Source organism: Rhyacophila brunnea, unplaced genomic scaffold (assembly GCF_057557595.1).
Source record: "Rhyacophila brunnea isolate RB1 unplaced genomic scaffold, BYU_Rbru_1.0 scaffold_45, whole genome shotgun sequence".
In the NCBI taxonomy this organism is placed as follows: Eukaryota; Metazoa; Arthropoda; class Insecta; order Trichoptera; family Rhyacophilidae; genus Rhyacophila; species Rhyacophila brunnea.
The window spans coordinates 299306-371394 of record NW_028233120.1 but is presented as its reverse complement, the minus strand read 5'-3'; the positions used below and the strand labels follow the sequence as shown (position 1 = coordinate 371394).

The window sequence follows — 72089 nt, the reverse complement described above, 5'->3', positions numbered from 1 at the left end:
ATAATAATATCCCCTTTCATTAATTATAATATTTAAGAGTAATCGAATGTATTTATGAATTGGTTTTATCCTATTGATTTTTTCTCATTGGTTAAAAAAACCTTAATTTGGCATAATAGGGAAAGACAAAGTTAAGTTCTAGCAATCGCATTCCTTTTACGTACCTTATAATTATTAATTTAAAAAAAATTAAATTACTATTTAGTCCCCTCCCTTAGATGCCTTTTTAAAATTAATAGAACCTTATTAGGCTCAAAAAATAGAGCCATGGATATGTGATTTCAATTTTTCTTTTTAAAAACCCTTTCTATACATCTTATACTTTCAATAATTATTAAATGACTTATCTTCATAACTCTTTATTTTTGATATGTCATAGTTTTGATTAACACTTCGCTATTCTTAATATATGAATTTGTAAATTTATCAAAATATTTATTTTTACATGATATATCTACGGTTTACTTTAGAAGTATTTATTTATCAACTTATATATGATTTGAAAGAATTTTACCATAATAAAACAGGGATCATATTATTATTATTTTATTTATGGGCCATATTTATAGTCGTAATTTTAGTTTTTGTTCTCAGGCACAGCTTGCTTGATTCTCTGTACACACAGCGTATTTATACTTTCGGCTATCTTCTCCTCTCCAGAGTCTTCTTCAATACCCCTCCTTCTTTCGAGACCTATTAATTCATGGGTTTTTCTCAATCCCAAGGTTTGAAAAACAGGGATCATATTATACTAATAAATATATAAATACATATAAGGTGAAGATATTTTAGTAGAAAATGATCCTTATAGGACAGTCTGTAGACAAAAACGCATTAAAAATAGGAAGATTATCGAAAAAGCAATAAATTTAGGAAAATACAAAGATACGTATTATTTCTTTGCAATGAAAATATGTTATTATTTGAGTGCAAACGAAATTATGTAATTGGCGAACTTCTTACCATAAACCAGTTTTATAAAAATTTATAATTAATCTGTGCTGCATTCGAAAAGACACCATTAACATCCATTCAGTATTAATTGGCGCAAAATATAGGATGTACAACATTTATATAGTTTATTATCTTTAAAATATACAGGTTTTCTCCATTTTATGATTTAACTTGATTTTTAGCTATTTAAATTTGTTCAAGCAAAATTTTAGATTGATGTGTAGAGCATGATTGTTTAATATTACCTTTTATCATAATCACAATCTTTCTCAATACATTTTCTTCTTTAAAGACTCATGTTTTCAATTAGTTTATGCAAATATTTTTTGTGGGTACGTATCTGCATGAGTTGGCATTTCTATCCCATTTATATGCTACATAAGCCCTTAAAAAGTTTATAAAAACTAGATTTCAATAATATAATGGGTGAAATAGCCCAAGAAAATTCTAAATACACCCGATTTGTTTATTTTTTCACATATGACATAATTTATAGAATATTTTATCAGTGATGAATGAATTTTTATATCGAATTCATTCTATGAACTTCTAAGATAAATAATTGATTAAGCTAAGAAAATATTGCGGTTGAGAACTTGTGGCTGTAAAATAGCCGAGCGAATCTTATACATGGATAGAACGTACATTAGTAATTTTCTGCTGATTCATTAAATATTATAATTGGATAAATTTTATTATTTTAAAATGGTGGCGTCTTTTGATGAACATATATAAATGATTAAAATATGTAAATAACTGCCAAAATACCATGTATAATACCATGATTTCAAAATATATTTTGCAGACAAACAACTTTGTTTCCTATCAAGAAATTTTATGTTCTAACAAATATGATAATTATTATCAAATATAAGTATCATTAAACTAAGAAAATGTCATATCAGTATTGGCTAAGTGCGAAAGCGCCGTGTTATTTGTAATTTATCTTACATAAGCGAATTACAGATGTAGTTTCGACTGCTAAAAAGGCAATGTAATGCCCATCAAGAAGCTTTTTATAATATAAAGCCATTGTTATATAGAAACATAAATGGAATTCCAATTAAATTGAATCAATAAAAGTATCCCCTCGTAATCTTAATAGTAGAAAAATCCCTCGATCGATAATTAATTAAGATCAAAATATTTATTTTAAGTCAATGTGCAGAAATTTGGAATATTTTGTTTTTAAAATTCAAGACGAATCTACCTAATTTTTTACTTACTCGTATATATTATCTTTTTAAGAAGTTCGATTATGACCAATATGAACTTTTGCTTTTCTGATGCTCCCATGCATGTGGTTTTACACATTTTCTTTTTCCAGTTTAATCTATGTGGATTAATCCAGTTTTATCTGGAGCTAGTCGATATGGAGGGTTATGAGATTCTATCTACTTTCCTTCGCTGATTAATTATGCTACTACCACACCTCTACACTTTACCCATGTTATTTCTGAACGTATAAAGCTTCAGATAATGTTCTGGCTCATTTTTAGCACCAAATCAAGTAATTTTATAATTTATTCTCGTTTTATGAATCTTTTTATGATTATTTTTCTAGTTTAGACAGACCCCCCTTGCGGGTATTTCTTATTTTGAGTAAATACATGTGAATCTGAGATTATTTACAATTGTAACTCAAGCGAACTTTTAAAGCGTTTCCTTAACCATCAGTATCACCGTACCTCCGATGCAAAAAAAATTCCTCGATTATAAATTTGAAATTTAATATGATTTTACTATTTTATGATATGAATTTTTCTTAAATTTTAATCTAGTCAAATATATCTTCGTTTATCTAAAGTTTATTATGATCAAAGACAAAGATTTTTAACCATTAATCTCGATGTTCCTTCCTTGCACCTTTATATTTTCTCATGCCATACAACAGTTTATTATTGTACAACACAAAATTTTGAGAATTAAATTAGGAAAAAGATACAAAAAATGATAAATATGTGTTATCTTATTTGGCATAGTTATATGATATTATAATAGCTTTTCCATTTATCCACATATATTTGTGAACCCTCGCTGAGTACTTTCGCAATGGCATCTATAATGGTAGGTTACATTTTTTTTCAAATAAACTGAAGCAATTCACTTGCTAGAGGATTCGTTTGTCAGTCTATAGTCAAATCTCAGGTCTGATATATTTTTCCCTTTCCATGATGAGACTCAATTTTGTAGTTGAGCATTGTTTAATAATATTGGTTAATGCATACAGGTCGAAGTATTCGCGTTTTTCTATTGCTGTAATTTTTTTATTAGTTAAAACCTAAGTTATTGATCTTCCGACTAATCTTTGATTCCTGCCAACAAATTCACTTATAGTTCTTTAAGGACGCTTTTAGAATAGATATTTTGATAATTTTTTGATTTCGATTTTAAATTTACTTAACCATGTGTCTTTTCTGTTAGATATGTCTAAAAGGTGTAATTAATATACCAATACACATAGCGATCACAACTATCTTTTGTAGTTTTCGCAGCCAATTGGTAAGTTTGTTTAATTACAAAAACCACATATGGTATACTTATGCAAGTTTTTCTTAATTCTATAATAAGCAATTAGACAGTTTTTGATTTTGATTCAGAATTATTTAAAACATTAGACATTTTGAAAGGTTTTACAAATTATCTACAACTTGATAAAAATGTACCACCCCATAGGGCTGGTATTTTCTTATACACCCATAAAATTTTTCTAGTATGCTCACTTGTCATGTTATAGGTATTTTTTGGATCAAACAATCCTGTAGAGCATTTTAGGGAAAAACTATTCATTTTAGGAGTATGTAAAAAAATAATCACCGATAATAACTTTAACTTCCAATTCATAGTGTATATATCTTGAACGACACAACAAACTTGGTAAACTATATTAAATATAAATTTTATGATAATTGTGTTCCAATGATAGCATACGATGTTAAGTATGTAAGTAAGTCTTTCTATCTCGCAAAAATTTTCTCTACACAGAGACGGACCTCTATTTGTTTAAATACATAATAACCTATAATATGTAGATTCAATTAAATTCTTTGCGAATTTAATATGAATCTTGTATCTAATTAATCTTTTTACTGCTTAATGTGATGCATAAAATCTTCAAAAATACATACATTTAAATGATTTAAATTATTGTATAGAAATTTTTAAAATATTTTTTTCTTTTGTTATTCTCATTAAATCATGTACTTTTGCATGATTACAAAAGTTACTATAATTAGATTCAGTAATATATAAATGAAATTTCTGATTGCCGATAAAATATCATCCCTTGTGTTAAGATTGTATAATTATATCAAGATTTCTACTCAAGAATGCAAATATCGCGTAAAGATATATAAAATACAAAAGAAAGCAACATGTTGTAGTCTAACTTATTCGATTAGATATTTGAGCACAGTCGATACACGCATAGGAAATTTATATGTATGATTTCTACACTTTATAACTTTTTTTGATTATAACACCTGTTAAGCCCTTATCATAGGATTATTAACATTTATAATTTGAAGTCTAATCGTCTATCCTAATAAAATTAATAAATTTTAATAATAGCGAATACACTATTTTTCAAATCTAATAATCAAAAAAAATAAGATTAGCATTCAAGCAAAATTATACCATTTTTTGTCCTCGAAGACATACTAGTTGCATAATCACATTAAATTTATTTGGTTTTCTTTACAGGTAAGAAATATGTTTCAATACCTAAAATTTACAGATATTTTCGTTATTTTTCATACTGAAACCTACACACAAATTGCAGATGACTATCTATTGTACCATTATAATAGAAAGTTTCATTTCACTTCTTATTTATGAACAGCTTTTTGTGTATATTGATTATTATATTTTACTAAAACCCATCCTTTTTAATTAAGTATCAGTTTTACTGTAATAGAAGCGATTATATAATTATTTATTCTCTCTCTGCTCATTCCAGGTTCTGGTTCTATTTTTAAATAAACTAATAATAAAGGTTACCATTTTAAAGAAAAACTTAAGTTTCAAATGTTTTTATGCCAGTTTTTTTAAGTCAACCCACCCCCTTTAAAAGCAGATTTCATGTTAATGATAACCTTTGCTTCCATAAAATTTCCATAATGGAGGCCTCAACGTCTAAATTTATATGCAAATCATGTTTTAGCTATTAATATGTATCTATTGCGTTTAGAAAAAAAACTTTATGAGAAAATGTAAATAAATATAGTTTAAAAAGGTCGAGTAATATTTCAAACCCTGCAAATCGATACAAATTATTCTGTGTATTCTTCTAACTTTATTTGTGCATGAAATGCATCTGCTGTGCAATAAAATAGGTAGAGCATTATCAGTTTTTATATTTTATCTTTATTTCCGGCTATAAATAGAATGTAAAAGTTATTTTAAATATATTCGCGGAAGAAAATATTGAAAGTTTATCAAAAAATTACATGTACTAATTGAATTTATAAAAACATATTATTTTTTTTACTTTTTTATGCAGCAATATCTCCGCAAGATAGATATGCCGTTTTTGATGTATAATTTTTCTTTGTGCTGCTTCTTAATTCAAAATATATTTTCGTATAAATAATTTGTAATATCTAAATATATGAACTTCAATACATTTTTAGAGTAATTATCGTGTTCATACTAGCAGAAGCTGTTAATTTGGTTTTTAAGTTTTAAATGCACTGAGCATTGTCTTACATTCAAATTATGTTTCTTTGTTTGTGCGATTAGTGATATATTTACTACTGTGATTTATAATTTTTGTGGACAGATTTAGTCGATTGCTTACACAAAATTCTTCTCTTGTGATTTTTGTAATTTATAGACTTGGAATATATCTATGGAAGCAAAAAATATTATTAAACTTACAAAAACAACGGGATTTGATTTTTATGAAATCAGGGATGTATATTTATAAATTTTATAAATTACTTTTGCATTCCCAAAAAATATTAAAATAATAAAATATATGAAAAAAGAATAATATTTCTTTGAATAAATTTATTTTCTTGTAACTATAAGTTTTTTAATTTCGGGTAAGATTTTAACAACTTGTATATTAAGATAAATATTACATGCTGCAGGATTTTATGTATGCATTTATGTTCTCTTTTAGAATTTCGAGATATCTGATTGATAGTTGTATTTTATCTATGGAATGACTGATATCTAACAATAAAAATTGGGTTGTATTAGGAAATACTATAAATGATGTATTTCAGATTAATAAAAAATACAGCACATATATTAAATATCAATTTTTCAGGACTAATCTAATAAAAACCATATTCATTGTATTTCCAGGGTAAATATAAAAAAATATTTAATATTGTTCAAACTATGACGAAAAAATTATTTAATTATTTACCTTTATGATTTTTTTGGTTAATAATTACTACTTTTTTACGAAATATAAGTTAAGTGCAAATTTCTTCGGCTACACATTTTATCCTTACTTTTTAAAGAACACGATATATTACATGATTATGCAAAGCATAAGACATCGTATCATGTTCGCGTAATGTACAATTTAAATTATTAAAAATTTTTTTTTCATGAAATATTCAACCTAAAGTAAATATAACTAGGATTCGAAGGTTTTATTATAGTCCGTGCAGTAATTTATTTAAATTAAGAAATGCATCGAAAGCAGTGTGTCTGCATACTTTAAAATGATAAATCTGCACTTGATTTTACTTTATAATATCATAAAAAAGGATTTATTAGAATCATACATTGTATCTAAAATTTTAAAATTATCGTGATCGATTCTCATGCAAGTTTGTAAATGAAAAAAATGTGAAAAAAAATATAGATAGTTAGTGTTTTGTTTTTATATATAATCATGTTTCGAATTTAGATACTTAACATAAATTACGGATAAAAAGACTTTTTACATATACTTTTATAACGGAAGAAAGATATTTGCATAGATTCATGTTATATTCTCCTAAAGGGTCGGGATTCAACGACAGCCCTGATCTAGGATTTTTAAAATTTAATAAAAATATGTATATATAATTCGTTTTATTAAATAAAAGAATAAACTTATCATACAAATTTCGTTATAGTTCAGTTTAATTCTAAATTTTAAATTATAGTAATCTATTTTTTGTTGAACTAGTGTTTTTTTATATCAAATTTGATATCGTTTTCAATTCAATTTATATATATTTAAATCCTTTTTTTTGTTATACTATATATATGGTGTTTTTCATATATCGCCTTTTTATTTTCTATTATAATTTAAAATTGCATTTCTTTCAATCTTGTTAACTGAAATAAACAGCTGCTTATTTTTATACCTTTTTGATTATTTCAAAATTCCATTGGTGGGCAATGAGCTATGCTTATACAATAAATTGACCAATAGATATATAAATTGTTTTTATCTCATTATATCAATATTTAGCCGAATCATAAATGAGCGCAACTAGAAATTTTTTCGAAGCAGCAAATGCTCACAATCATTTAAATACACAATATATTACTTTTTTTATTCCCCATAAATTTAAATACCAAATATCTAAATCTAGCGAACTTTTTCATTTTATAAATTTAATACCTAAATAAAATTCAGTCCTAATCAGAAGGTGATTTTCACATGATGCTTTAAAATTCCAAATTTAATGTACTTAATTTTATTGGTGTTTTATTACTTTTGTGAATTTCACTTCATATTTATAAGAGATATTTCTAAACTGCTGCATCTCTCTGTGAAACTCCTTGAGCAAATCTTGTCACCCGTAATCACCGTGAATTGAGTTCTTTCTCATAGGCGTCAGCCATTATATGGTGCGAATGAGAATCTGTCCACTTTTTATCGCTAAGTAATACATATTGAAACCAACTCTGTACTTACTTATGTCCTTGGTGAACGGTGTAGAATCTTTTTTAATGCTGGAGGCACAATCAACGGCCTACACAGCAACACTCTATTTCTATTAGCATGTCAATGCTTTCTATTACGGTTTATCACTGGCCGCCTCTTTTAAATATTTTTCTTTGGAGTAAATTCGTTATTTTACCAGTGTATGGGGGTGTGTGAAACAGCGACTACTTATATAAGCGCCGACTTGTAAACCATTCCACCCCTCTGTGATACTTTATAATTTAATTCTTAATAAAAACAATAATTCACATATACTGCTAAATTGATAGAGGGAAACATGTTATTATCATATTTTCAAGTATTTATGCACCGATAAATCTTCGAGTCAGAAAAATTATGTACTTTGATATTGAAACTGTCCCAATCCATATACAATTAAAATCTGTTAGATTTGTGACTTTTGTAAGGAGTAAAATTTTTCAATCCTAGCATATGAAAAATTTTTCAACTTTCACAACCCTAATAAAAAAATGCAGTTTTCATCCATGTCACTCTTTTTGCTACTTTTGATCCATTTTGCCACGCAAAGTATGAAACCATTAAACGAATTGATTGAAACATATGAGAACAGAAAAAAATTATATAGTGATGATGAAATAGTGATGATCATGATGCGAATGGATCGGGTTGAGGCACCTATGGATAATAACCACTGGAAAGACTACGATGCTTATATTAGCATCATTCATGTTATGAAAGTGGACATGTTAGATGAAATCAAAACCGAAGTTCGTTCTAGGTCTGACAAATCTAAGCATCTGATAATTCTAAACAAAGAACAAACCAATAAGTTTATTGCTGAAGAACAGAAATTAAACGCATATTTTGGTAGAAAGAAAACACGATTTGGTACCGTTCCCGATGAACAAAGTCCGTGGTTTGTCTTAAATGATGAAGAGGCGTATCGTCTTTTCAAAATTTTGAAAATGGAGAATACAAAAGAAGTTAACCAATAATTCATACATTTTTTCCCAATTGATAATAAAAAAGGTTTTTATAACACCAAAAAATTCTGATATGCGTGATTTTGGATCAAGTATAGCCAAATAAAGAATAACTCATTTATATGCTATATTTAATTAATAAATCTATCTTTTAATAAAACCAAAAGAATAAACCACCAATTTTTAAGATGATTATGTTATTTAACCTATTTCGATTTTTTTAAACTTCTATTCGTGTTTTAAGTAAAATAAGTGAAAAAAATTTATCAATTTTTGTCCCTTTAGAGACATTCCAGAAAATATTTTTCTAAATGAATAAATTCATATTTTAGAAGTTCATGGACGTATTTTGCTTAAATTGGCGTAGAATTTTCTAATACTCGATTCTGCATCCCTGAACTATAACCTAGGATTCCCTAACCGAATATATTCTAATTCCAAGTTAAATTTTGTCAAAATAGTATTTTTATCTGTAAACTTTTCAATATATTAAGTAATTATTTATTTGGAACTGTTCACCCTACGATTCTCTTTTTTAACATTGTTAGATTGTAATTACACATAAAATTTCGTTACATTACGCGTCAGCTATATTTAGATCTCGTAATGAGGATTTCAATTTTTTATTGACTATCAAACTTGCATGCAGTCTGATAGATGTCAGGAACAACAAAAATATAATTCTGTAAGATATTTTGAAGTCTTAATTATTATAGTATTTGCATCTATCGTACTTTATTTAGTTAAACGACAAAAAATTTCAAAAAAATATGAACTCGAGTATACATGGACAATTAAAAATCTGATAACTATTTGATCTTGTGAATTTCTTGCAGTGTTTCAACAGAACTCTATAAAATAACAGAAAAATTGCGAAATAAAATCTAATAAATAACATACAAGTATATTTCAGAAGTATAATATTAAAATTCAGCGAAGACAAACAAAACTTCTTATTAGCGCCAGCTTATTGTTATTGAATTCCTTTCTAAAAAAATACAAATCTTTCTAAGATACATATTTATAATCGTAAGCTTAATTTCAAATGGTAAAAATTAATTCTTTCTCACAAATTTCGTATTATAAAGGTTTTTTTGCAAAAAATATTTGCAGAAATTATAATCATAAACTGAATTCCCAATTTATTTTATGGAATAGTATGTGGTTCAAGTGTAGTAAATAATGCTGTTTTAATTTCAGAACTTGTGCTCTATACATTTGATTTAAAATTGGGGCATATATATGTCTTCGTCATAATTTTTGTTGTTTTTTTTGTTGTGAGAAGAGATTTGAATATCCAAAAAATCATTTTTCTTAATGTATTTATCACCGTATATATATGGTTTTTTACAATATAAACAAAAAAAATACAATTTAAAGTAAACTTTTGTAAATATGTATTTTTTATAATGCAGCTTAAGATGTAAATATCAGATTTCCGAGTTTTCAAATAGCAACATCCTTAAACATTCTAAACTACAAATAAAAATTCAAAATTTTTTTAAATAGACTTTAAACCTATACTAGATCTTATTAAAAAACTTAAGTGAAAAAATAAGTGTATAACATCAAATATATATGTTAAATTATAGCTGATTGATACTTTTTATGGAAAGCCCTGTTTTTAGTGAATAACAAACCACATTTAAAAAATCTTAAACTAGCTGTATATTAACATTTTGCGATTTTCTTTAAATATTGAAAAGTTTCCTTTCCTAATTTATATTATTACCAAGATAAAGCAAACTAGTGGAAGCTAATATTACGTGAAACTGTTTTTGCGATAGCATGAAACTTGAATTGGAATACAAGCAAAATTAAATCATATTAGATAAATATAAATGTCTATACATGTTTATTTTGGTCTATAGGCAGTTAAATTTAAATATAATACAATAAAAATATGACCATAATTTAAATCTTTAATATATTGTATATGGTTATTCAACTTACATTTTTCTATAATAATCACGGCTGAAAGCTCAATCTATTCCATAAATATATCCTCACCAGTAATTTATATTTTTTTTGATTTTAGTAGTCTATAAAACAACATAAAATCATTTTAAAAAAAGCTTAAAACTAAGAAAATCAGCAATTTTAGTCTAAATAATATGTAATGGCAGCAAGAAATTATTTGAAGAAATTTTTTTCTACTAAAACGGCATAATATATTGATATTTTGGGCATGTATCGGCATTATTGTTTATTGTTATATTTCTGATTTCAGAAAACAGAAACCATAAATCAAGGTCCAAAACTCGAATGCACTTATATTTGACTTTATTTTAAAATTCAAATGATTTTTTTTTTCATTATTGGCATCTTTAATCTAATTATGATCATCGAAAAAATTCATATTCACGAATTTTCACAAAAAAAAAATGAGCTACTTCATCACAATTTTTTAATTGTTTCATTTTAATCGTATTATACAATAAAAATTCTTTCATCTTAGAATCCAACATTGTCTGATAAATTGCTTTTGGTTTTATATGGATTCTAGTTTTATATTATAAAAAGATAAAACAAAATAACATTTTTTTTATCATCATTTTGCATATATTCCTTATAATTAACACAGATCCCATCAATATTTTATAGGATTTGCCGTAAATTTTATAAGTTTTAGATCCTCTTTTCACAATTTTTTTTGAATTTATTATACTCGTTCTCTTTTTTATTGTAATTTAATTGTGTACGAATACACATCTATAAATATCTTATCTAATTTTTCTAATATTTAATGTGTTTTATATATAATCAATTATCAGGCTGTTGATCAGCTTATTGTACATTAAATCTTTTTACCCTACTGTTATAAAATCACAAAAACTTTATTTTAGAATCCTATTTTCTTCTTTATAAATATAAATTCTCTAATTTTCCCCACATTTTCTTAATACATATATTTTTTGTAACGATTTACTGTCATCTATCGCTTAATTAGGAGAAAATAATCTTTATACTTATGTGGAGAATTTTAAAGTAATATCTATAATTTATTATATATTTATATGTATGGAAATCACTAAATATCGGAATTCAATTTGCATAGATTATTATTATTGTTTATTATAAGGGCTTTTTCTTTTGGAACTTAAAAAATACATTTTTGATTTTCATTGATTTAATTTTAACCGAAATTTAATATTATCTTTTTCCTTTTAATCGTCATCTGCATATCTTTTTTCTCATTGCGTCTAGATTATCTGTTTTAAACGTTCTGGTATTTAATATGAAATCACAGCATGAATTTTCTTGATATAAATATCCTTTCCAATTATATTTAATTCTGGTTCATATTTATATTAATTTAAAGACCTATGTACTGTTTTTAACTAAAATATGCGTTCATTAAATTCATTTTTGAAATTTTATATTCCACAAAGTATAAAAAACATCGCGTTTACGGTACAAAATATTTCTGCTCTATAGTAGTCAGAATCTTTGATGCACCCGTAATCATACAAGTTTATCATGATTATTATTTTGTAATTCAAATTGAAACATAGACATTCCTATTTCATTGGTTATCAATCAAAATTCCTTTTTATTTCTTGCAGTTTAAATATACTAATCATTCTATATGCATATTTTTAACTACTTCTAGAGGAAAGATGTGTATTTCATTGTTACAAGTTTCATGTACCGCACAAAATTTTATATAAGAGGTAGATTGAATATATATAATAAATGATAAATTGACGAAAATCCTCAGATAGTTCAAAAAAACATTTAATTGCTGTTATATTCACATTATTCAAACAATATTAACTAAGTGTTATTTAATTTTTCTTGCCTCTAATTTAGTTTCATTATTGTTTATGCCCAATCGCTTGCTTTTTTTTTGAAAAATTCACATTTTTTGTTTTATTTTTACATATTAATATTTAGAAAAGTCATTATTTATTTGCTCATCGTTTTTCTTTAAAATACAAAATCATTAAAACATTTATAAATATTAAAATAACCTTTTAAACAAATAAAAGGACATTATATGCAAAATAAGTCATAAAATTAAACTAAATTTACAAATACCAAAAAGATTGCACCAAATAAATACTTTTAGTTCAAATTTGGACTTGTTTTTTCCCTCGGCTATATTGCACAGATAAAAATCTTTACGCATAAAGAAATTCAATATAATTCGCTCGCACATTGTATTCATTTTTCTTTATTTATCTGAACATTTAAAATGACTTTGGTCAATTTTTTAATTCAATTAGATATCAAACGATTATTATTATACTACATGCTTTAATTAAACACCTAAATTTTTTTTACAATTAATAGCTGTAATTTTTTTCGGTTCAAAATTTTTTCCCCATATTACAAATAACATAGTAGTTTTGCTAACTTTAAATATAAATGTTAAGCTTTTTGTGTAAACTTGAACACAAATTTTACCAGAAAAAAAGTCTTTTTATTGATCTATCGGTATTATGACATTTAAAAGCAACTTTATATGTTTATTAAATCATTAAACTTTTCAATCTGTTTTTTTATTGTATATATACTATCTTACCCGCATTTTCTGTGCTTTTTTTGCTAAATCTAAATTACTTTTACAATTCTAAAGTTTTATTCCCAATTTCTTAGATTATAAAGTTTTTTTTGAAAGGTTTTGTAGTTTCTTATAAAAAATTTTCCCTCTAAAGTATATATTTAGCTGATCCTTATGTTTTTAATCTATGCATTAACATGGTATTTCATCCTTGTTTTTCTTATTATCGCAATTTTTTGATTTATCACAAATGACAACACTTAATCCAATTGTAGTATACTGCCATTATTTTTGCTTAGTAGCTAAATTAACGTACCATTAATAATAACACCACCCATATAAATTTTTGCTTTAAGTTTATCGGTTTACTATAACTCCGTATTTTCTTTCAAATCAACTCTTTTATAATTTTTTGATCATACTTTTATATAATAAATTTACTAGATAACTATATTAAGGCCAATGTCTACTGCATTTTTTTAGCAACAATCATGGTCATTACTGGTTTTCAATCACAATTATATGATGATTTTTTTATTCTCTAATATATATTACCAAATTTTTCGCTTGCTTATATTTACAAACGTAGTTGTTCTAAATTTTTAAGTATCATATATTCAAATATATTTAGCCTTAATCATCTGTAATTATGACCTACAAGATAACAGAATTTCATAATTAAGCCAACAAAAGCTATAATAATTAATAGTACCTGGTTATGAAAATATGGTATAAAAGCAAAACTTTAGAATAAATTGTAAACATGTGTTTTTTTAGATTTCTCGGATATTTTTATATAATATACTTGTTATAAATATACATTTTTAATTTGTAGAATACAATCGGTGATTTATTTTCATTAATCATCAGTAAGTTATAATTACTATCATAAGTTTTCGGAATATTTGAGTCCTTAGTTAATCATAAATATACTTCTGAATATTTTGGTATGTACTAATACAAATTAAAATATTTTAGATTTGGGGTTTGTATCTTATCTTTTATTCTGTTGTGTGTTATTTTATTGGTGATACCCATAATTAAGTTTTACGACCCATGATGATTTTATTTCTTAATAATTAGTGGTGTGTATCTTCTATGTCTAAACACAATTTTATTCATTTCTTTAGCTAAAAAAGCTAATTATTTGTTTCCAAACCTATGTTAAATATTATAATTCAGAAATATATTATAATTTGAAGAGCGATTTTCGAGGTTATGTATAAATATGTAGTTCTAATTGTATTTTTTTTGGCATAGTACCATGTGCAATAATATAAAATTTTCACAAAATACCATAAGTCATATATTAGGGTTTAAGACTTCTAGCAGAAGCAGAAGTGTACACATAAACAATATAATCGTAAGAAAAACTTAAACTAATATGTCCTGCAAGAAGAAAAAGCATTGTGGAAGAATTTAAATAGAATGTGGTTGAAAGGATTATTAAGAAATACTGTTCTATAGAACCGAAGCTTTGCTTAAGCAAGCTTAAAAAGCAAAAAAAAACAAATTAAACTATAAAAAGTTATTATATTTGGCCAATATTTCACATACAAATGAATAACTAAAGAATATATGTTGATACATAAAAGAATATGATAAATTAAGCACGAGCTTGTTATTATGCCGAATCCAAATATCAGTATGGATTGAAAGAATAGGTGTGAAATATAATAAAGAAACCTTTAAAAAAAAATCCATTATCTTACAGACGATATAAAGAAAATAATAGGGATAACGAATTAAGCTTTGTTAAGAAAATATAATAAATTTGTAAATTTTAGTTGCATTATATTTCTCATGTAAAAATAAAATTACAACATAGACGGACGAATTCAAATCTTAAAATTTAAAGTGAAATAACATGATAAAAAATGTAGCTCCTTACAAACTCATGCAAGAAATACCACATGCACTTTCAAAAAATTATTTCATGGCATAGCAAAATTCCAAATAACAGTTTAAAGTAAAATTCTGTAGTTTAAAATATTTATAAGAATTTAAATTTAGCTTATTTGTGGGTTATTAAAAGTATTAATTGGTATTCTAAAGATTTTCTGCAATAAAAATTTTAATTAAAACTATCGCTGCAGTTTTCGAACATCTATGTTCTATTTTTTTGTTAAGGGTAAAATATATTTATTTATCGAAATATCGTAAAAAATTTATATTTCAAGAAATAAAAGCTTTATTTAGCAAATTCATAGTTGTGATAAAATAAGGAAGACTAATGCATGTAATTTCAAGATTAAATTGAAATAGATAATAAATTATATCAGCGTTTATTAGTAAAAATACTATTAATTAAGAGACAAAAAGCTGATCTAAAATTTTTGATACTATTTAAATAATATTATGCACAAAAAACCTTTATTTTACATACTACATAAAAAAACTTATTTGATTTATATTTTATAGTTCGAATATAAACGCGTAAATTTCTGTATAGAAAAATATAAAAGATTAGGTTCGATGTAAATATTTAGCAACAGATGGATTATATTCTTTCTCTCATGGAAAAAATAATTATACATTGAATCAGCACAAATTCTTAGAAAATCATATTGTCTAGTTCCGTCGTTTATAAATGCATTGTCCATAAAGTTATCTATAAAGAATGAAAATACTATATTTGGCACACCTAAATAAATATGAAAAAAAAGACAACGGAAATTTTTATAAAGTTTGAATATATATTAATACAAAAAACAAACTTAAATATTTAGCATAAAAACGAGCATGATGTTAGATGTAAAGATTAAAACTTTTTAAGCGTAGTAATATATAGTTTTAATATGAAAACGAAGCTCATAAATCACAAAATATAAATTAAATTGTCATTTTATAAGTCCAAATATCAATAATTAAAAAAGAAACATAAAATTATATTTTACAACCTTTTAATCCATATCACAAAGATGATTGTATTTATAATAGTCGCTGGTTTTATCTAGATTCAGAATTATGGAAAATAAATCATACTAATTTCCATAAAAACAAAAAAATTTCAAGCTGTTTTAATATAAGTGTTCATGCAATTTTAGATATAATAAGACAATAATATTTTTATTTTACTTTTTATATGTGTTTTTGACTGTCTGATACAAACAAAGGCCTCTTTTTTTATGGCACTGTAGATATTAACTTTAATCCTATACTATAAAATCCAGTCTATAATTCTATAATCTACACTATATGTATACATACAGTTGAGTTTTTTGTGTTTAATCACTTTTTGCGTGGATCTATATTACATACCATATATTTTTGATGGATGAAATTAAAATTTTTCAATTGTTATAATATAAAGAAATTTTGCAATATTGTGAAAAATTCAATCAAAATGTATATTTTTCTATGGTGAATGGTTTTATTTCGCTTACTTTTTGTTGCTTTATCTTAAATTGATTGTAAAATTATGGAGTGGCTGGTTTGCACCACCTTTAATGGATGTAATCAAAATGTTAATTTTTTATAATTTGTATTTTTAACAACACATACGCTTAATTGCAAGCATTTTTTAAATCAATTCCAATTATAATGCAAGATTCTACCAAATTCACATTATGACTGGCTTTTAGAATAAGTATGGGCTATTTATTTCTTTATAAACAATAAAAATAGCCTTGAAATTCATGCGTAAGGTTTCACTTTAATATTATTGTTGTTTCTGCTGATCTTATAGGTAACATGACATCTATTAATTTTAAATAAATTATGTTTATTTTGTGCGCATATGTTTTTGAATTTTTATTACTATCTAAAAATTCTTTGTTTTGATCAAAGACCAATAAACATGGACAAACTTAAAAAAAAGTTAAGCGTGTAAACTTGCTTGGAAAATAAATACAATTTTTTTTATTGTGAAACCTCAAACTAAATATCAGTAAAACAAATTTATAATTTATAAATTGTCTTTTACGGCTGCGGTATATCGTTTTATTTATGAACAAGATGTATTTTCATCTTTTAACTAATATAAATATATTCCCATGAAACTAGTTTTTCTATAATTCCAAAAACCTTGATATTTAGTTTGTAAATAAAACCATATGATAGCCAATAATACAAGAAAATGCTTTTAAATGAAAAATGACTATAATCTGATTAATCGAATTTTATCCCTTTATGAACAATTTTGAATGCATATTTTGCAATGGAACTCTATTATAAAATAAATGGGCATTTATATAGCTTTTTTAATTCGAGTAAACGTATTTGATGATATTTTCACACGAATTATAGAAAATTATTCCCATTCAAGGATATTATCATGAAAATATTGTAAAAAATAAATTAAGCATAATATGATAATTAATCAATTGATATTACTTTTACGGATCTATTTTAGTGCACAAAAGTTTTAAAAAACATTAAAACCAGTTTCACTTCACCTATTTTTATACAATTTCTTGTTTTTTTCTTAAGTGCATCATACTATTAGATGAGAATGTCGGGAACCAGACTTTATTTCAAAAAAACTGTACTGCTAACGTATTTTGATTAGGTTGATAATTTAAATAAAAAAATGATGGTATCCTAATATCAATAAACCGAAGATATATGGCATAAAATAAATAGTGCAAATATAAAAAAAATTCATTTCAAGTATAATATTATATTATTAAGTTGAACATTTTAGTAAATATTCTATACGAAATCGCGTGCTTATGTTATTATTAATAATCAGCACAAATATTGATATCACTTTATTATTGGTAACTTTAATTTTATTCCTAAATAAATACATTGAATCGTCCCAGTAAAAATAGATTTAAATTTTTAAAAAATAGAAATTCTCTACTTTCAATCCGATATATTCGATATAATATACACAATAAATGCCCTATTTTCAATACTCTATCTATCATATTTTTGTGTAAAGTTATGTCAGAAGCATTAAAAGAAGCTAATATATTAGATTATATATACTATTGCATAATTTAAATGAATAAAAATTTTTAAATTAAATATTCAGTTTTAGGCCTTTTTTTTCAATTCTTTTCGAGAAAGTAAAAGTCCCAGAAAATACATATATGGAGACATAAATATAACTATGGGTTAAAAATGTTTATATTAGAAGACAATCCATTTTTTTTACTTTTTTAAGTCATTTGAAACATAAGATATAATTTATATAAATAAGGTTTCAAATTTTTTAAAGATATCTCGTGGTTCGAATCATTATTAATTACCTTTTAAAAACAATTCATATCGTTGTAAAACAAGACCCCCTTGCATACGTGGCAACATATAACCGAACTCGCACATAATAAAATTTAAAAAATTATGATCTAATCTAGTACCTAAACAGTATTTTATATTTTTTTATATTCAGACCTAATTTTACCTAATTTTATTGATTTTATTTATGTATTAATTTGATTTTTAGCTTTTATTTGCTGTTCAAACGAAACTCTAGATTGTTCATTTATAATATAAATACCTTCATAGCTACCAAACAATAGAAATTTACTAAAATAAGCCAATAAATGGAAGTTAAATTCTAATCGAATTTACTTTATTTATTTATGTTTTACTCCTATTACTTTTTAGGAAGTTCGCTTTATATACATAGGAACTAATGCTTAACTGCTGCGTCTCTCTGTGGGACTCCTCCAGCACTTCTTGTCACCCGTAATCACCGTGGATTAGGCCCTTTCTCATAGGCGGCAGTCATTATGTGGAGGGAATGTGATTCTGTCTACTGTAATGGAAGTTAAATTATTCTTATTTAAAATTATTTTTAGATTAATATATTGGAAAGAGGAGGATACTAAAAAGATTATAATGTTGTCTTCTCGATGATTATTTAAAGTTTTACTTGGTTGAAAAGGATTCAAAAGTAACATGATTCTATTAGCACATAAATAAATTTAAATTAATTATTCTATGGATAAAATTATAAGATTGACCCACATTTTGAAAATGGGTGATCTAGATAGAATTCTAGAAAATGTAGGAAATGCCTTCGTAGTTTCTTTTATGTCATCATGTATACTCAATTCATTTCAAAAAAGGAGTACGAAGAGTATTATGGTAAAATCGTGTAGAGCAGCTGGTGATAATGCAAAAACCACACTTCTTCACGCATTTGGACGATCAGCATTTAAGAAAATTATAGACAAGAATCCATCTATTTTTACATCATCATTTATTTCGGGTGCTCTTTTTGGAAACCAGAACAACCTTCGTTCTAGTGTAATTAATGGTCTAAACTCTGGCGTTTCAGCTGTAATTTTAGATAGAATATATAGAAGATAAGCGTTGCTATTCCATAATCATCATATTTGTGTAATAAATTAAAATTAAAATAATAATTGCTGTTCTTTGTTTATTAAATTAATGATAGATTGATCGGAAAGGTTTTAAGCTATAATTCGAACATCAGTGTCCACCTATTTTTCTTTTTTTTTGTGTGTAATGTGGCTATTTTTATGTTATACCATGAATTATCGGGCAAATTATTGAATATTACTATAAATATTTCTATCGAAATTATAAATGCTGAGATAAAAGTAGATACGAAATTAAGACTGACATTAAATTATTAGTCACAGACCTGATATATTCTGTAGGACAAAAATAAATAAACGCAGCATCCTGATAGAAATAGATGTAACTATTATAGATATATAAACATGGTTGAAAACGAAAAAACAAGAAAATACGGTTTACTAGCATCTGCATCGCGATTAATTACATGTGTAATACAAATTCATACCATTCGTCTTAACATGGAATGAAATAGTAATACAATATAATAAAAGGTACCTGAAAGAGTTCGAAGTCACAAATCGATTCGAGGCATATATTAAAACAATAGGATTGAGGTAAATCCTTGAACTTAATAGGTCTTAAAAAGAGGAGTGGTATCGTGGAATTGTAAAAGAAAAAAATATAGCCAATATCATGGATATTACGTGTTCATGGCCTGTTGTTCAAGTTAAGCTTGAATAAAAATCTTAAAATTACAGTGCCAAATTAATAATTGAAATTCTACACCATAGAGAAATTTTAGGGATAGATAGAGGATACTTTTATCTCTTAAAGAAATAGGAATAATGGTATGAAAAACTTGACCAATTTTACAAGATAGAAGCCAAAAATATGATAAATTAGAAAAAAAGTCACTTAATTTACAAGCAAATACGTCAGACACATAGGTAAAGTGGCCATAAAATATCCTTTATGTTGTTTAGGGGGTTGTAAACACCAACTGAAACAGTGGAATACACACAATTGATAATACTAAGATAAAAGCTTGAATTTACAAGTCTTAAAGGAGAGGTGCATGGAGGAAGATTATAAATATGAGGCGATTAAAAAAGATGTTAAAATTATGCTCTAAAGAGCGTATCAAAGAATATATAAAACTTATAAAATGATCGAAATTTGAACCTCGGTCAAATATCCTAGAAATTATGTTGAATCTTACATAATAAAGAGTTAAAATAAATTATGGGTTAAAAAAATATCAATAAGAAAGACAACAATTAAGGGTTCAATAAGTGTTTACAATCAGACACACTCTAGGGTAAAACAGCGCTTATTGGATAGTTCTTACCGTATTTACATATTAAACATCTAAAATGTAGTATGTAATTTTATAAGATATAATTCTACCGATTACAAGATTTCGCTTGGGTATATTTGGCATAGTTTGTTTGTATAATTAAAATATAATATATAATCGAGCTTCACTTGTAAGTAAATCTACTATTTATACACGAAAATTGACCAACTAACCATCATAGTTTGTTTTAAAGTGAAAGATATACCAAGATGTAAGTTTTTCAGAAGAATGTCTGTTAATTTAGTACAGAAACAGTGCTCCAACTTAATATTAAAAACAAAACCACGTTAGAATGTTAAAGCGAATAAAATATCGATCGAATATAGCTTATAATAAATTGAAAATATTATTTTTTCTTCAGATATTAAATATTTGAGGGACCGTGTTCGCTAAATATTCCAGAATTTTTCGCCTCAAGGTTCACTATATCTACCATGTATCATGACCACAAGAATATTTTATTATTTTCTCTAAGGTTTACGAGTTAGGAACCATATTTAATTTTTATGATCAAAATATTACATTATAAATTTTACGATACAAAAAAGCGAATATAACCATGGAATAGACTATACAGAGTAGCCAAAAGGGTGAAATACTAGCCTTTTATTTTTTAGAATATTACCAACTCAAAAAATAGATGATCTTGAAGAACCAGTTTGAAGGTATATAAATACAAAATAAAATATTAGACTCAAACCTTAAAAAGAATGTATTTAATTTTATACGTAGAACCAATAGCCTTTGCCGCATTTTTATGATATTAAAAGGATACCTCTAGATCATTATTATTAAATTTATGCCTGGTTAAAACCACAATACTTTTACAGGATAGAAGCTACCCTTATTGAAAAATATTTCATACTAAAATAGATATCTATTAAAATAAAGTTGAAAATAAACACGAAGTCAAACAAATATATTTTTTTAGCTTAAATATTATTATTAAAAATTATACATATTCTTTGTTAAGATTTGATCTAAAATATTTGTGAATATTTGTGAATATTTAAGAAAAAACCAATGAAAATTTCTGGCAGTCTTTAAGGCAAAAAAATAGATGGTAACTAATAATAGCTCAATTTTTTAACATATGATTCAACCTCTTGTTCAATTTTCATTTTTAACTAAAAAAATATTATTTTAATGAATTCTTTTTTTCATATAATATTTTTTAGATCTTTTTGCACACGTTGCAACACTAGATGATTAATTCACCTATTTTCTCTAAACGTAGAGATACTTAATATATCAAGCGATGTGTTTCTTATTTAAATATATTTTATGGCAACTGAAACAGCTTATATTTCGAAAATTTTATAAACTATCGTAGGTTATATATTTTAAAAAATTAATTAGATTTATTCTTCGGAATTATATCAAAATATAAATTAAAAGCAAATTGAAAAGCATAAAATCTTGCATGACCTATATAATTTATGTGTATAAAAAATCTTGAATGAACTATATAACTATTATGTATAAACTATCATTCATTATATTTTTAATCAGATCTATCTTTACGATACTTATTGTTTTATATTCATTAAACATATCTGAAAATTTTTGTTAGGGCGGGGACTCAAACATCCTAAAAAAATAGATTCAGCTTTTTATATATATTTAAAAAACTATAAATATAGTAAATATGATAGTAATCAACACTTTTTTTGTGTTTTTCGTCATGATATGATTATTATATAGAATCAAAATATATTTTGTGTGATCTTACTTTATTTTGTGATAATTGATATAGTTGGTTGGCAAAACCTTTGACCATTTCAAGTAAATTGGTGTTATAAAGCCATTAGTTCAAATTTAAATGCGCATTAGAAAACTTATAAGCTTCTGATGCATTAAATGCGCTTTTGAGTTTTGATTTGAACTAATACTTACACAAGTTGTATATTTGATGGTTTATCGGGAACAATATTAATTTTATTTGAGAATAAGTTAGAAATATTTTCCTATCATTAAAGAGTGGATTTAGCTGAGAGATAAAGATATTACAAATAAACGCCCTATTGACTAAATTTTTGAGCCAGAAAATAATCGTCGGAAAGGAGGATTTGTGTCTCTATAAATAGACATTTCAAATAAAATATGTATTGGAAGTCGTGTTTTTATGTGGATTTGATGTCAATAGCTCGAAACATGATAAAATAACGGTGAAAATGGAACATATGTTGGCTTATCAAAAAAAATAAATAACCATATACTAATAATTATTGTATTTACTTGATATCAATAGCTCGAGGCACGATAACATTATGGTGGCAATGAAACATGCTTTAGTTGGCTTATCAAAAAAATAAACAACTATATACTAATAATTATTGTATTTACTTCATATCAATAGCTCGAAACACGATAACATCATGGTGGCAATGAAACATGCTTTAGTTGGCTCATCAAAAAAATAAACAACTATATACAATAATTAATGTATTTACTTGGTATAAAAAATGATATCATCATGGTGGCAATGGAACATACTTAAGTAGGCTTATCAAAAAAAAAACTATATACTAATAGTTATTGTATTTACTTGATATCAATAACTCAAAGCACGATAACATCATGGTGGCAATAAAACATGCTTAAGTTGGCTTATCAAAAAAATAAATGACTATATACCAATAGTTATTGTATTTACTTCATATCAATAGCTCGAAGCACGATAACATTATGGTTGCAATAAAACATGCTTAAGTTGGCTTATCAAAAAAATAAATGACTATATACCAATAGTTATTGTATTTACTTCATATCAATAGCTCGAAGCACGATAACATTATGGTGGCAATAAAACATGCTTAAGTTGGCTTATAAAAAAAATAAATGACTGTATACTAATAATTATTGTATTTACTTGATATCAATAGCTCGAAACACGATAAAATTTGCCCAAAGAATGAAACAAGTCTGACCTAACGTAACAAAAAACACATAAGTTCATATTAAAAATTTTTAGAAACAAAAATGACAAAAATTTTTTATTGGAAATAAGTTTCGTGTTTTCATACTAGAAGGTAGGATGAAATATGAAACGAAAATATAGAATGCAATGTATTTAATTAAGCCTAAATATATTTTAATATTATAATTAAAGATTTAATTTAAAGAAAGTCTGTAAAAAGATTTGAATCGAAAGTCGAGCGGGTTTGTCCCATTTCTTCGTAAATTTCTTTCATAACTGTTAAATCATCAACAAGGGATATGGGCTCTTTAGAACGTATTTTAAAAAAGCTTCTTTCTTCATTTGTATCACAATTTACTTGAACATTTTTATTGGTAGTAACCAAAATAAAAGGGGCATATAATTTATCGTATGGTGCCACTGTCTTTCTATTTCGATTAATGATAAACCACAATGAATTACGGAGCGCTTTAAGATTTTTAACTTCATTATGTTTATAAACCACACGCTTTCTTACGACATTTATTGTTCGATATAGTGTAAGATCATTCATATCCCTGATTTTCTTTGTTTTCATTACTGATGTCTGCGAAGTGTTATCATTATTGTTTTCGAGTGTGCATATATTTGAATATGGTGTCAATAGACAAAAATCTGTTTTTTCATATGTCTTTCTAAGCTTGTTAACAATCCCTAATGCTCTAAATACTGTTAAAACATCATAAACTCGTCTACGGAGTGTGTTTCTATTTACGGAAATGACATTTTCAAGAATTTCTTCGTATGTTCGTGATGATGTTGTTTGAAATAATTCAAATATCTGCGCTGATATTGATTTAAGGCCACCAGGTGAAATATTCTTTTCAGACTTAGAAGTTGGATTTGAAGGTTCTTCGGTTGTTTTACAAACCTTTTCTGCTATTTTTTCGGTTGGTTTAATCATTTACAAAACTATTTGTTTTTAGTATTTGTTGAACCTTAGACTATGCTAAATTACTCTTGCTTGAATATGAAGTAGGCGGTGTCTCTTATAAGTGAGATTGGCTCGTATCTTGTGCTTCGATTGTTTTATTTGCTATTTTTGTCTCTGTCTCTTTCTTTCTGTGATTAAGGGAATTAAAATGTATGTCTTGCTCGATTGCATTTTGGAGGTAAAAAATTTAAATATAGAGCAGAGAGGAGAAGACGATCAGCAGATCAATGATAAGAAAAAATATATTATTTTTATGCTTAAAAAGATTTAGAAGAAAAAATTTTAAATTAATGAGGCTAAATTCTTATATCTAAAATTGGTAAGATTAATATTGTTCTTAAAATTTTAATTAAAAATATTTATATCAATTTTGAAAATATACATGCATTTAAAGATAAATATAGAAATTAACGTAGATTTTGTTGGTTTTTAAAATTAAATGAAATTTCAACTTTTTATTAAAATACTGCTGACTATTTCAAATTAAAGTGTAGAAACTGGATTTTATATAGATAAAAAATAATTAAAAACATAGGTTATAATTGCCCACAACTATTTTTATGAATAAAAATGCAAATTTGGTTTGAAAGAGAGCTCTGGATGTATATTTATTGTTCTTAAAGATAATAACTTATAAGATTAAAAGATAATTTCCATCATTAAAAATAGAAAAATCTATGATATAAATATTTAACAATAATTCTTATCATGCTTCACTGAATTTCAACTATGAGAATTTAATGTAAAATTATTGTTAATATCTATTTAATACAACCAAATCATTCCATCTTGCGAAAAATATAAAAAAAAATAAATTTAGTTGCTTCTTATTGAATATTCGTATTAAACTGTTGATCAAAGTACCTGCAAACCAACATATTTTATATATTGCAAATTTAAAGAGATTTGAATACCATATCTGTCCATATGCTTTTTAATCGAAATATTTATAAATCAAAACATTAATATTGCAATATGCAAAATTAATGTTTTGATTGTGATCTGGCTCAATATCACGTAAACAAAAATTTTAGATAATTTTTTTTTTAATTGATGAACAGTACAGCTCTTAAGTTATTTTTAAAATCTCGTATTTGCACAACCTCCCTGCTTTTTTGAAAATATTGCGCATATAAAATGGAAATATCAAGAAATTATTGTTTATCTATCAATATTCAACTAATATATATGCGTGGTAATACTGTTTATTCACAGCCGAAACGAATAAATAATTTACAATAAGATGTATGTTAATATATGGTAAGCGAAAGTTTATTTGCAGCAAAATTATTTTCAAGGCGTAAAACGTAGCTCATGGCTCAGAAATAACCAAAAGCGATGAAAATATTTTCATTTTGAAATTGATAAATTAATGATTATAATTCCTGAGAAAATCAAAATTACTACCAAAAAAATTGGTAAATAAGTTTATTTAAAGGATAAAACAGTGTGTCACTTATAATTGGCATTTTTATTGAGGCGCATATACATAGGGGTGGCGGTATTTAAATTGGTAAAAAAGGGGTAGGAAAAAACCAATATCATATATTTTAAACATCTAATAGTGACCGAAAGAATAGTATTCTGGTGAATTATGTTAGAGTAAAATGATCGTTTTAATAATAGATATCGAAACATTCGAAAGTATTTGTTCTATGGTTTATTTATAATATTTTTCCCTGTTGACTAAATTATTTTTAAGAATATTCAAAAAAATATATATTTCAATATAGCTAAACATAAAATTATTAAAAAAAAATTCTACTAATCTGTAAATCTAAATTATACGCTTCATATAATTTTTTTTGGGATTATTTATTTCATTAGACGACTGACACTGGTGTAATTATTTATTACTTTATGAGCATTAAATATAGTAATACAATATGATTCCAATATTTTTATCGTTTTCCCTTTAGATTTTTAAGCATTACGTAGATTCTTCAATAACCCATAAAATTTTATATGTGGCATATCATTATAAAAAGCTTTGATTTTACATCCCGTTTAAAATATAATCAAGAGAATTAAGTTTATTTATTTCAAACAAAAAATATTTATGATTTACCTAAAACTATTGAATATTCTAAAGAATTTTTGTTTATTCAATCTCTATACCATCAAAAATAAATGGTACTCTCAAAAAATACCGTAAAAACAAGTTTTAGGATCTTTCTTAAGTTTTTTTATACAATGTTGTGATTTTTTTAAAAAATAAGAACTAGGGTCCCTTACCAAAGGAAAAATATTTACAAGTAGATTTTGAAAGGTTATTGGATTGAAATAAGTCTAAATATCGCCTTTTCTATAAAAACAAAAAAGTTATGCTCATTTTAAAATTTATAAGTTAATATAGTAATTTCAACCATGAATAATTATTCTTAAGAGTTTCCCTTCTATCTTACATAAAAAATGCATGGATACTTGAAGATTTTCGAATACAAAATAAGAATTTTTATGCGGTAGTAATTTTTAGAATTAAGGTTGTTTAGTCAATTTTTATAATAAGTATATCGGTAGTTATGTTACTTAAATAAGATTTAGCCAATTTAAACAGAAGAAATTAATCTACAAATTTGGATTTTTTATTCTTTTTCTGTGCGCAACAAAAGTTAAACGATATTGACTACGTCAATAGAGAGACCGCTACTGGGAAACATCCCGAACATACCAATATGGCATTGAATATAATTGCAGTTGCGTTGGAGAATCTAGTCAAGCTGTTTCAGTCTCACAATCAAGTGTATGTTTTTAGACGAGAACTTCTTATTACTTTGCGTCGGCCTAATAGTGTTGGCTGTATCCCTTGCAACTAAAGGTCAATAAATATCAGTTTGGTAATTTATAAATGTTTTGCGTAAAAAGGATTCGAACATTCAATCATTTATTTAAGATTCTAGGCCGAATATTTACACCACTCAACCATCACTAGTTCTGCATAAAAAATCAAAATAAAAAACAAACATTTGCGATTCAAATATAATCATATATATTTCTGGGATTAATTAATGTATAGAGATTATATTTATAACTTAATTTGTTTTATGATCCTGATACATTCAACAATAGCAAAGGGGCTTTCTATTATTAACAATTTAAAAAAACTTAAATATGTGAATAAGAAATGTTTTCAAAAAGTAATATAATATAAATTGGTCATTTTAAAACACTAGAATCCTAAAATATTATTTCAGAAAACATCCTTTAGATCTGCTTAAGCCACCAATAAACTTATTAAACATTGGGAATGCAACAAAAAACTAGTCGGAGATAAAAAAATATTTTTTTCTTTAAATCGATATATACATATTTCAATAAACCTTGAATTTTTCACAATACATCAACTTAATTAGAAAAATTATAAAAAGTTATTCCGAAACTAAACAGATCGACAAATCTAATAAATGCAAAATACAATGAAAATAGCTTTTTTCCTGTCTATCGAATATCTTTACTCCTTATTTTTTAAATCTAGTTATCTTATCATAAGACCGATACTACTTTAGTAAAATTTTATATAGATTGTCTTTGTTTCAGTTTAAAATATATTTGAAATAATAAAGACTGTTTTTTATAGAAAATATATTAAAATCTTAAATCTATTTTATATCATCGAAAAGAGAATGCGAAATTATGTTTTAACATATCAAATAGTCAATGTTTTTAGATTATGCGATCATTAAATAACCTTTGAATCAAAAATTATAGCTTAGTCAATATTTGAATTCGTTGCATTTAAAAATGACAGTGCAAACTTTATTAGTAGTTTTTCACATATTTTTTTACATAACAGACCTGATTTATATGTTTAAGTTCCAATCAGTCAAGACAGTGCTTTGGAATTATTCTGTATGCTGAATTTTTATAGAGAAAATCATTATTGATAAAAAAAACCATATATTAATGAATTCTCGCATTCTGTGTTTAAAAGACCTTTAACTAATTATTATATGGAATATTGTAATCAATATCTGCAATATGGTAACATTAAATTAAAATTTTTTCCATATAAATTATTTTTCTATTTTGTGTCTAATAAATACCTATATTAGATTTAAAAAATCCCAAAATCACTATTTTAAGATAAAATACACTAAAAATGAAATCTGTCAGTTTTTTTCGTTGTTTTAATTTAGTATTTAAGATATTTTTTTAAAAACAAAGTGTTGAATATTTCTTCACAAACATACCCCAAAATTATCCATATTTTTGTATAAATTCTATAAAATTCAAAAAAATTTGCATTAGAGCAGTATTATTAATGTATTATAATATTTTTTAAAATAATCACTTTCATATTGGAGCTATTAGATGATCAAATAAGGAAAAACGCCAAATAAAATAGATTTGTAAAATAAATCAAACTATTTTTTTCGCAATTATAATGAGAAAATTTATATGAAATGCACTAATTCTAGTTTTTGGTTTTATTTTGTATCTGTATATTTCAAATTTAAATTGTTTATTTAAACCTGATGAACTTTATATCTGTATTTGATCAAAAAAATTTTAATTTTCTTTATACTTGTTGATAAAATATTTTTTTAGTTATGGGTGCATTCATAAAGGAACTTTAAAAGTAATTTATTGCTGTCGTCATATGCTCGTATCTAATATTATCACAAAGGGATTACAACTTGATCTATAAATAAGTTCAGATACTATAGATTAAGCATAATGATTTTTTGTTTGTATTTTATTAAAAATTATCATTTAAACACGGATTATACATTTTTAATGATAAATCTCATAAAAAACATATGTTTTTCTTTAAAGCCTTGTAAATAAAATAATGCATGTGTAAGGCTAATTAAGTTCAACATTTTTACTATTTGATCTGAATAAAAAAAACTTTACATTGATTTAATAGCATCATAAACCATGTAAAGACCGATCACTATATGTTAGAGCAGACTTTTCATATAAAAAATTTAAAAACTCTAGATCTCCAATAAGTTATTTTATCAGCAAGAAAATTGTGAATTTATATAGAAATAACTTTACATTTTATTAAATAATAATTTTTCAATTTACTGGGAATAATGCTCGCAAGAAATCTATTCTATGCAAAATATAACTGTTTAAAATTGAATCAAAATGCTAGAATACTAAATTAATTTGATATTACCTCATAACGTTTTTTATTATCGCGAAATTTATTCATCACAAAACAATGTTTAGGCAGCATCAGCAGCATCTTCCTCTGGTTTCACGGGTTCTTTAGGCTCGGTTGGTTTGGCTCCACCAGATACTTCTCGGAAGTGTGCTGGTTTCAAAAGATCCATCAAAGCAAGACTTTCACAGTTTGTGGCACAATCATCTTGGGCACCGTCCATACTGTTCGCTTTTTTATTTAAATTTGAAAGACAAACTGCACAAGGATCATCTGTTTTAGCTGGAGGAAGCTCACCTTTCTGACTTAGGAGGCCACCTAATTCATTAAATTCAACCTCGACTGTTGGTTTCTTAAGGTTATCACTTTTAGCAACTTCTTCTTTGGTAATATCATAACTTAGAGTTTCGACGACCGCCATAGCAATTACTTCCCCATTTCTCTTCATTTGTACGACATTTCCATATATATCAAGGGCCCAGAATGGTTTTTCTACCATCTTTTGTATAACTTTTTTGGTATGACAAACCATACTTTGTTTGCTCACCTTCACATTACATTCACCCCCATTCTTTGATTTCTTGACCATTTCTTCTGCGATCTCTTTCTTTTTTTGTGCTTGTTCGATGCATTTTTTACGTTGTTCCTCTTTGATTGCTTCAGTTGCGGGTCCGTTTCCATCAACTAAAGCCTTGGGCTCGCATACTAAAGGCTCACCACTTGGACTAACTCCAATAATCTTTTTTCCTTCTGCCGATTGCCCTGTCAATTGATTGAGTGCACTGTTAACCATTCCATATGTTTGCCCTTTTATATATTTAAGCTCGTTATTTGAACCTGTTCCCCCACCAGTTGAGGTGTCTTTACCAGCCTCGGCGGATGCTGCACCACCTGCTGACGCCGACCCAGATCCACTCATTGAAAGATTGCTTGATCTCATTCCAGACATCGATGCAGAACCAGACATCGATGAAGATCTTGATGCGCTAGCTGATCCCGACCTACTTCCAGAGGCTGCAAAGGATGTATTAATTCCCTTTAGTGCACTAAGGCATATTATCGTGCTCATATAAATTTTAGAAATGTTTGCTAATGGAATCAACATTATCTCTTTCACAAATAGAATCTTAAGTATTTAATATTAAAAATGTAACCACGTTTTAAGATTATCAAATCAAAAACATGTTTTACATGGGTTTCAATCGGTATCTATTCCTAGGAATCAAATTTTACCGATAAAACATTGTTATGAAACAAACGAATGGTTTTGAAAATATCAGTAAATACAATGGCTTTAATAGTTAAAAAGGAAAATCTTGTAGACAATTTTGTGATATTTAAACTTTTGCTCTAATTATAAAAAATATAATTTCACAGATGAAAAATCGACTATTAAGTTTTTAATTTACACTGTTAAATTCGTTTTTTTGGCTGATTATCTAATTATCTCGCCATAAACTTAAATAAACATAGATATGAACTCTTATTCACTCGTCATGTTTACCTGTGTATCATATGAAAAATTTTCGCGAATCGCATTGATGTTTGAATTCTATATTTAATTACCCATCATAAAAGCGAGGTAAATATGCTTTTTTATCATGTAAATTGAAAAATAAACTAATCATATTTTTCGGACTAAAATATTACTTTTAGATTGATAATTGTACAATCTATTCGAAGAATAAATATGTAAACAAATAGAATTATTAAAGCGGAATTTGATTCTCTAAGTGCACGCGTTTTACAATAGTCAGAATTCAAATTTAATGCAAAATCTATATCTAAAGCATAATCCGCTATATAATGGTAGAAAAAAGTTTATTGATACTTATGCACAATTTTTTTTTCGATGATAAAAGATCCTTAAGGGTCGTTTAAAAATATATAAGGTTTTTATAATAGATTGCACAATATTTAAGTTTCCGAGGCATGATAAAGACATAGAAGACATAATCACCGGAAATCTTATAATTATAAATATCTGACTAATAAAAGTAGATCCTTAATTTTTCTATTGTTGAAAATTAATATATAATAAATCATTTTATATTCTAGTTGCGCTATAAAAGCTTTATATATTATTTCTACTTTTATTTATAGCATTTTACTAACATTTTACAATATCCTCTAAATATATTAATAAAAACCACAAAAATCCAGTTCTGATCCAGACAACAGAAATAACATGGCTATGGAGCACTAATAATCAAAAATTTTATTTGAATATTTGCCATTGTAAATTTTTTGAGTGTTACCGGCAACAAGCTTGCATTTAAATTTAGTAAAGATTATAAACGAAACGCTGTGATACAATTTAATTTCTCCTAGCGACAAAATGATCTTAGATGAATTTTTAAATTACACGTGCAATAAATCGCTATAGTATGATAAAATTTCTTGTTATTTTTAGAATAAGTGTTTAAATATGCAAGGCAATCCTTTGTATTTACCAAGGACGAAACAAACAATTGCTAAAAAAAAGGGAAAATAATCCACGATATACGCTTTATACATAAACCAAAAATATTGGATGAATGATGGGTATATTATAAAACAGAAGAAGAAAAATTATAAGTTATCAAAGTTAAATCTCAACATTTATGTGATCAAACATCCTATTTAATATATGTTTCCAGGCATAGCATATAATAATTCATATATGTTTAATATGATGTCTTTTGTAGTTAATTTGATATTACACGCTGGTTCTTTCATGATATAAATCACTTCTAACTACACATCAGATGCCATCAATTTAAAAAAATAAGAAGAAATGCATTGCATTTTAGGTAATTTTCATGTATTTATATTTTATAAGTAAGAATGGTACATAAATTTCGTTTACTTAAAATCTACTAGAAATTAGTGCGTCTAAACCCGAACATTCAAATAATTTTTTAAAAGTTTCTGTTCTCTTCGAGTCAATAAGAAAATATAGAATTTTACTTTTTATATAAAATAAATAAAATGATTTGAAGACAATGTTTATTAAAATCTCATCGCGTCTGGAATGCAAAATTTGTTTTACTGAGCTTAAATACGGCAATATACTCAAAAATTATGATTTATCAATGTGTTAGGGAATTTAATTTTAGTGGTCTTAATTTTAATTCCATTCATATTTTCCGTCATATTCGCAATAAAAAAATGTATATGATCTGTTTATACTGATTAAATATCGAAATTCAAAATTTTATTTTTTTTATAAATGTGCTCTAGATTGCTTCAGTGTGCGCATTGTTGTTTTTTTTTGCAACTATTTCCAAAATTTCTTTTTTTATTTCCATTACCAAATTATAAATCTCAGTCGCCGTAAAAAATAATCTTATCTTAACTTAAATCTTAACGATTTTGGTTTATGAATTAAAACCTATAGCTATAAATAGAATTAATGTTAATTTCCCTTAAACATTATTTATAATCTAATTGATTAGTTAAAATTTAAATTTGAAATCAAAATTACCGATATAATTTTCGTTTTGTCACACTTAAAAAATTAATTAAAGTAATTATATGTGATTCGCAGTTTCATCTACATTTAAGAGCACTTTAAAGAATAGAAAAATAAGTTTAAATGTATTCTTATTTTGCAAAAAGAAACACAAAAAAAAATATTCAAAGTTTTAAATTTATGATCAAAATCGCTTATAATTCTTTTCATATTTTATTTGATCAAAACCCTACATTTATATATGATGTAAAAATTTCAATAGTGCTATTAATTGGTATTCTTTGAAATATCGACAATCCCATAAATAACCAGTAAATTAAGGCCAACCTGATAAGTTGCCCATTAAAATCTCAAGATAATATTTCACAGCCACATTAAAACTTGCTTTTGATGTACACGATTTAATTTATCCTTAAAAATTATCACATTAACTTTATAAATATCTATTCTGTTGTATATCAGCATATGTGCGATAGAATCGATACACTAACATTTAATAAATGTTATTATATCCTTTAAAAAAGCTTAACAGCTTTTCAATGTTTTTTCATTCACATAATACATATAGAAAAACGAAGCTAAAATTACCATATATTTAGATGACAAAATATGCCTAAAAAATATTTAACACGAAAATATATTTTTTGAAATTAAAAAATAGCAAAATGATATAATAATCTAATCATTTTCTTTTGGTAAAAAGAGATAGAAGAAGTGCGGATATAGAACAAAACGATCCAGCCATTTTTTTAAATACTAAAATTTTGTATTATTTTTCAAATATATTAAAAACTCTAAAATTTGTGCTATACAGATCAAGCAGTTAGATAATTTTCTATTTCCGAATTATTTAGGATCGCTTATGAATAAAAGTATAGTATATTGCTTGAAGGGTGGTATGGTTGAGTGGTTTACAAGTCGGAGCCCAAGGTGAGGGGTCGCGGGTTCCACCCACCCCACTAATTTCCGAAACGAATTTACTCTAAAGAAAAATACCCAAGGGGGCGGTCAGTGAACAATAAAAGATAAACATAAAGCACTGACAAGCCATGAGAAATAGGAGATTGCTGTATAAGTCGTTGAACTGTGCCTTTAGTATAGAAAAGGATCCCACACCGTTCAGCAAGGATAAGGGTAATGTAGAGTGTGGTTGTAGCTTGTAACTCTTGGCGATGAACAGTAGACAGAACCTCATTCCCTCCACATAATGACTGCCTACTATGAGAAAGGGCCCAATCCACGGTGATTACGGGTGACAAGAAGTGCTGGGGGTGTTCTACAGAGAAATGCAGCAGTATAGCAAAATAGTTCCTATTAATATAAAGCGAACTTCCTAAAAAGTAATAGAAGCAAAAAATAAATAAATAAAGTAAATTCGATTAGAATTTTAAATTTTATTGCTTGAAAATAGTTTGATTTTATTTTATATCGTTGAGTTAAAAGTTTATCCATATATACATCAAAGGATGTCAAGATTAGCTCGCCAACTGTTGTTTATTAAATAAATAAATATAAAATGCTCTTAAAATTTCTTTATAAATATTTTTTTTGGATAAAAAAGCATGTTCTAAAATCTAAATATGAAGGAAACAATAATTAAAAATGCACGAGCTTATATGTCAATAAAATATTCAAGTGGTAACAAAGCATAATAAAAACCAGAGAAAGTCAAACAAAATCGTCTAATAATTTAAAATAAACTAAAACTCAAAATATGAAGGCACTTATAATGTTCAAAACAAATATATTGAATCATATTTATTGGAATATGTATGCTTACTTAAATAATACAATACTTTTTGATCTATTAATTTTATTTTCGGATTTTAATATTCAAAATATAATAAATTAAAACAATAACTTAATTTCAAATAAAATGAATCTATTGGAAATAAAAAGAAAGAATATATCCCTATAGTAACAATACAACAGCAAAATAGTTCTTATGCTTTATTTTATATAGAATATTAGATGCGTTTGAATTTTTTTTTATTTCCTTTTTTACGAGAATAAAATTTAAATCATATATTGAAAAAAATATATATTACATGCAAAATTTGCCTAAATTGCATCTGTATAACACTCAGGGCAGAATATTTAGTAGGTTTTTATTAAAATATCAATTTGCTGAAAATATGTAGTTATTTAAAGGTCTGGATAGGATTATTTTTGATATTCCGAGGAAAAAAAAATATAGTTTTTCTAACAATGAAAAAACTTGTAATATGCACAATATTCATTTTCGATATATATCGAGCGCCCTTGGGCTCTAGGAAGCTTTCTTATACGATGATTTTATTGCTTTCGCCTTTAGTAAATAATTATATTCATATTAAGACATTTCAAAAATATTATCATGGGTAAAAATCTATTGTTTAAATGTTCAATATATATATATAGTTTTTCACTTGCATATATATCAGGGTCTGATATTCTTTTTATGGGTTTCTATATATCGGCCTTATTTTTTTTAGATGAAAAAATGTTTGACCAATATTAGTGATTGATACTATTAATCACACCATAAAATTTAGTTTCCTTGATGTAATTCTAATGAAAATAAATATCAGCTTTGCAGATCTTGATATATCCATGTGATATTACCTTATAATTCAATTTGCCCTAGTGACTTTTTATGATCACATCCCATTAAAAATACATTTATTTCAACCATATTGCCCAATTAATACAGATAATCTTCAATATCAAATAAAAATTCTTTAATTAGATATCCTACGATCATTCCGATGATAATAGACACATATGGTGCATCTAAAGATCTTTAATCACGTAAAATTACAATTAAAATAATTTTTTATCTTGTTAAAAAAAAATAGTTATAAGTTTTGTTTATTAAAATACATTCGCAACATTGTTGATGTTTTCTTTCCAAAATTTATAAAATAAAATTTACTTTATGTTGCTAATAAGGTTATTTCGGCTTATAATTTTTCTATTATTAAGTTGTATATAATAATTGAAATTTACTTGATTTTAAATTTACGAAACTACTACTGTATTTTAATGGTTTTTAATTGGAAATCCAATGAAATTCATTTTTTATACACAATTTCAAATATAGGTTGCCATATTGATAATGTATTTTATGCATGAGGATATAACAAATATCCTCTAAATTGTATGCTTAAGGAACTTTCCATGTAATAAATGACATTCATATTTAGAATATGAAGTAATTTTTGCGAACAATTGATTATAGCCTATTTATCTAGTAGTTATTATTCTAACCAATAATTTAAAATATTCAGAACAATTTGTGATCAAGCCATATATAAACTATCAAAATATTCTTATATGCGTGATCTAGTTTTAATCCAAGGTCATTATATAGAAAACATGGCATATATCAGCATAACCAAAAAATCATACTGTATTTTTTTATAAAACAATACCTTGTTCACACTAGAATATGCAAAAACGGGTTATTTAAAATTCTTAGCATCTGAATGTGTCTTTTTATATGGCAAAATAAAAACATTTTAAGTTTATAATTGTGTGATTTAATAAATTTGACTTGTTTTTTGCTCAAAAATGTTTAATATTTGATATTCTTAACGAATATATAGGCTTTCTTAAAGATGTCTGAATTCAATATATCCATAATAGACACTAAAAGCATACTTTTTATAAAAATATAAGATCGGTTATTCGATTATTAGGATATTTGTGTGAATGATAAATTACTGGCTAGGTATTTCAGACTATGTTTAAGAAAGCTCGCAAATGGCATCAAGCGATATTGTATATGGTTAAAAGAAATCATATATCTATTTCTCTAAATATGTTAGTAGATTTAAATACACATTTTTAAACTTATTTTTGCCGAAAAAAATTCAGATAAGCTTATGGATGTTGCTATCCTACTCATAAAAACGGAATAAGTTTATCAAAAATACAAATATGAAATGAATAAAAATTTGAAGAATATAAAAATACGATTTAAAAAAGCCCCAAAAGCCTATATTTTATATTATTGTCGTATAAATTTCTTTTTTGAAAAAAAATTTAATATTAAAAAACCGAATAAAAAAATTTATCCAAAGAATTAAACTCTTTAATTCAAACAGATAATGCAACTGAATTTTATAACCTTGAATCATAAAAAATACACCAAAAATATAACATAGCTTAGATAATCCAAATATATCTATTTTTATTAAACTACTCATAGCATAATTTTCATTCATGAACTCTACGAGATACGACCGATTGATTGTAAAGCCTGTAAATCAATCATAACAAAATCAATAAAATATTTCGTATATGATATGTGTCTATTATTATTTTAAGGAAATGATGGATATATTGTTGTTTGATTAATATTAAGGTTTGTAATTTTCACATTTTTATAATTTTAGTGTAAAAGTCGAATCAAATAATTTTTAAAAATAATAAGTATAGGTTTCTGGCCCACGGTAATTTTTTATTTTAATTTAAGTCAAACAAATTTAGTGTTATGTTGAAAGACCTAGAAATCCAATAGAAACATTTGTGGGCACATAAAACCTTCAATACTTTCAAAAGCGTATTTGAGCCTAAAATTAAAAAAAAATATCACATATGATACCATTTCAATTAGGGTAATTCGACATCGAATAATACCATTATAAAATGATACATGATTTAAACTCTTAAAAACAAAAAAGGTAGCATAATTATCATTAAAAAAAATCTTTAAATTATAATTAAAAGATAATCGCGCAAAATTCGAACGTATAGTATTCAAAAAAGAGTTTTGTTTATTGCATTTTCTATAATTCGTTTTCAAAATAGTACGTATCTCAATTATAAATGAAAAAAATTTTGGACAACGTTTATATATTTTACAGTAAAATGGTTATATTGTAAAAGATTATAAAGGTTTTTTTGGCTCATACAAAATGCTATCAATAATAATTTATCTTTTTAATATTAAAAAACTTTGTATGAAAAATCATAATATGATAGATAATAATATAAGGAAATAGTATTTGTATCGTATCTTATTCTATATATTCAATTTTTAATCAAAAAAATGTAAGAAATCAAATTAATGAACTTCAAACTTTCTTTTATAAAATATTAAATTGTTTGCTGCAAATACAAATAAGAATATTGTAAATTTATCTGGTCTTCATGCGTTTATTTAAGTTGAGGAATAATTATCGTGAAAATTTTATGTAGACACAATACCTTTTTTATCATTGATCCTAATGAAAAATAACATAATCCAAAAGTCCCAAAATCTTTTATAAATATTGCTCAAAAGATTATTTTAATTCTGAAGATGATTTTCTGAGCCATAAAAAAAAACGCATTATTCTCTGCAATAAAAAATATAAAACTCCAGATAAATTACAATTAACCGAATTGAGTTTATAAATTTATAGCTTAAAAACTTCATTTAAGAATCACAAGATAAAAATTAGCATGAAAATGACCTTGAAGAATGTATAACACCATATAAAAAATAAAAAAATCATTTTTATGGGTGTTGGATATAATACACCTATCATATAGAATTAAACTGTATATATATTATAAGAAAGAGCAAAAGCGCCTAATCCTACAATTTTTGACAAAAATTGTAGCCAGTATGATTTTTTCAAATATTGACACGGAGCTTCAAATATAGTTTAAAATTTTTTTAAAATCACATAATTGATCTGTTTCGTTGCATTTGAACTTACAAATAACATCTTAATTACTCTTGTTTTCCTACGAAGTTTATTATTTCATTTTTTAGAGCTTTTCATTGAAAAAAAATTCAATGGTTTTATGCTTCGGTTGTATACACTTCCGATGTATAATCACGATCTCAATTTCCTATCATTCAGTTGCGTTATTTTTTGGTTTATCAATGTAAAACCGAAATATTTAAATAAATTAATCCAAACTTCATCAAAATAATAATTTCATGGATCAATAAGAAGATCACCAATAAATTGTTTTGAAATACCTCTATAATTTTAGTATTTCGTTTTTTATATAAAGACATGCTCCTGATATACAATATACGAAGCTCAATTTCTTGTACGATTTCTAGTTGTATAATTGGGATTCAGATTGTTTCTGGGTCTATTAATATGAACTTATTTTTTACGCAAACGCAGTATTATACGGAAGAATTTGTACAAAAAAAGTGTATTTAATGTTCTACGAACATCGAAAATATTTGAACATATATATTGATTCTTCTGGCGTTCACTTTACTGCATTTTTTATTTTTAATTTACTTTCATGATGAAAATTCGGTTGTTTTATGATATTATGTAGGAAGAAATTGTTTTTGAATCATAATGCGTGTAAATATAGAATCAATAATATTTGTTTTATATGGACTTTTTTATAGCTAAAATACACCTTAAATTCAGTCAGAGTAAACGTCAAACCACCCGTAAAACATCCTTTAATAATCGAATGCTTTGAATTTATTTGATTTTTTACTGCATTTATATCTTTATTTCATATAAATCTTTTTTGAAAATAGGAAAATTTTATTGTAATACTTTATATGGTGTACTTAAATTATGAAAATGTACTATATTCAAATTGGTTTTAGGAATACCTCTTAATAGATACGAACAAAGGTGGAAATTTAAAATGTTGAAAATAAAATATATGCTCTAAGTTGATAGAAAAACGATATATTTTTGTATTGATTTTTTCAATTATAAAGTATAAGTTGATCTATGTTTCAGAATCTCTTTTTGTTCCCTTTATTATTCTTTCTTAGATAATTTTTCAAATTTTCATCTATAGAGCCGAAGAATATTTTTTATTTTTCCTAAAATAATTATATGTAATTATATGTAAAGTTTATTAACCAAGAACAAGATACATTTGTTTAAGATCGAAGCCCACTATCGTGTGCATTTAAAGATAAGAATACGCTATATGGCCATAAAAAAACGGTTCCATTTCAACGGGATATTCTATTTAGCGAAATTTCAGTTGATTTAGAATTCAATACTTGTTTAGCAAAAATATTAAGCTTAAAAAAAATTCGTAACATTTAAACTTAAAATCTTAAGTATGTGTTAAAATATTATACATAAATTTTTAATATTTTTAAAATATTTCACCAGTATTTCGAAGCATATTCAAGGATTTTCTATCTGGTTCATATTTTTAAAAATCAAGAAAGTAAATTAAACTATTTTTTACCCATAACTTTTTTAGCTTCAAGTAAATTTTTACCTTCTTTATTTGGTTTAAAAAAGATAAAATATCAAAGTAAATGTGAAAATCTGTCTTAAAAACCTTTGTATCAAATATTAAATTTTCAATAAGCCGTAAAATTTGACCAGTGTATAAATGTGCATGTAAATCGAAGGCTTATATGTAGCGTAAGAAGGATCTGTTGCATTCTGTTGTTTGCTAATTTATGGGTGGGTTTAATGTCATCCCGGATTAGCTGATGTATAAATATGATATTCATCTATGCCACATCATGTATTTTAATGTATTTTTTGAATAGGTTTATCAAATCTTAATTGGTTTTGTTTAAATTCACTAATTTGGTGTATCATCGAACGATTCTAGATATTATTATAACTAAAAACCCATTTAATCAAAAAATATCATCTATTTTTAGATTTCATTGACTTTATCGTAGAGTTATAATTCCTAAAAAAAATTAGTATGTGTTATAGTGATAACACTGACAAGGCTTTATGTGAGTTTTTTCCATAGTTTTCCAAAAAAAGTAATGGAACAAAAATTGATACTTGAAAGTACTTGCATTCTATGTAATTACTGATTGTGTGAAAATGAATTTCGATTTTTTAAGAATGCGAAAGCCAATTTTTGCAATACAAGCGTTAAATTTACCAACAGTAGACAAATTAATATATATATAATTGGTTTATGAATAAAATCTATACGACATGTTCAATAATATGATTTTTTGATTCTAATAAGACATTCACAATATGTTACAAAGAGTTAACATATATTTTAATTCAAATAGACCATGCATAGCCACACCGCATAGGAACGCATATAAAAATATTCCCCTTGATTTGTTTTTATTCATTATTGCTCAACTTTCTAGCCATAAATTAAGCTGTACAGATATAAAACCAATCACCTATATCTAATAGCGGCATTGGGGTATAGAACGAATTTGAGGGGTGTATTTAGGCAATTTGTTAGAAAAATAATATTTATAGAATCAAATTGTCACGAAATATGAGACAGAGCGGATTTATTCTATAGAGGAACGAATATTAGTGGGAACTTATATTTGATATAAAATATTTTTAAAATTTGCTAATCAAGATAATCAACATAGAAAATAAATGTATTTGAAAATTTTTTTGCAAAATTTAATAGCCTATTATATTGTATTCAAGTAAAAATAAGATTGATAAGTTTTAATTCGATTTAATGCTAATATGATAAATGATTACTTTATTAACAATCCACTGCGCTGTTCATAGTAATTTGAGGTCCACTTGTTTTGTATGATGGAGCTACTGGCTGTTCTACACCTGCGATATTTATTACGGGCAATGAATCTCCAGTTTCACACTCATTTAGATTCTTCTTCTCTTCTTCACATTCCACACCGCCTGCTTGTTCTCCCTTTCCTCCTTCAGAAGCGGCTGAATCTCCAGCCATAGACTTTCCTTCTTCACATATCACTTCGCAATTCTCTCCTCTCATTCCTTGTCCACCCAATCCGCCTGATGGGGGTGCGACAGGTTGAGGAGGTGCAGGATTAACGGGTGCTGCTTGTTGTGCTTGGGCCTGTGGTGCTTCACAAATAAGTTCACATACTTGACCAGAACCTCCGCCCATTCCTGAGCCAGAGCCTCCGCCCATTCCTGAGCCAGAGCCTCCACCCATTCCTGAGCCAGAGCCTCCGCCCATTCCTGAGCCATTACCTCCACCCATTCCTGAGCCATTACCTCCGCTCATTCCTGAGCCAGAGCCTCCACCCATTCTTGAGCCAGAGCCTCCGCCTATTCCTGAACCAGAGCCTCCGTTCATTCCTGAGCCATTACCTCCGCCCATTCCTGAGCCAGAGCCTCCGCCTATTCTTGAGCCAGAGCCTCCGCCCATTCCTGAGCCATTACCAGATCCAGAACCTCCGCTTGTTCCAGAGCCTCCCCCTGATCCTGAATTAGGTGTTTCTTCATCACCTCCGCCTGGAACGAAAGGTTTAGATGTAATTGGCAAATATGGTGGGGCTACTGGTGGTGCTACTGGTGGTGCTACTGGTGGTACTACTGGTGGTGCTACTGGGGGTGCTACTGGGGGTGCTACTGGGGGTGCTACGGGGGGTGGTCGAGCTGTTATTGTAACTGGTGGTGGTGGTGGTAGTTGCTCCGTTACTGTTACTGGATACTTAACTGTTGAGCTGATAGTTTGATAAAGGACTTGAGTTTGTGGTGGCATCTGAACAATCGAAGTGTATACTCGTGGTGGGGTTGTTACATATTTTATAGGACCAGGAACACTTACCTGTGAAATTTCCGTTTGTATCTGCGTAATATATTGTGGGGGTTGTGTTACATACGAAGTTGGGCCTGGTACATACACAGATGAGTACTGAATATATGTGCTAACTACAGTTTGTGCTGGTGGTGTATAACAAGAATACATTACAACGGGTGGTCCTTCTGTAGTAGATGTAATTGTAACTGGTGGTTCTTTTACTGTCGATGGGGGTGTGGAGACTGTAATATAGTCATGCTGTGTTCTTGTTTCAGTAACTTCATTTGTAACAGTCGGTGGTTCTGGACACTCTTTTTGTTCTGTAACAACTGATGTACTAGTTATTACAATACTTGTAGTATAACATTCACTTGTTGATGGTGTTTCTGTTTCGGTAATCGTTACTGGTGGGGTAGTTGGTGGTTTAGGTGGTGGGGTTATTGGGGGTTGTGGTGGTGGTTGGATTGGGGGTTGTGGTGGTGGTGGTGGGGTTATTGGGGGTTGTGGTGGTTGTGGTGGTTGTGGTGGTTGTGGTGGTTGTGGTGGTTGTGGTGGGGGTTGGATTGGTGGGGGTGGTTGTGTAGTGATGGTTGGTGGGGGTGGGGGTGTTGTTATAAAGGTTGGGGGTGGTGTGACTATTTTTGTCGGTGGAGGCGGTATCTCACCTCCCGGTGGAGGTATTTCCCCTCCCGGTGGCGGTATTTCTTCTCCCGGTGGCGGTATTTCCCCTCCCGGTGGTGTATATCCTCCCGGTGGTGTATATCCTCCTGGTGGTGTATATCCTCCCGGTGGTGTATATCCTCCCGGTGGTGTAAAGCCTCCTGGTGGTGTAAAGCCTCCTGGTGGTGTAAAGCCTCCGGTGGGTGGGCTTGTTACTCCTGGTGGTGTATCAAATCCTCCTTCTGGTGATGGGGGTATTCCTCCTTCCCCTCCTGGTGGTCCAGGGGGTTTTAAAAGCGCGCCTCCTGTACCTCCAGGAACGCCTACACAGTTGCAGATGGCTGAAGGCTGTCCACCACCTCCACCACCTCCAGTGATCATGCCACCACCATTACCCGATCCACCTCCGCCTCCTCCACTTAATGGGGGAGATGATTTAGGCGTACCGTTACATGTAATAGAGCAGTCTGCTGGGTTGAAATTTATTTTTGCTTCCATAAGCCTCAGCAGTATAACTGTAAAAAGAATCTTGTCTTTCATCATAAAGTTGGGAAGTTTCTTGTTATTTATATTTAATTTCAAAACACGACGTTTCACGCTACCAGTAGTATGATATTCTATCATGCCTTATCTGCTATTTGCTAATCTCAGCCCCTATGTTTTACATGTTTGTTTCTTGGTTTTGGATTGATAATTACTGTTTGGGATTAGAGGTCTTAAGCCTTTTTATGTTTCAGGCAATCTTAAATTGTTTTAATCTTAATTATTGTTTTTTAATATTTAGTTTAAATGTTTACTAAAAGGTTATTCTATTGATCAAATTGATCTGATCACAAAACATATTTGATAATATACGCTAAAATATTGCTACAAAATATTTTAATTCGATAAATATTTATGAATAAACAAATTTTTGAAGAAGCATAGATGCTATTATAAATACAGAGATTGGTTTTCTGCCCAAATTTTTTATGTAATATTTTTTGTCGAAAATAGAAATTCATTTCATGTCAATTATTAATTCAGCGCGAAAAATAAATGAGTTCCCGTAATTTAAGGATTAAACAAGAATTATTTTTAGAAAAACGATTTTTAGGCATATAATATACACGTCAATAACAAATCAAAAAGTGTTTCCAGGGTTATCAAATTTTTGGAAATTACATTGAGGTTTAGAAGTTCCTTGATACAGATGTTCTATTTAGATATAAAAATAAGAATTATACAGATAAGAACATTATTAAATTTTATTATGATTGAATATTTTTAATGAAAGTTAGGACATTTAATTTTCTATTAAACAACAAAATAGGCCACACATTAAGATTAAAAAAACTAAATAAAATATAATGTGATGTTTCCAATCAAAAATAAGATTACCATAAAAAAGGAAAGGCGATGAAAAGGCATTAAATTTTCATTGGTCGAAATATTTCATTCTGTAATACATAACCTTTTTCCATACTCATGATAAATATTTTTTATTTTAAATTTGAACTAGATAATTGTTAAAAAATATTTTTGGTTCAAATCAAATATATTGACAACAAAATTAAGCCACAAATAAAATGAAAATTCTGTTACAGAAACCTTGAAATATATTCATCTTTAAATTAAAAATGTGAGAAAAAGTAGCTTGAAAAATAGATCCTACTGATCCAATGAAATAAAATCATGTTGTAAATTTCACATTATATAAGGATCCATAAATCATTGAGATATGCCCTTTAAAAATTTTTATATTGTTTCTAATGGTTTTTATTAAAATTTAAGATTATTTTATTTCAATTATTGCCTGAAACTTTAATCATAGCATAAATTATTTAATGGACTATTTTAATTCGATTTAAAAAAAAAGAGATCAGAATAAATAAATTTATAAAAGAAGAATAGGCTAAAAAATTGTGTATGGGCCGTTTCATTTTTAAAAAAATTATTATAAGACCTTCTTTTATTTTTTTTAAAATTTTATTGCTTCTTCTTTAAAAATTCAATTCAAAAAAATACATTAGAAAATTTGTTTTTATCCCATAATTAATCTGCAATTATTTGTGCTCCACAATTTTGATATTTTCACCACTTTTATCAATATTAGATGCATAATATTCTAAGTATGATCTTTGTCTTTAAATTTTTACGGACGAATAAATTTGTAAAAATTCCTAGTTGCGATATATAATAGCAAATTATAAAATTTAAACACATAATAAATGGATAAGTTTACCTTGTTTAAATAAGGATTGATATAGAAAACCATCTAAGAAGTATAAATTATGAGTATAATCCTTTAGGTAGCTTAACATTGATCAATTCAATCAAAAATTTATTAATGAAATAAATATAACATAAAACAATAGAGACTTAATCATAAACCATCACAATATGTTAATTTCCTTTTAATGGTTCATTTTTTGGATTAAAAGACCAGATTTTTTTCGAATTCATCACAATGATAGTATAAATATATGGCTTAAAATAGATACCACATTAAATGAATGATTTATCTACTATTTAAAAAAAAAGGAATTTATAATAATGTTCCGTAAAGATGTACGCAAATAATAGCATTAATTGCCCCAATTAGGTCACATTTTATTGGAAAATATTCGAGATATTCCTTGAATTACCTTAAAATATATATAAAATATTTAAGTCCTCTATTTTATACAGTCATAATGATTATATTCATCAATAAATATGATTGATGTCACAAATTTACGAAATTTTTATAGAATGCAATATATTTGTTGTAATAATAATATATAATAGCCTTATGTAAAATATATAAAAAACACTCATGATATACTTGACAGTAAGTATTTAAAATAATAGGGTTTGTACATATATGATTTTAATCCAGCTTTATATTTATTAATATAACGAGTTTGTGCCAAAAATTCTGAATATATATTTTAGTAATCAACTGGCATAATTATATATTCATTTTTTTGTAATTAATTTATATTGCAAAAAAAATTTAATGGAGTTTGAAAATATTTCATTGGATTCTCCAAGTAAACAAAGATGATAGATAAAGTACCTATATATATATATCTTCTTAACGTAAAGTAGATTATTCGATATAGTAATAGAATCAAGTACCCCACTGGTCTAGAGGCTAGAACTTATTTGAAACATATGATGATAAAGGGAATTGTTTTATCAAAAATCTAGAAACATTATAACGCTTAAATGATAAAAATACCGATAAATTCAATTTTAAAATATAAAATATCACCCAATCAAATTGTAGAAAGAAGTTATTTGGGTTTTAAAAGAAGCATTTATCCTTTAAAGAAAATTTATTGATTAATGATGTAATTATATCAGGGTATATCTGTTTATTCATGGGTTAAGTTTCTTTTTATCAATTTTATCTATGTAGACGTATTCAGTCCATTGGGAATATTGAACAACTCCTTGATGCATCTTTTGACACCTTCCCCTGATCTATCTTCATCAACTACACTTTTTCTCACAAATGAGACGCGTAAAGTGTATTGCGAAGTGTGTGAGCTTGCATGCGGGCTTCTACTTCGTCCGGGATTTTCAACTCCTAAACATAAACATATCAGAATAAATAAAAATACAAAAAAGATATTTTCAAAAAAAAATTAATTTTTGTGTATTTATATATCTAAACAACAAACATTGAATTGGGTCTAAATACAATCCCATCATAAAATATCAAGAAGAAAATGGTAACTATTGAACCGAAATTCCGAAATAAGAGCACAAATTCTTTAAAAAAATCTTTTTACATATTTTAAGCCCTTCTGTGTAGTTTGGAAATTTGCGAATCACAAAAATTAAAATAACTCGAATTATAGTACAAATGCAGTGAGATTTTATTCCTTATAAATTCATTGCAAGAAATATTAATATATTAAAATTTATAAATAGCGATTTATATGAATTTTTGTGCCATAAATTGAAATTACTTTATGTTTTTTTGTTCCATATGGGCTTTTAAGTTATTTATTAGACCTTTATCAGAAATCCAATAATCTAAACTCTTCTATCATAGACTAAAAGCCACACACATACATAAATTAGCTCCCATTTAATTTTTATGATCTATAGCATTTCTTCTTTTCGATATCGATGTTATCGGTGGATTGGAGGAAATGGGCATGATGCGAATTTAAAAATTAATTTTTAAAAAAAAGGTTAAATTATATTGTGCTATCGATTCAATGATTATATTTAAATATATTTAAAGTAGAAAAAAATATTAGCTAGTAATTGTGCATTATTTATTAGATATATACGAGGAATAATAAAATGATGACATATTATGTACGATTGTGTATCATGGGTAATAAAAGTGCAAATTTAGCAGTATAGTTTATTCATAAAAAAAATACCACACTCTACCACAGCAATAGGATTAAAATATATAAATATGCAAGAGAATTCAGTGAACATGCATTAAATTTATCAATATAAAGGATCTAAACACAGAAAGAGAAGTAAAAAATTATACATACTAATTACTTTTTAGAATTATACCCGTTGTTTTTAATATTTATTTTTAAAAATCAATATAAGTTTTTGGTGAATAAATAATTGCCCATCAAAAGAATTAATTATAATCTTAGTATCATTTTGTTGAATTTTAGTGTAAAATTATATTTGTGCCTCTTTAATATATAGTTTCATCTGTTTACCATCACTTGTAGCAAATAAGAACGTTATTAATTTATAAACAGAAAAAACCATGTATAATGGTTAATTGTATCAAAAAAAAATACGCAAAACATATCAATAATAAATATAAAAAGGGTATGAAATGGTGCCCTGCGTTTATTAAGCAGACATTAAACTTATTATATTCCAGTTAAATATTAAAATACATATTTATTAGAACTTGTATTATTATTTACAAACAAGATTCATTGAAACTATTTTAAATTAACTTTAATATCTTTACAAGAATTTCAATTATGATTTAAACAATTATTAATAGACATTTTTTCAATATCACTATTTTAAGTATTTTTTTGTTCCACTAATATTAAAAAAAAATTATTTCAATAAAATGCATCTATGAAAACGATGAGATAATATTATCATATGATGATAAGCGTTTAATTGTGAATTAAAATTCAAATAATTTGATTATGAACCATAGACAACTTATTATTTCTATAATATTCAAAAAAATAGTTTATTTACGAGGGTCTAGTAGTTTTATTTTTTATTCATATTAAAACCTATTGGTATATTTCGATAAATTTTTTCATATTATAAACAGATGTTTTTCCCTTTCAGAATAAAATCATATATGAAGTGCACAAATAAAGCAATTTTTTTATTTGGGCGTATTTTTGCATTCTTTTAAATTATCTTCGGTTGATTAAATAATAAAGATATTTTTATTTTCTTAAAAATATGTATAATTGTGCAATATTTTCAACCCTTAATAAATTCAAAGAATGTCTTTATTTAATGTAGAATATTATTTATTAATTTGTGAACCATAAAATATTAAATGCTATTTATAATTATTTTTTAATTTATATTTCTTAATACTCAATAAAGTAGACTTAAATCCCAACTAAATTCTTGATAATTACGCTTGTATAAAACATAAATAAGTTTCTGCGCTTAGAAGGACCATTAATGAAGCTTTTAGACCAATTATCAATATAAAATTTACGTTTAAATTATTATTATTATTGTATTTTATAAATTAAAAATTTAGGGGTGGGGTAAACATCATGATTCGTATTTACACTTCAAAAATTATAAATATAAATCACAACAATTTTTTTAGATTAGAAGTAGATGCTACATATAATGCAATACAATTAATGGTCAATCAAAAATACAATACCAAATAAACAAAACATGCTTAACAATGTTTTTTCGCGGCAATAATCATATAACACTTCTGGTTCAAAACATATTTTATGAATTTGAGCAAGTAAATAAAAATCGCCAAACATGATCTTTTTACTGAATACGAAATAGAAGGATTTTCTACGGTGAACGTTGCTCAATGTATAGCACTTCCGGATAAATTTTATATTATCATGACAAATGCATAAATATAAATTCATTGTCAGTAAAACAGACTATAACACAAGTTGAACGCATATTTTCAAAACCAACTTCAGAGAAAAAGCTATACTTTATACAATTTGTGCAAATACACTGGTTAGCTTTACTACGAAGAGAATTTTTTGTTAACAAAAAATTTATATATAATCAAGAAGGGTTATTTTTAAGATCTTATACGACTCACAAGTTATATTTTATAATTTTATTTTCTTATTTTTCTTAGAATTAGGTAATGGTATTTAAATATATCCTCTACAATATAAATTTTTATCAGAAATTCTTTTTAAAAATACAATAAATAACAATTTCATCAACATTGTTTATTTATTGGTTAATTTGAATTATAGATATTCAAATTCTTTGAAGTAAAACCATAGATTGATTATAAAATAGGCTTATTTTAGCCTCATCATTTCTATTTGCTCTTCAGCATATCTTTTGTTTCAATATATATCAATTTAAGTGTTTTTCCTGATACTATTGTTTGGGACTACATTTCTGCTTAAGCTGGCATTCTTAACTAGTTAATATATGATCTATTGTATTTCGTGGTCACGATATTCCAACCCTTGAAATATGTTATTTTCGTATTTTCATGTATAAATTAGACAGAGTTTATTCTCTAGTTAATCATGTTTTCTCGGCTATTTACTACCGGTATTAACCAGGCTATCAATACCTGTTATTCTAATTTTACTAATTTGGTCAAGCTTTTGTTCATAAACGATAATATATATTTAATTTTGTAATAATTTAAACATTTTTTACATTATAATGCCCACTTACATATCTGCCAGTTCTATTCCCAATATTTCTTGTCTGATTGTCTTCTGATTTTATTTAATCATTTAAACAAATTTTCTTCGGGTCCATAAAGTGTATAAATCTTGCCACTTGGTTATTTATTCGTATTTAGCCATCCTCAATAATTCCTTTACATATACTTATTGTGTTATCTACGTTATATATTGCTCTTCACAGTGTTGGAACTTCGGTTTTTTTTCGACAAAAGAAAATTCTATATAGCAGAAGGACCGATTTTGGCTTTATGATTCCGCTTTACATCGTCTTTGCGATCTTACTATGTCAATGATAATAGATTAAAACATTTATTTAGAATAAAATACATTGTTTTAGCGAATATTAAAGCCGCCTGATCAAAACAGCATAAATATTTTTGTTTTTCCATTATCAGAAATTAAATCTATTTATATACTCCCATCAATTTTATTTACAAAAACCATTTCAAAAAAAATATCTTTTGTATAGTTTGTGCGCTGCATAAGAAGTTAATCATAGGGACTCTAAATTCACGTAAAAGAACACTGGCATTAATTATTTTGATTTATATAAATAAAAGTAAGGAATTTTGAAAAAGAATATTATGAATACAATGAATGATGTATTTTTCTCAAATTTAAAAATTAAAACTGGTTATAGAAAAAAAATATATTCAAATTAAGAAGTGGTTAAAGTAATGAAGATATCATTTCAGCGTGTTTATTTTACATATAAATGTTAATTGCTTGTCGAAAAAAATATTTTTATATTTAATTTATGTTATTTACTTCTTAAAGGGCGTTATTTATCTGATATTAGGCTGTAAGAAAGCTTTAAATACAAATATGTTCAGTAATTATTCATAATTATATTTTATAATCACGCCAATTTCTTAATATAAGGGTCCATTATTTGAGGCAATTATTCTGTCTATTTTATATAAAGGCATTTATATAACGCTTTTGCATCTAATATATTTATATTTTTGTGAATTTTTTGTTTTTTATTTAGCTATGTGCGAAAAAAAAATCAGGAACAACTAATTTAAACCATAAAAATATTAATAAAAAGCTGCAATATAATATATTTATAATGTTGTTTTTTTATATCATTACAATAAAATTAGAGGATTTTTTCTGTCAAATAAGTCGATTATGTGTTTTAAATATTTACAAAGTATATTTGCTCTTTAAAAATAAATAGGTATTAGATTATGCTCTCTTTTTCACACCTTTTACTGTAAATTTTGTTTGATGTATCGTAAATTTAAATTTTATATATATTAAATGCTCCATTTAACTGTTCAAAGATATTTCATTTTTTTAATCATAGTTGCCCGAAATAGTTTATCCTTTAAAAACGACGTTTTTTTGCACTTAAACTACACACAAACATTTTATGCATAATTTTCTTTGCATGTTCAGATTTCTTACATGATTTTATATATGATTCAATATTGTAATTGTAATAACTATTTATAGTTTCAGATTTTTGTAAAAAGACTAAAAATTAAATTAAAGGCTGAATTATCTTAATTCGATAAAATATAACTTTTTTTGGTAGTACATGCTCCAGATATCTTTTCATATATTTAAAACCAAGCTAATTGGATATAAATTGAAAAAGTACATCCAATATCTGTAAATAATTGTTTTTTTGAACTGACAGAGGCATAATGTATGATAGATTTTTTTTTTAAAACTGAATTTGATACCTTTATGCAATTTAGTTGTGAGTATTTGTGGGGATCAATCGGCAACTGGTTTTTTTGTATGTCTGAAATTCATATTAATCTGAAGATAAATTAAGTGTTCAATATTAAATTCTTTCAAGAATCAAAGTTTGAAATTTCATTTTTCATAAACTGGCGAAATATATTAGTATCAATGATCAGAATTAATATAGCTGAATTTAAAAAATATTATTGGAAAGTTATTTACTAATGTGATTTTCGCAACACATATAAAATAATATGTTACTTGGGAAATGTAAGTAATTTTTTAGGTGATGAGGTTTAGCCCAGAATCTTCGAGATACAAGGACATGGCCCTTTTTAATATATAAAATAAGATGGAACATGCAACTTAAATTTGGTTTATATAATTTGTATAACTCTAAAAAATTATATGAATAAAGTGTATACATATGCTTTAAATAATAATTTTATACTGCAAAGAAGTTTTAAAAATAAAATTATAGCAAAATAATGGGGTTCTTAAAGGTTTCTCAAGCTTATTGTATTAAGTTTTATCAAAATTAATGCTCTAAAAGACAAGTGATCTTTGTTTTCTAGAAAAAATTTCTTCGTATTTTTAAACACAACAATATTTTAATTTAAGTTCCTTGAAATATGCAGGCATTGGTCTGATAAATGTGTCTTTCGTAATATCCAAGATTCGAATTATATTCTCTGTTTGATTTTAGACTAAGTAAATAGTTCAAATGAAATTTCTTCTTAAAAACTTACTGTTCATTTCTCTTATTTTACTTTCTACGAAAATTTTATTGTTATTAATTTGTATCTGAATTAGAAAAATCTAAGTGTATGATATTAATTCATATATTTGCACTTCTAATTTTCAAAACAAAGAGGATGCCTCAGGAACTTTAATATATATTATTGATCGATAAAAAAAATATACTGCGTTCATTTGCACATTTAATTCATTTTTTACATAGATTAAAGTCAAATATAGGTGTTGAGGTTTTTAAAGCAAAAAAAGATTATTTAAATGCTCAGTCAAGTAAGAAATTGGATTATTATCATACGAAAATGATAGATGAAAAGAGCAATATAATCTACAAATTTAATTTTAGCATTTTTAGGAAATTTTTTGACGAGTGTGTCTTTTCAGAAAGATCTTGAAATTTTGTCTTAATTTCAAAAAGATATTTAAACGATTTTTGAGCGAATTTTCTAACCGCGATATAGTTACGAATAATATGCGCTATTTTATACAAATAAAATCATCATATATCCCCATTTTAAATTAACAAAATTGCGAAATACGAAATAAACCAGATATAAGTTTCAGCAACTAGTTGGGAACCAAGAAAATTTCTATTGCGTTTACTGTATAAAATACTAGCGTTTATGGCAATATATTTACGTATTTTCTGGATTTTTACCTATAAATTTTTTGCGAACAATATGTTTTTATTAAAATTAACGAGCATATGATTGAAAATTCATTTAACAAGATATAAATTATAATTACATACATTTTTATAAATTTATTATTTTTAGACCGTAAATCGGGAAGTTCATATTATGGTTTACAATTTGATAGAATATTGGTGAATGTCATCTTTAATTGTTGATAATATTTATGTTATTTTTTCTTAAAATAGCAAATTTAGAATTAAAAAGCATACTATTCAAATTTATTAAAATTTTTTACATAGATTTACACAAAGAGTGAACTGTTTTAACAATTTAAAAAAATAATTGATATCAAAAAAATAAGCATTGAAAAAATAAAATACCATATGTATATCCGATTTGTGTATAAATCTTTTTTATTCTATGAATATTCTATTAAAATTAATAAGAATGAATTGCAAAAATAAGATTTATTTGATAAGCGTCGTTTATAATATTTTCCTGAAATAAATAATCATATTTTTGGAGTCAATATACCCAGAGGCGTAATTTACAGTTTACTATTTACCAACATGTTTGGTGTTTAGCACCTTTTATATTTATAAATAAATTTGGTTAAAATAGCTATTGAAATATTTATTATAAAATAAAACAATTACATTGTAAATGCGTGAAACATCTTATACATTCGAGATAACACTATAAAATCATGGAGTTTAAATATAGAAACATATAAAAATATAAAAGCAAAGACAATGAATTACTATATTTAGCTTAATATAATTGCCAAAAAATCAATTTTTAGTAAAAAAGCATAATATTTATGTTAAACGTGTATTAAACTAGTAAATAATAAGATTTTTAAGCCTTTGATTTTTTTTCTTAATTTGTATTCAGGAAATTTAAGAATGGGCAAAAAAATAAACAAGGCTATATATGTCTTTAACACTAATGATCTTACTGGTTATTTATATCAAATATTTTATACTTACATTAACAATTTACATTTAATATTATCGTAGACCATTATGAACCCTATTATGCAAATTATTAGAATTAAGTTTAACTAATGGAAAAGACATAATAATTAATAAAAAAATGCTTCATACTTTTTTATTCTATCAAAGAATCAGAATAAATTGTGCTTTTATTTGTTAGTTATATGATCAAAAAATTGCATAATAATTTTTAAACTATAAAATTCTTATTTAATTTCCATTTTATATTATTAGACTCAAAAAATCACGCAATAATTTTAAAGCAAAAAAAATTGTTTTTATTTCAATGGGTTATTTTTCTAATTAAAGAATGGTATAACAATTTTTAAGCTAAACTAAATTGTATTTGATTTTAATGGGTTGTTTTTAAGTTCAAAAAATCACGTAATAATTTTTAAGCAAAAAAAATTGTATTTAAATTTTATAGGATATTTTTAGAATTAAAGAATGGCATAAATAAATTCAAACTATAAAAAATATAATTAAATTTTAATAGGTTATTTTTAGGTTCAAAGAATCAAGTAATAATATCTAAATTATAATTATGCTTGCATTGACAAAGAATCAAATAATAATATCTAAACTATAATTATACTTGCCTTGACAAAGAATCCAAAAAAATAAAATATTAAGATCAATAAATTTTTTTGAATCACTTTAATATGAAAAAACTATTGACTGTTAATATAAATTTTTTGGATAATTCATTTATAATATAAATATAATAAAATAAAACCAGCACGAGTTTTAAACATTTTAGATCATTCTTTATATTTTAAGACAGTAAGTCTTTTAAAACAAACAATAAAAAACAAATTACATATGCCTTGTCTATAGGCAATTTCCAGTCTTGTTTCGATTTGATGTCAAAATCAAGGATTTGTGTTCCTCTACTTTTTGAAAATGTAAAAAAACAAATTAATACAAAATGTACACAAAATACATAAAATGTAAGGGTAAATAATTAGACTTGATATCAGCCAAATTTATAAATTACCACCTTTAATAATATACATTTAGAATATACGAATTTGGTGACTATTACATATAATTCATTTATTTACGAACTATTTTTACCATAAAATATTATAGATGGTGGAATTTCGCTATTTATTTATTTGTTTTTGATTATTTTCGCATGGCTGTAATCATCAAATTTTTAAATTAAGGTGGTGCCCAATTTTGATCCCATAAAAATAAGATTATTGATTTGAAAATTAAATTTTTACTGTGTAAATACCAGAGGATTCGTATTTGACTCGGTGTAATCTCTATTTGATCACATTATAATATTCCTTCTTTCTAAACAGCGACTTTAAATGATAATTTGCCCTAGCTAATATAGATATACTGTAAAAGCACAGGATTAGACCTATATAACTTCAAAGGCGCAACAAATGAACCGTATTTTGTAATTTTTAAACCAAACTGTTTAAAGGTTCATATTCTATTCAATCTTATACATTTATTTATAGTTTAATTATATTTTTAGCTATTTATAGTTATTCAAGTAAAATTTTGGATTGTTTCATAAAACAGATTTGGTTGATATTCTTTTCGCTTCATCAAGTTTAGAATGTTCTACGAGACATCCGTCTTTATCAAGACTTATTAGCTCAAGTATCATCCTCAAACCTATTTTATGTGCATGCTTCTTCTTCGGTTGGTATTCTCCACTCCTAATATACGAATTATGGTATTTTTTTTAACTAAAACCATTCATGACATGACATATATACTTTTAAAATATACAAATTGTATTGTGATCCTTTCATATTTTTATTCGATTTTTAAATTCGTTTTCGTATTGAAATGCTCACACAACAAAAACCATATTTATTACCAAAGCTATACTAAAAAAATCCTTCAAAATCATTTTAGCATTTAAAGAAATATTTTACTCCATATTTTATAATTTGTGAGCTAAATGAGTATATTTAAAATATCCACAAGGAATATGAAAATATGTTTTAAAATTAACATTAAATTTTAGAATAACCCATATCAAGCAATGGACAAAGAAGAATTGGTTTCTGGATGCAAATTATTAATAAAAAAATCGATGGACGGGCAAGAGGCTTTGAAGGCCGAAATATTAGACATAAGAAAACAAAAAACTGTTCAATACTATGTTCATTATATAAATTACAATAAAAGATTGGATGAATGGGTATCGCATGACAAATTAATATTGGATGAAGTAGAATTTCCCAAAAAGAAAAAGAAGACAGAAGATCGTAAAGCAGAAAAAAGTGTACGAAAAACAACAGAGCAAGTAGAAGAAGAAAAGGAGAAAGATCCCGATTTGACATACCGGGTCAAGAACGTAGACAAGATACAGATAAGTAATTTTTTAGTAGAAGCATGGTATTTTTCTCCATACCCAAAAATAATTTCTGAACAGCCAATAGTTTATATTTGTTCGTTTTGTCTTTTTTATTTTGGATTCAAAGAGCAATATGAAAAACATAAACGATGCTGTAAATTAAAACATCCACCAGGAAATGAAATTTACAGGAAAGGCAATTTAAGCTTTTTTGAACTCGATGGCCACATACAAAAAAACTACTGCAGAAACTTATGCCTACTTTCTAAATTATTTTTAGATCATAAAACACTGTATTACGACATAGATCCATTTTTATTTTACGTACTGTGTGAAGAAAGACGCGACGGATATCATATTGTCGGATATTTCAGTAAAGAGAAGGACGGCACACAAGGTTTTAATGTTGCATGCATTTTAACTTTGCCTTATTGTCAAAGAAAAGGATATGGAAGGATTTTAATCGATTTTTCGTATCTATTAAGCAGAAAAGAGGGCATAGCTGCTTCTCCAGAAAAACCATTGAGCGATCTTGGACTAGTAAGTTACAAAAAATATTGGAAGGAAAAAATATTTGCTTTGATGAGCAGCAGAAGTGAAATTAGTGTATCTGAAATAAGTAAAGCTACAAATATAACCATAGAAGATATTATGGCTGTTCTCAGTGAAGAAGGATCTATTAAATTTTATGATGGTAATCCCATTTTTACCCTTAAAGAAAAAATTGATGAAAAGATCGGGGTAGATGAAAAGTGCCTTGAATGGGAAATACCCAATTTTACTAATTCTAATTTGAGAACCGTTTGAATCTTAAATATTCATTAAAAAATGTTGTACAAAAACCTCTTTAGATGTAAAAAATTTTAAAAAAGTCTTTTAATGGTAACAATTAGGACTTCATTAGTCTATTATTTGATGGTCGTAGCAATTATAATAAATTTCAGAACATGTATTTATTGAACATTTAAGGGTTATTCCATGGTAAATTTAATCTGTAAATTCTTTAAAATCCGTCGGTGTGTCTAGATGATGATCCAAGCAGGGGTTCATTGTTAGTTAATTCATTTGATGAGTTTAAGAATTATAATAAGTTTATTGAACATATGTGTTATGCCATCGTAAATCTAATCTGTAAATTATTTAAAATCCTAAGGTGTGTCTAGATGATGATCTAAGCAGGGGTTCATTGTTAGTTAATTCATTTGATGAGTTTAGGAATTATAATAAGTTTGTTGAACATTTAAGGGTTATGACATCGTAAATCTAATCTGTAAATTATTTAAAATCCTAAAGTGTGTCTGTATGATGATTCAAGTAGTGGTTCATTGTTTATTTTTAGTTAATTTATTTGATGAGCATAGGAATTTTAAAAAAAATAATAAGAGAAATAAATGAACACATAATATATGAGTTATGTTATAGTAATTTTAATGTATAAATTCTCATAAATCATTGAATTTTTTAAGATAGGATCCAAGTCAGGGGTTCATTCTTCATTAAGAGCGGAATAAATAACGAAAATAGTAAACCTGATGTTTTTTTTTCATTTTAAGAAGACAGGTACCAATTTTAAGACTAAATAAAATTATTTTAATAAAAACAACACAGAACTAAATTCTTTACGATTTTGCATATGCTTTTAATATAAATTCCTGGCACATGTCTTCATTTAAATAAAAAACTTTTAAGAAACATTAGGAAAATGAAAAGTCGGTTGTTGTGCTGAATATCAGAATAAAATAATTTTATCAAATTCTCGCATGCTTACCAATATCTTTATATGATTAAAGAATCGATTTCACTTGTTGAAATGGGAATAACTACTACCAATAATGCCAAGAATGTTGAAAACGAGAAACCGAGTGAAGATGTATGCCAGAAAATATGCGTTTTCCAATTTAAAAATAGACTTCAAGAATAGTTATATACGCCATAACATGTGATATTTTGAATTATACAAAATAAAATCATTTGTATATTATTTAGTTGAATAAATCATGCACAAAAAATATGATTGGAAAAAGATGTTTTAATATATAATTGTTGAGGGTGTAAGATGCAAATAGTAAGTTTATTGGGAAGTTATTGAAAAATTATAGATGTGGCATGCTTTTTGTTGATCTGTAAAGTTATGTTTGATTAAAAAAATAATAATTAACATATAATAAATTTAGCATCCAATAAAATAATAGAATAATCGCATAGTTAGGCAAATACAGTATAAAAAAAGATGCAATAAAATATTTTATTCAAACAAGTGTGTTCATTTGCTTCTATGAATGAATGAAAACGAATTTATAATTTAGACGCCTGTAAATATAATATGTACCAGATACTATGTAATTCCACGTATTTCATCGTCTAAGTTTATTTATCTTTATATTATAATCACCACAATACAGTATTTTTTTATTTATGTTATTTTCTGCATTGTTGTTTGAATTTTATATTCAAGCTGACGTTTTTTATTTACCGTGGGCACATCATATCTAAACTCTTGAATCACAAAGAAGCAAATTGTAAATATTTACAAGTGCTATCTAGCTAACATTTTTCAGACTCTTTTTTGATAACGAGGCTGTGTTTAGTTTTATAGAACATACTGATATCACTAAATTTATGTTTTCGCAAAGTATAAGGCAATAAATCACTCCAATTATAGTCTATTAATGCTCTTCTATACAAATTGTGTCTCTTCTAAACTATCTTGATTGTGATATTATTGTATAAATGTTTGTGCATTAAAATTTAGAGTAGTATTAGATCTTTATTGGTATTTATTCAGCCAGTTTCGTATCAAAATAATCTAATAGTCGCGAAAAGAAAAAAATGACACATCCATGTAGCTTTTATCTTGGTGCATTTATTTACGTGGTATTTATACCATTCCATTTGAATTGTATAAAATCAAAATATTTAATCTTCTGCTGTTTATCAATAAAATACATCTAATAATATATTGTGAAGACATGATAGAATTCATAATATTACCCGTAAACAGGTCAAGAATCTCTTTTGTTTACATTTAATATTTAACATATATATATGACAGTAAAAGTTGAAATTTCAATTCTTGGGTTATACCAGCTACAAGAAGCTATGAGTAATTACTTTTAAATTTAAAAATTTTTGTTCATAAAATCTCACGTATTTTTTTATGCCTTTTTATATACATTTCTTATAATGAACTATAAGTGCAGCTGATAAAAAAAACTAAACATAATGTTTTATTACCCTTTCAATTCTTTTATAAAATTTTACAGCCAATTTTTATTCAAATTTTAATTTTTTTTTGGAAATAGGGAATAATGGAAATGCATCCCATAGAGTATCTAATAAACACAATCTTTAATTTCTGTTATAAATCTATATATAGTTAGGTCACATATTTTTCTGATAAATTTGTATTTGTAGATATAAAATTATATTAATATCAAGAATTTTAACTAAAATTATTTTTTTTATCATAAATATGAAAATATAAGAGGAATAAAACTAAGGTTTTTATCGCGGCTAATTTTCTATTAACGCGATGCTATTGCTATTATATTTTAATGTTGTATTAGATTTATATTTAATCAATGAATAGCTTTAGGTATTGTTTTTTTTGTGTTAAGATATAATTGATGTAATCATCTATCGTTTATAAATCCATTTTTTTTAATATCGAAGCAATTACATTAATACTTCTTTGTTCGAAATCGTACTAATGCAATAAGATATTTTATTTAGTGCCATTTAAGTTTCTTTAAAAAGCACACGCCAATTTAAGGCTATATTTAAATAAAAAAATAAAATAATTTAGATTTCTAATCTTTTGAAACGTGCATTGCTTAAAGAAACGAACAAAAACAACATTTTTTTTATAATCATTTTTAAAATATTGTAAAGCTTTTTTTAATGTAAGCAAGAAAAATCATTTAAAAATAATTTTTATCTTTCTAGTCGTATACACTTCGAATATATAGAATACACCATAAAAGGTGCAAATATATTATTTAATCTAACTAAAAATTATTTTAAACTTAATTGCAAAATATTGATTTAAAGCACTTGGGCAGACGCATGTAAAGAGACTTTCTCTGTAAATCTAGTTGATTGTAGCACTGACTTATGTATAATCAATATTGAAACTCAAGAGAAAATATTCCAACTATTAATTTGGTATTTTTAGTATGTTTGGTCGAGAGGTATGATTTATTGAACAATATAAAATAATTGTATTCAAACTTATGAAGTTTTATTTAAAATTTATAATTAATAGATGGATTGTTTAAAATCTATGAACAAAAAAATATATAAAAACAATAGCATTATTTTTGACCAATTCTACCATATTTGAAAGCTAAACTTTAGAAAATTTCAAATGCATATCTATGCTGCCAAATAATTTATTGGGAATCTAGATATTTTCAACAGTTACAAAATATTCTGATTAACATATATTTTGATCTTAAAAAAAATTAAGAATATTAACCCTTTTTTGTGTTTTTTTATCTAATTTATGCGCTAGTTTGAACTGTTTTTTTAAATGGGGTGGTTCCCGATTAGATTCGCACATTACCTAAAAATAGGCACAAAAATTAGTCAATACCGGTCAATGATTAATTATTCATGTGAAAAACATAAATTAATATTTAAACTTAAACTTTATTAAAATTCATAAAAAGGTTTGAAAAATACGAAATAATATGAAAAATTTACACGATAAACAAATATATTAATAATATTCTTATTCAAATTAGAGGCATACGAAGAAATATAGTCTTGCTTGTTTTTGTATTCAAGAATTGATTAAAACTATAGAGACTCTATTTTAATTCAATTAACATACAAGATAAAAAAGGTATATGTATTCCAAAAAGTGCCCAACATACAATAGGAGAGTCATACTAAGTATTAGAATTGTTTAAATAATTTTTAACCATATTTAAACGTCAGTCACTATTGAAAAGCGCTCACAGGCATAATAAACTCTACCTAATTATAAAAAATATGGTATTATATCGGCAGATTTTAAGATCAATATGTCGATGCTATAAGAATAGGAACTTCATACGTCCACCCTTAATCATGTATAACAAAATTTTTCATGCTTTTTTTTTTAATAAAATACTAATTAAAAGAATTAAACAAGTAAAGAGGCTCAAAAAATTTTAGTAGCAGTGTTTTGTATCATCAAAGTGTAAAATTTGAAAGGAAATTTATTAGACTATAGAATTAACTTGGTGTTATATAAGAAACGTAATAGTATTTTATTTGATGCGTCATTATAAAAAACAATTTTTATGCCTTTACAAGATATTCGAGGGTATGAATGTGGTCGTGGAATGCAAAACAAAAAAATTGCATATGTACTGGAATTATAAAGAAAATACTAAAAAGAAATTTTTTTAAATTTAGAAGAATAATCAAAAATTTTTATAATAATAAAGGTGTAGGGAAAAAAATATTAAATCCTGAATTCATATTGATAAAGAAAACGCAATCGAGTACACAAATTTGATATGGTCCTGATTATAGGATGTGTTTTAGAAAATTTATAATCGAAATATCTTCCTCGTAACACTTGAGGATAGTCGACAGTCACATTATTAATGATTTTTATTGGCAATTTTTACGAGAATTCAATGATATTTATATTATATGGTAAAACATCGCAGATATTGAGGAAAAGTAGATTCAAAACGGTACAGAGGTTCACTGAAAGAGTCATAGAATTACATACAAATAAAACCAAAAATATAATTAAATGCAAGTAGAAATATATAAAGATACAAGCTACTTCAGCGCATTAAGCTTAAAAGAATGTCTCTCTCTATCACAGTTTTAGGATTTATAATATAAATAAAGGCACAAAAATCATTTATCATAAGCTTTTACTTTCTATCTTCGAACTTAATGTTATTTCAAAAAAATCAATAAAAACCGTTAAAATATAAATAAATCAATATATATAAAAAAAGAAGCAGTTTTAGATATATATGATCATTCAATAGACCATTCGATATATTTATTTTTGAAATATCATCAATAAATATATAGAAATTCCTCTTAATCTATGAACCATTTCATAATCTAAGTATTTCGAACCATTAACTGTCTATAAACATAATAAACGCATAACTTTGGACTATCAACATCGGAGAGCGTTAATTAACAGTAATTTTTTTTGTAAAAATAATCAGCTTTAGTTGATTTAAATAAATTAAAGAATAATTAATGAAAAAATTCAAATTAATACAATTTAAAAGCAAATTAATATTTAAAAAAAAAATTTGTTTATCAAATGCTCGGTCTTGTAAAAAAGTGGATATAATTATAGCTATACTTAATATAAAAAAATGTATCGCAAAGAAATACCGCTAAAAGAAATTATAAAATTAAAAATAGGCAGCAGAAGCATAAAATAACCCGAAAAAATGATGATATACGAGTGCAATATGAATTTCTTATTTATAATATCAATAACCCGCAATGCTCACTTCACCAGAACAAAGAAATTTCGTGTAAATAGTATCCAGATAAAGGGAACGGCTGGTATCATGTTAAATAGCATATTCTACTAAAAATTATTATTTTATATAAAACTGAGACTTTCAATATTTAAAATAGTATATGAGAGTCGGTTTATGCTCAAGCATCGAGAAAATTTCTTTTATAAAGTTAAGATATAAATTGAAATTTTTATCATTTAGATAAGTTTGTTGATGCCTCTCACTAACTTTGATTTTATAAAACCCTGGCTTTGATATTACTCACCAAATACATAAATAATAACTTATGATTTTCACAGATCTTTTATTTGAACTAAAACCTATTTTATCTCATTTTAAATCGTAAATTGAATTTATTATAATTAAATTAGTCACTTTCATTGTTTTTGGCTACATATACTTGTATTATTGCCTTTGATATTCATTAAATTTGAATTTGGCAGTTTAGGTAAAGAAAAGGGGTTTGCGTGTATAAGTAATCATATAGGGTGTACATATCGTTCGTTGGCATATTCTCGATTCAATTTATATTTATAAATCAAAGTAATATTGGTATTGTTTTGCTGATATTTCGTATTTATTTTTCGAACATTTTTTCAGTCAATGGTTTTATTATTTAGTTTCTAAACCCCAAAGAGATTAGTCTGATAAATAATTCACAAGTATTTTAATGCGGTCATCATCTAAATTTAATAGATACACACACCAATACGAGAGAATTTATAGAATGCCATTTGAATTGTGTTATGTCAGTTTCACGATTTTATTAGATTATGTAATAGCATTATCGACAGGTCTTGATGTGATTTATAATTCTCATTTTTTGTTGTGATTGCTTTGTCTTATTTTATGATTTTTTAAGCAGATAAAAACCAACATATATTGGGATTTGAACTCCATTTTATACGATTTTAATAGATTAACAGTTAAAACTCGTCATTTTTAGCCCACTTTTCATAATAGTTCGAAAAAAATTTAGATTTATTTATAAAGTTATTGAAAACCGTCAGAAGTTATCCAAATAAAAAATACAGCATATTTGCCGAAATAGAATTTTAAAAACACACAATAAAGAAATAAATTTTTTATAAACAAAGACATTGTTTTGAATAAATATTAATATTCACTATAATTTTCATGAAGAGAAAATATTGTTAGTATGATCAATAGATCACGAATAGGGCTGTTAAAATGAAAAGAAAAAGTGTGAAAATCAAAAATATATATTTAAAACAATTCAAAATATCTATGGTGTTATTTAATTTAGAATCCAAGAACTGCTTGCATACAATTGTAAAAAAAAATACAGTATAAATCTATAAAGAGCTTAAGTAAACTAAAAATTAACCACGAAAACTATGGAAATCTAAAGAAAAGAACCATTTCGTAAAAAGAATTGTCGTAGTGATGCAAAATATAAGGTTAAATATAGCTATCGCATATATACTAACTAAATAGCATCACTGTATAATTTTTAAATGGATTCCATACACGCTTATATAAATAAAAAAGCAAGCACGGAGCTGATGTGCATTTATAATCGGAAACAAAGCGAATAAAATCTAAGCATATATTAGAAATAACAAACAAATATACAGAGGGAACACCAGGAAACAAATTCTGTGAAATAATGATAGAATTGATCTGGATTTTTTTAATGTCGTTTTTTTATTTTGCCCATTTCAAATTTCTTAAAAGTAATCATTTATATAATTATAGCTACTCAGTAATTATTAATTCATTTTTTATTACATAATCATATTGTTCTTGTTTTTATTTATTTTAATAATTACATATAGATTATATATCATATTTGTCGCTAGTAAAATATTTATATAGTTTTTGTTGATTCTTCGTAGGGTGTTACATTGGCTAAAGAAATAAGAAATTAAGAATAAACAGATACTTCATCCAATCTTTAAAATATAATTTGCATATTACCCATGTTTTGTTATTTTTGTAGGCCATCACCATTGATTTTTGATTTTTTTATATAATTAAAATGTTTACTAGATACCTTTAATCTTTTACTATAGGCTCTATTAATTAACTTGAAGCAATACTATTTTTTTAAAAAATATGTTTTTAATGTGGCAACGATATACTTTCTCTATGTAATTTTTAGAATGTTATTGGTTCTCTATATTTTATTTTTAAACACTTTCAATTTATTTTTTTACTGGTAAGGATTTTAACCTCCTTTTTTCTTTAAAAAACTTCTTAATTCATATTTTTCAAGTTATTTTTTTAATTTTTTTTAGTAATTTTTCGGGTATGCGGAATAGAGATATTGATTTGACATAACAATTGCTAAAATCAATGTTTCTTTGTATAAGTATATGATTTTTATTGTGATATGAATAGCAGGCGCATTTGTGTTATGAAAAAACTTGTTTTAGTGGTATGTAAAAATTCACATTTGTCTTTATCAAGAAAACTATGTTTTATATGTCAGAATTTAAGTAAATATATCTCAAATTATCCTAATAAAGATTTTTAAGCTTTAATATATATCCAAACTTATAGATTGTTTTAATTCTATTGGGAATATAATGATTTTACATGATTTTTTCTTATCATTAAAAAAAGACATAAATTAATAGTGATGAAACCAAATACTATATTTGGCCAACTTTTAGCTGAGTTTTTGCATAAATTATTATATTAAAATCCATAAATATTTAAATTTTATGATTAAAGTAAAAATAGCGTTATTTTTCATGAATGTCTATGATTAAAAAATTCAACTTGTGACAAAAAAATAGCGTAAAATTTATATAGAAGCTAAATTTCATGATTTTTTGTTACTTTTTGCGCATAGTACTACATTTTTTGAATTTTTATATGTCATTTAACAGCTTTTCTTAAAATCCATTATTAAAAAGTGAGCGGTTTATGTTCGTATACACATTTTATCGTAAACACATAAGTATGTATCTGTAAATTTTATTCTGCTGATAAATATATGAGAAATTTTTTCGCGTTAGATAACGTACGTCTTATTGTTCTCAATTTTTTCACATTTTTTCAAGGCTGTATAAATCGAAATTGATTATGATGAGAAGAAAGAGGCAAGGGTTTTTTTACTTGAAAATGGTTTTAAACTCAATAACCTCTTTCAACATACGCTACTATTTATTGAACTTAATTTTTTTTATAAATTCATAATTATTTTGTGAATTTTATTCATCATATATATATTTTATTGCTCTCAAGCCTTTATTATTATTGTTTGTTTTTTTGACCATATTTTTAATCTCATGCCGAAGTTAATTAAATATTATTGCATTTATTTTAGGGAACTAATATGGGTAGAAAATTCAAATGATGTAGGCATTTTTTGATTGAAATATGATTATTTTTACCTAAATTATTTTATTATGAATATTTTTATACTATAATTTATCTGTTGTATATAATAGACATTCAACTAGATAGATAAATAATTATAATTAAAGAGAGCCAAGATTTATTTCAAACAAAAAAATATATAAAAATAATAGGGGAAATTTTACTTGATTATTTATTAAAAGGATATGGCCAGGTTTAGACGACTATTTACAACACATAAATCTTTTTTTTATAAGAAATTTTTATAAATTTAAGTTCAATGCAAGTAATATTTATATAAAATACAAATTTATTTTAAAAGCTCCACACACATAAAATTTCATCGAATATATCAAGTTTGATTTGGAAGAAAGTAAAGATAGGGACTTTAAAATAAATAAGAACTTATCTAAAAAATAATTTTTATTGATTCAAATATAATTTGATGACTCTGAAAATCAATGGTCTTAATTAAAGCAAGTCATTGGGGATGGAAATATCAAAAAACAACGTGATTATTTTAATTTTAAAATTCACCTTTTCGCTAAATCTTTGCACAATGCAAAGAATAAACTACACTAATTTTCCAATAGAAAAATTAAATGTTAATAGAACAAGTATAAATTGAAATTAGATCAAAAAAATCTGAAACGCCGATGTAGAAAAGCCAGCAAATAGATTCTTCACGTTATAAAAGCTAAAATTGGTTATATTTAGGTCATATACGACATGATATTTACAAATTAAGACAAAAAAATACAAGTATTTTTAAATAATATAAATAAATGATAATTTTGAATATTTAATTCAATAATATAAATATACTATATTTTTATATTGCAAACAATGGTTTACTTCTAAATATTTTATAAAAAACTTAAAAGTGGGTTGAACTAGGATAACAATCAACACATTTCCTTTTGAAATACTAGGTCGATTTAAATTACTTTCACGCCATTATCGATTTAAATGGAAATTTATATCCAAATTGGGCTACATTCCAGGAAATTTTACATGATTTTTATTTCTGTTATCAATATTCATCTTGAAGAGGACCGATTTTCTCATAATATACTATAGGTTTCCAAACTAGATAAAAATATATAATAAAAATTCACAATTATACCTCTCTGATGAGCATATTATATATGTATCTTGGATTTTAAAAATATTGCCCTGTATTTTAGGGTAATCATTTGAAATGACAACTGTCTGGCTTTTAAGATTCTTATAGTATAAAAAAATTAAAATATGCATTATACCAATAATATCGCATTAGGATGCTATTTTGGGTTAGCCTAAAATCACTTTCGATTCCTTTTCAATTATATATATGTCCTAAATGGTGGTATATTCATATTTATCAGTTTACATATATAAAATACCACAAATTTTATTTATTGCCGGTTTTACATGCTTACACTACATACATATTTCTCTGCTTCTTTTTCGAAACCAATACATTTCCTGGAGGTATCTCAGAGTATCAATTGACTAATGATACTCATTTATCTAAAATAAAAAAGTAAAATTTTCTTTTGATTTATTTAAATTTATATTTAAAGTGGGGCTAAAAAAACCTTTTCATTATGAAGAGATGGCATTATTATCTAAAAATATATTTTATACGGTAAAAACTAAACAAAAGATTTAAAATGTGCCCTTATAATAAAATCCAGTGTTGTTTTCAAAAAAAAGAACCACGAGAACAAAGTAATACATGTTTATCTATTTAAATTCAAGATTTACTGATTTAGCAGCATATTTTTTAAGGTCTAATAATTATTTTAGTGAAAAATCCGGTTCTTGTAAAACAAAAGCTACATAGAAGTTCATTGGCTACAGATTTCAGTTTTAAAGCATAGTTTTTTAAAAAATAGGCATTATTATTTATCTAAATATAAAATTTACAATTTCGTGGATATGAAAATTGTGCAAGTAAATATTATATTTATCTTATGCAAATTTTATGATTTATATTATGTGTGATTCTACATTCATACTGACTATCGATAATCGAATCATCGAAATTTCTTATATATCTATATAGGTGCGTACGCCATATCAAATTTTATAATATTAATAGAAAATATTTTTTCTGATTTATTTGATGTTTTATGAACCCATATAGTAGAACCGTATAAGTCAAAATATTTTATTTCATATATTTTAGTTTGCTTTAATTTATCACACTTACCTATTATACATTAAGCTTTATTATTTATATTAATAGTCTTGCGGTAACAAATATGGTATATTATTGTCAGCCATATTTTTATGCGTGTTTTTTGTGATTCAAATATCTAAAATTAATAAAATTTGTGACTTTTTAAAGATTAATCAAATATCTAAAATTAATAAAATTTGTGACATTTTAATATTAATCCAATAGATTACAACAATGATTTTGAAATTTACAGAAATATAAACATAATTCAAACTTATTTTAAATTTATCCAATTTTATATATGGAACAAATTTGTGCATTGTTTTTATTAAACACATCCAAGGGATTAAAAAAGAAAATTGATAAACCATTATTAATGATTAGATATTTTATTTTTGCACTACCTCATTCGGTTTCATATTTAAATATATTCAGAATATTATGTATTTATACATTTATTGCCCAAAATTTATGGATCAAATAAATTTTTATGCATAAATTATTTTTGCAGGAAATCATTTGGGGAAGCTTCTGTCATGTATTGTTTTAGATAAAAAAAGCCTTTTGAAACATTTCAAACCAAAATTGGAATAAGTAAGCACAAAATGTATTTATAATTCAAATCGCTCCTAATATTTCAAATATACTTGTATATGTAGATTCATAAGAACTATTCATCTGCATAAGTTTCTTTTTTTTTTCAAGAATAATACGAATCATACCACGAGTCATCTTTTATATATTACAGGGTTCATTTAAGCTGTATTTAGTTTAAAGTGTATAGATATTTTTTCATCTACTATATTTTTATATGACCATGCTTCACCTCGATTTTTATCCAATGTTTTCACTTTAGAGATTTGAGAACATATAAGGCCCGTATTTTTTAATTTTATTTTTATGTTGAATTACCGAAATTCTTATATATTATAATCTTTTGAAAGCGGATTCTTTAATTTTTATAATTATATTTATATATTACGTCGTTTATTTCATCATTTAATACATATAGTTAATCACCAAAAACGTTTATTAATTTATATTGTAACCAAGATCTATGCTAAACAATTTATTATTATTATAAAACGCATTACTTTTTTTATTTTTAATTTGAGAATATATACTATCACAAACTATCGCATCATAAATATGCGATATGGGCGATTTCTGGTTATTTTATCAGATTATTTCTTTTCATAAGTTGAAAGATAGTATTTAGACTTATTCGATGAGAAATGTAAATTTATACCTTCCATTTCACCTAGTATAGACCATTATTATTAATAGGGAATATGCAAAAAATTACAGTCATCTTGTATAGTCTGAAAAAACAAATTATCAATATTAGACGATTAAAAACATATATTAACCTAAATTGATGCACGATTAAAAGTTTTTTTTGATTTTTTAAGATATCCTCCTTCAAGTTGTACTAAGCATGACTTAGGCCTTGAACGACAGCATAATTCGTAATATCGGATTTTTTCTTTTATAGATAGATTTTCTAGATTCTCTACTGTATTTTCGATCAGGTTTTTATCTTCATCACATATTTCAGTATTATGGAACTGAATTCCGACCTTTTTCAAATGAATTTTTTTATTTACAGCTGGATCTTTTTCTGATTCCATGTGAGCGAGGCCTCCTAAATTTTCATATGAAGACTGAACTATTTTAGTCTTATTTGAATCCAAAAAATTTCTTTGATATTCTAAGTCTAATGTCTCTCTACCTGAATTATTTCGATTCAACTTAAAATCAACAAAATTTTTATTATATCCCGAATTTTCATGATTTATGTCGTATACCATATAGGGTTCTGTGTTTTTAGAACCTGAAGAATCATTTTTCACTGTTGATTTTTCTTGCTTATCATCCATTTCGTTGTTCCTATGCTTATTTTCATTAAAAACATTTGATTCTTGAATCTTACATTGCATCTTTTCATATATTTTTGTATCGGGGTTTAAGTTGCAATTTTCATATGAGCTTTGATCTGATGATATCTTAACCCCGCGCATAAGGGTTTCTTTATCGCTCTTAAATGTACTAAAAGAAGTTTTCTCAATGGGCTTATCATTTTTTGGGTCATCACATCCATCAAGTTGCAACATAGCATGGTTATAATTTTTAGAAAGTCGATTTAGGCTGATATTATTATTATTCATATCCATCAAAAACTCGTTAGAGCTACAGGTTTGTATTTTATTTTTAAGGAAAACTGAATTATTTTCAGTAATGCCATGTGATTCTCTATTTACTTTGTGAAAATTCAGTTGATTATGCGGCCTATTAGTTCTAGCATCTAACGGAATTTTTTTTATATTGAATATCGAATTATTTTTATTCGTTATATTTATATCTTGACTTCTCAAAAAAAATTTTGCATCTATATATTTTAGATCTGAGAAATTTAAGTTGCTGATGGCTACTGAAGTACCATCATGATATATTTTATTTAGATGTAAGTTGTCTTTTGATAATCTTTTATTTTTCGACATTCTATTTACTCTATAATCATCATATCCACCAAAGAAATTTACCCCACACGAGCCATTTATAGACACCCTACTTTCTGATGATGATCGCTCTGTCTTATACATAATATTTTCATGATTATTAAGCAAGTGTGAATCTGAAGCACTCAAACTTTTAGAATAAAAAAATGTTTCAGTATCTAATGAATTCATAGATAGGTAGGAACTATGTTTATCTGGAGACTCTTTGTCATTGATTTTTTCATTGGCCTCCGCAGTTGACAAAGTTCTATTGGGCTTTATTTCAGAATTTATGACAGCGAGAAAATCTTTATTTTTAGAAGCTAATTTCATAGGATCATCACCAATGTCATTTGATGGATAAAGCTGATTATTGGGGCAGATTTCGGGTAGAGAGGCCCTCTCATGCTTAGACTCTGATATTTTCGGAATTTTCATTTTATCGTAAATTAGATCATGAAAGTTTTTATGTAAATTATATAAATCACGTATAATTTTTTGATTCTCATCATTTTCTTCTTGAAACACTTGTTCACTTTGATCCTCTACTTTCTTTTCATTTTTTTGTGTAAGATCTCTACAGACTTGAATATAATCTGATTTTTCATCTTCATTAATATTTCTGGCGCTAAAATTAGATAATTTTTTCAAACAGTATTCTTTTAAGCTTTGTGTTGTACTTTCACAATTTTTATTTGTATGTAAGTTTGTTTCTACACGTTTTTTATCACAAATAGTTGGCTTAGAATTTGTAAATATGGCGGACTTATTATTGTTTTGTTTGTATTTGAAATAATTTCCAATAAAATTATAGCTACTTTTGTTTTCATGTTGAAAAGTAGCAACAGTAGCTCTCCGCGTTGAACTAATATTCA

At 25.7% G+C, this 72089-nt stretch overlaps 2 protein-coding genes across 2 annotated transcripts; one reads left to right on the top strand and one right to left on the bottom strand.

The window, feature by feature from the left end:
* Positions 1-35701: 35701 nt before the first annotated feature.
* On the top strand, positions 35702-42499 carry LOC147066615 (uncharacterized; the record flags this gene model as incomplete). The annotated part of the gene is made up of 2 exons (XM_085955111.1): positions 35702-35705; positions 42138-42499. Coding segments are annotated over exons 1-2 (366 nt in total), but the record flags the coding sequence as incomplete, so codon positions are not given.
* Positions 42500-42510: 11 nt separating this feature from the next.
* On the bottom strand, positions 42511-43961 carry LOC147066614 (uncharacterized; the record flags this gene model as incomplete). Its single annotated transcript, XM_085955110.1, has 1 exon — positions 42511-43961. A coding segment is annotated over exon 1 (1437 nt), but the record flags the coding sequence as incomplete, so codon positions are not given.
* Positions 43962-72089: the final 28128 nt, after the last annotated feature.